Raw genomic sequence first — 60948 nt, forward strand, 5'->3', positions numbered from 1 at the left:
ACAGGCCAAGCCGGTCTGGCGACGGGCGCTAATTTATTTTAACCTCAAGTTAATTTGTCTCGTCAGCTAAATTGCGCGTGCACGTCCTGCTTCAAAAGGCAAGAAAGGTCGATCCCCAAAACCATGATTTTTTTGAAAGGTACAATGGTCTAAACTCAAAGAAAAAGACACATTTTTTTCTCCGATAAGGCAGGATATGATCATGAACGCGTTATGAAGAATTCAAGACCATAATCATGTCAAAATTCAAAACTGCCTCGTCTGTATCAGCAATATAAGAAACTGTCTTCAGGCTTCGCTTCCCTAGAATTGGAAGTTTTACATCTCCTTGTAAATAGCTTTGAATAAACCGTCTGCGAAATGACTACATGTAAATGTATTAATAAGAAATTCAAAATATATTGTGTGCATTTCTCTCTTCTTATCATGCATCCACCTTTTCTACAAAAAATATATGCTGTGAAGTACACTGAGGTAGACTTTATTAACTAGGCTTCTGCACAAAAACTAGACACGTTTGCAAAACTATACGTTTGCAACAGTGTTGCCAACTTTTCTGTGAGGAAAGTAGCTGTAAGCTCTCTGAAAAGTCGCCAGAAGTCGCTAGATGACGTAATCAACTAATTTGCATAATATGTAAATAAGCTGCGGATGCGCACAATATGCAATTCTGACTGGGTAACACTAATATTTTTCCCGCGAATACAAAGTTCTAATATGTTGCTGTTATTTCGTCAGACTGCGCTAAGCGACGCAAAAGCCTATGGTAAAACGCAATGAGGACGTCACACAGCTTCGACAAAGGCATGACAAGATGGCACCTGTTCAGCACAACAACTCCATCCGCTCTTTGACAGAAACTTCTTTTTAGTCAGCGTAATATTGAAGATAAATTGACCAAAAAAACAATTAGGACTTCCTAGACCAAAAGTATCCATTCAACAGTTTTCTACAAATGGAGGGAAATTGGAACCAAAGAAAATCGTGGTCGTGAAGTATGGAGTAAGGAAGCTGTCAGAATGTTCGTGTGTATAAAATAGATATACGTGCATGTTTTTTGAAGTTGAGCAGAAAATACATATTTGTAAACTCTTACAAACACAAAATGCAACTTCACGATTACGATTTCTTCATTACGAATACGAATTCACGAATTACAAACACGAAATACAACTTCACGATTACGGTTTCACAAATTACAAACACGAAATGCAACTCCACAAGTTACGGTTCACAAACGTGACTAAACTGTCAGAAATACGTCACCACTTTCATACGTCACCACAGACATTATTATTGAGCAGAGGATATATCGATCCCACAGACTGCGCATGCGTTCAAGTTCCCGACCGAAGCCAAGAGAAACCATAGTAGTTTTGACAACACGATCGTGACCGGGGTGATAAAAACATGAAATTTGGCACACAGTTAGCTTGTACCCTATCAAATGATATTAGAAGGGGTGCCCAAGTGAAACTTGTTTCGTTTTAAGGAGATTTTAAGTTTTGACCGATATCAGGATATGCGTTACCTGTGGTACGATTTTCAAAACTGATTTTTTTTTGCCTAGAAATGCTCACCAAATAAGTGTTATTCATGTATGTTTGTGTTTTATAGATTGCTTTTTATATGTGTTGGTTTAAACAAAGTAGCAAAATTAAAATAAACAGACAAAAATACCATGCGCGAGCTCATCCTAGATTGCGGAACAACGTCCTGGTACAATAACAACATAAATAGCGAACTGTGAACTGATTTATTTTCAAATAATCTATGTTTCCAGTGTATTTCGCTAACAAGGCTACTCTACACCTTTCATGACTTCAAATAACGTATTGATTAAGCATATAGGCCAATTCAGTGAAGCAGCAGCTTGGCTCCCCGCTCACGTCGGTTCTATGCGAGAGCACCCCATCTATCATCATGAAAGTAAAAAAACAAATAACGATGAAATTAAAATAAATATTAATGTCATGGTCTGAGTAGAACACAGGTTCAATATTTGTATATTTGTATATATTAAGTGTTTAATTTCTTGTGTTAGAGCGCCCTCGTGACCTTAGTTGGTGTCTATAAATAATTTAGAATCCATAGCATCGCTTCCCGCTCCGTGTTGAGATAATTGGTGTGATTGATTATCACGGAGAACGCTAGTTACTGTTTCTAAGATTTCCACCTGCATTTTAATCATATCTTACTCCCACGAGGGCAATGCTCTTTTACAGCTTGAAATTAAAGCATAAGAGATTAAGAAAGGAAGACAGTCTATCTACATTCATTGCTTACATCGACATTCTTAGTTTTGAGTTGTTAACTTGCTGGATAGCCTAGTCAAACGTAGCAAGGCCAGTCACAATTAACATTTTTCTACTGATCTGTGCTATTAATGTATGTTCTGCACGATTACAATCATTTCGAGCATTTTAATTTTCCTGTTTAAACAGTGAGAGGCAGCGACGAGCTGTGCCTCATCTGCAATTTTCAATGAATGAGCCTAATATGCATTGAGATGCGTGAGAATAATTACTCATGCATCTTCATTTGCTAAAAGAATTTACGTTTTGTTAGGCCTATACAAATGGAACCGGGAAGGCTGGCTTGTCACCGGCATCATCATGTTTGAAAGCATGTTATTAAAAGCGTGTGTCCCTGTCTTAATGCAATGCATGAAACTTAGTCTAAGGTGATTTAAAATGACACCAAATTAATTTCGATTATTCTGCCGTTGGAATAATCCGAAATGAATTTGGTGTCATGTAAAATCACCTTATAAGTGTCATATTGTTGAACATATAAACGCTGTAGTCTGAATCATTTTTATCTGCGCTGTATAATAGGCCTACATGTTGGGGATTAGCCTGTCTGCATACCCGTTCGGGATGGATCGGTCAAAACTAAAATTTCCTTAAAACGAAAAAACAAACAGTTTCACTTGGGCACCCCTTCTAATATCATTTGGAAGGGTAAAAGATAAATGTGTGCCAAATTTCATTCTTTTATCACCCCGGTCACGATCGCGTTGTTAAGCCACTATCAGTTTCTCTTGGCTTTGGTCGGGAACTTGAACGCATGCGCAGTCTTTGGGATCAATGTATCCTCTGCTCAATAATAATGTCTGTGGTGACGTATGAAAGTGGTGACGTATTTCTGACAGTTTAGTCACGTTTGTGAACCGTAATTTGTGGAGTTGCATTTCGTGTTTGTAATTTGTGAAACCGTAATCGTGAAGTTGTATTTCGTGTTTGTAATTCGTGAATTCGTATTCGTAATGAAGAAATCGTAATCGTGAAGTTGCATTTTGTGTTTGTAAGAGTTTACAAATATGTATTTTCTGCTCAACTTCAAAAAATATGCACGTATATCTATTTTATACACACGAACATTCTGACAGCTTCCTTACTCCATAGTGAAGTGGCTAACGCGGTCTGTATCTATATACCACTGTCACTTTTCATAGGTTTCACAGTGTGAACTAACTTTAAATAATTTTTAATGTGATGACTTATTTTGCTTTTGTAAGCCAATACTTTCAAGATCAGTCAATAAATATCGTTGGTTTTGACGTATGTTGCCCCCTTCTTTATGTTGTTAGTGGACATATCATGTGTCCTGTTCACAATGTTCCCTCTAATTATTTTCAGCACTGAGCAAATATTTTTTATTCTGAGCGCACATTTCAGCACTGTGAGCAATTTGTAAAGCACGCGACCTTACGAAAATGACCACGAGCCTGCGTTAGCCATAGGTTTCCAAAGAGATGACAGCAAATGCATCAATATGCCTACAAGGTTGATATTTATAATATCCTATATAATGGCTGGACTTTGGAACATTTGAATGATGGTGTTTTACCAGTCAGTTTACTTGAACTTAAAGGATCTTGAAAATAAATAAGGTTTAGGGAGGTTATGACTGGTTCACTGGTTATGAACGATAATGATATATACAGCCGCGGAAAAAATTAAGAGACCACTTCAAAATTATCAGTTTCTCTGATTTTACTATTTATTGGTATGTGTTAAAGTAAAATGTACATTTTTGTTTTATTCTATAACCTACTGGCAACATTCCTACCAAATTTCAAATAAAAATATTGTCATTTAGATCATTTATTTGCAGAAAAATGACAATAGGTCAAAACAGCAAAAAAGATGCAGTGTCTTCAGATCTCGAATAATGCAAAGAAAACAAGCTCATATTCATTTTTAAACTACACAATACTAATGCTTTAACTTAGGAAGAGTTCAGAAATCAATATTTGGTGGAATAACCTTGATTTAAAATCACAACTGTCATGTGTCTTGGCATGCTCTCCACCAGTCTTTCACATTGCCGTTGGGTGACTTTATGCTACTCCTGGCGCAAGAATTCAAGCAGCTCGGCTTCTTTTCATGGCTTGTGACCATCCATCTTCCTCTTGATCACATTTCAGAGGTTTTTTATGGGATTCAGGTCTCGAAATTGGGCTGGCCATGACAGGGTCCTGATCTGGTGGTACTCCATCCACACCTTTACTGGCCTGGCTGTGTGGCACGGAGCATTGCCCTGCTGGAAAAAACACTTCTCAGAGTTGGGGAACATTGTCAGAGCAAAAGGAAGCAAGTTTTTCTTCCGGGACAACGTTGTATTTTGCCTGGCTGAATTAAGTCCAATTTCACAGTAGGTGCAAGACTCTGTGGCTTGTAGACCTCTCCAGGTCTCCGTCTAACCATCAGACGACCATGTGTTGGGCAAAGCTGAAAGTTGGACTCATCAGAGAAGACGAACTAGAAGACCCTCCAGTCCGCTTTGGTTCAATCCTTATGGTCTTTTACAAACCTCAGCCAGGCAAAGTACAACGTTGTCCCGGAAGAAAAACTTGCTTCCTTTTGCTCTGACAATGTTCCCCAACTCTGAGAAGTGTTTTTTCCAGCAGGGCAATGCTCCGTGCCTAATTTCATTCCACCAATCTACAATCCTCAATCAACACCCATGTAATTAACATTTCAATAACTAAACCTATTCCTTAATAACCATCATATATATACAGTATAGATTCCTGCAAAGTTCACTCACTGTATATTCCTCCCCAGACTCTCTCACTCAATCACTCATATCTTCCATGGCTAACCTTCCAATTTAGCTAAGTGCCTAATTTGCATTAAGGTGTTATCTTTGGACATTCTAACCCCCTCTCTGTATAACCCCTCTGCTGACACCCAGTCACTGGCTTTGGCCCTCATCATCATATGACCCAAATCAGTTTCCTCAAACCCAAGGCCCACTTTAAGTATAATGTGCGGTGTTATGTTTCCAACATCACGGGCTAAAGTAAACAACTGTGTATCCATCCTTACCTGTACTGCCACACCTTCAGGTCCAACAAATATACCCCTAGCCTTTAACCAAACCACCGTCCTTCCGTACAATGCCTCTCTCCATTTCTCATCGCACTCATCATTCCCTCCTGTACCCATAACATCTTTTACCATAACAGCACAATGTATTTGAACACAAGGATTTCTGAGACTCCCATGCCACTCATGAATAACAGGTCCCCACTCATTCCAAATCCTTTCTTCCCATTCTAAGCCAAACAAACCTATCCAATAAATCTGTCTAATTTGAGATGAAATGGGTTCTTTCAAATCAATAACCTGGTGTTGTTTCTCTCTCCCATCAAACTGAATTCAACCTGAATTTAACAATGACTCATCATGCACAGGAACAAAGCCACTAGGGTTACCCATCTGAGGCTTACAATCACTCGGATCCCCCATCTCCTGTTGCATCAAAGCATGTTTTAATTGCATAAACTTACTCTCAACAACCATTCTCTCTTCCCTTTGTGCCTTATAACCCATTTGAAATCCAAGTTTAAAGACCTCTTGATACCCTGCAATCATTTGGTCACATTTCACACCTTCATCCAACAACCCTGCCAACACAGGAAGTTCCCCCACTGAATTAGCATTCTTAACACCTTGAGCCACCTGGCCAAAAAACAAGTCATCTTCCTGACCACCACTGTCTCCTAAAAACAAAGCACTCCTTTCACCTTCCCCCACTAGCAATCCTTCAGATACCTCCTTCCTAAGCACAGCCTTTTGTTCCACAGTCAATGGAGCCATGTCTCAAACAATACCTAACCTAAACTTTCAACTACCCAAGTTGAACACACAGCAAGCAAAAACCTTCTCCCCCTCGTTTCACCCTTGTGTCGACTATGAGTAATTTCAACAAGTCTTTCTGTTCACTAACAATTAATAGAATCCCCCGAAATTCTCACATCTATGTATACACTATGTTATGAATTTTAACCTTAACTTTACCCAATTCAATTATCTCTTGTTACCACGTTTCCTAACCAAATCGTCCACAAATTCCAACTTTTAATTCAAGCCTTCAGCCAACAATACAAGCCTATAGTCTACGTTTTTTAACCCATGTGTTTACAAAATGCTTACCTCCTCACAGAACAATAACAGCCAGCTTTAGTATTATTATATTCCAACAACACACAAATCTCCTTCGTAAACTACAAAGTTTTAATGTGCGTCGCCAGTACTAATATCAATGTATTAGAATTACAGCACAATCAACGAAACACTGTGTTTCTTGCACTAATACCACAACTTCCAATCTCCCTTGTGTAAAGATAGATCGTTTGTACAATCAATCCATTAACCAAACACGACTTGAACTGGTTTGCGTACTATTTTTCCAATATATTTCACACCGTCTCTCCGATTCAATTCAAGTATTGATTTATAACAATATGCCTACCTGAAACAAAACGAAAGATGCGGAGCTTTCGTATGTGGTCAAATATTCTAATAACAAGCTAACTCAACTTAACTCCTGGATCACACACAGTAAGGTTATTGAATTAGCTGCAAAATAAGGCGATGTGGTATAAATATAATTACCAGATAAGTCTCACGAGGTCACGTACACTACGTTCCGTTCGCTCAACTATACTGCAAGTAGGAATACAATTAACTCTCATTCACACACGTGCACACTATTGCAGCTATTCCTATATGCTGCGTTTTAAGCACTGCTTTTTACAGAGATCTTTAGTTATCTCATAACAGTGAAATAACAGTGAAATATCCCTATCACACAAAATCCCACACAGACGTTCCTTTTTCAACCCTCGCTCTAACACAATCACACAACGCGTAGATAATAAAAAAAATCCTATCTCCCTTGAGATTTAAGACTCCACCGAGTCGCCTTCTTGGCTTACTTAATTTCAACTCCCAGACTCACCTGGGTCAGCCACCTTTGGCCTTAATTATTTCCCTTTTTACCATCCAACAAAACGAAACAAAAAATAAAAGACTACAACCAACACTGAAACTTCCCATCTACAATCCAAACTGTGTTCGTTTTAGCAAAGATTAACACAATAGAGTTCAGTTCCGACTCAACTTACATCCAATAATAAGCAGAATTCACTTACTTTTTTATACGAGGCCTCTCGGACAAAGTTGAATCAAGGCTGAAACTCACACGTTTTTCAATCTTTCTGCCATCACGTCGGGGTCACCAATATTTTGTGGCGAATATTAAGTATTATAAACTAATTCACAATCAGAAGACGGATTACAAATGCTGGTTTTGTCTTTCTCTAATTGCTGTTAAAATCTGCAATTAAACCGCACTGAAACCAGCATTTGTAATCCGTCTTCTGATTGTGAATTAGTTTATAATACTTAATATTGGCCACAAAAAAGTCACTGAACTGTCTTAGCTTTCCTGAATCTCTGGGGCCTACTTTTGGCCAGTTATTTAGCTTTTCTCTGAATGCACGCTGAATTATAAAGGGATGACCATAGCGAGCTTGTAGTGTCTCCCAGGCTTGGTCATAAGCTTCGTCATCCTTTCTAAGGTTCCTTCTAACACAGATCGTGCCTCGCCACCAATGTACTTTTGCAGATAAAATAATTTGTCTGCTACGTTAATGCACCGTCGCTCTATCAATGTTTTAAAGCTCGTACTCCACTCTAAGAAGTTAAGTGGATCCCCTGAGAAAACAGAGGGCTCAGGAGCGGGAAGTCTAGTGAGGGCCATTGAATCATGTAGGGCTTGTACTAACAGTGTTTCAGTTTTTACAGTGTTTGTTTGTTCAACATAATTGTTGCGCGCTTGCCCTCTCTTTATGTCAGGTGGTACTAAAGGACCAGTTGTCTCTACAAGCCCTACTCCTCTGTCATGAGTTTCGCTCCCTTCTGCTTCAAAGTACACTCTAAGTTTAGCAGCCATTACCTGCAGATATCTTTGATTTTCCAGTTTTTTAAGTTCTTGTCTTTGAGCAGCTATTGCATCCTCCATTTGTATTTCTGCTTCTTTTGCGGCTAACTGTGCAGCATACTCTGCTCTTTTGGCGGTAATGCTCTGACGCTCTGATGAACAGCTTGACTTGTAACTAGGGGCTGTTCGTTCAATCACTGATGCTACAAATATGGACTGTGCATACTCTCTATCAAGCACCATGTGAAGTCTAGCATTTTCAGCCTTTTCATCAAACTCTTCTTGACCCACTTCACTCATACGCACTTTCATTAGACCCATCAAATCTGCTGTTACTGCTGTACAAGAGTAATCTTTCTTCGAATCTGAGGGAGAGGTGCTGATTTCAATCGTATGTCTTCATCTTTGTCCTGAGCCAACTGCTACTGAAGTGGCGTCAGGTTGTGAAGACTCTTCACAATTATTGAGAGGATCTTCGAATTTATCATCCTCTGACTTTACCCCATCAACTGACATCTCATAAATGTATTTTAACACTATTTGTAAATCTGTAAATTTCAAACTTAAAATATCTCTTTTAAACTCGTAGGCTACACTCTCTTAATGCGCTAAATAAATGCTTAACTTTAAATGCATTAATGAAGCTGGCAATCTCTTTTGTAGCCTAATATCAACTGATATATACCAATCAAGTCAACTCGAATTTACAAATGTCCATACATTTCAAATGAACATAAACTTCAGAGCATGGTCAAACCTGATACCATCCGCTGTAGCCTGCGCCGAAGATCAGTCGGAATGTATTGTAGACTAGCCACGCGTTGCTTGGCTTACTGCGCCGTCGAGGTGGAATGGAGTCGTGCTGTTTGTGAGCGTCGTTCTCTGCAAACCGTATCGTGCACGAGTCGTGTGCACGAGTCAGCGTTCTCCGCTGACCGAATCCTATCGTGGTGCAGGGCTGTTGTTTGAGACCGTTGTTGTCTGTTGCGTGCTGCTCGCGGAGATGCGTGCGTTGGTCTTCCTCGAACGTGGAGGGAAGCTGCCCGCAACATAATAACAACAATAATAAAATAAACTAGAAAATGCATTTCCTGAAGGAAATACCAGTGCATGAAATGCAAAGGTTAAGAAAGAAAGAAGAGTGGAAGAAGGAAAGAAGAGTGAAAGAAGGAAAGAAGAAAAGAAAGAAGAGTGGAAGAAGGAAAGAAGAGTGAAAGAAGAAGGAAAGAAGATTGTAAGAAGGAAAAAAGAAAGGCAAGAAGAGCGGAAGAAGGAAAGAAAAATGGAAGAAGAAAATAAGAAAGGAAAGAAGAGTGGAAGAAGGAAAGAAGAGTGAACAAAAGTGGCTCTGGATGAAGAGATAAAGAGAGAGTGAAAATATTGAAAAAAGGAGTGATAAAAAAATGGAGTGAAGAAGAGAGATTGAGTGTGAGAGAAAGTTGACTGAGAGAGAAAGATGGAGAGATGGATGGTGTCTTAATGTTCCTAGTTACAGTTAAATTGAGAGGGACAGAGAGAGAAGAGGTTCCTTGGATTTGGCGCAGATGTCAGTAAAGCACAGGTGCAAGCCAGTTTAAAGACCCTATTATGATGTCATAATGGCCCAATGTAAGTCAATGGGAGAAATGTATATTAGTTTTTCTTTAATATCTTAAAAAGTATAAAGTTTAGAAAAGTGAAAAATAAATAGCATAAGTGTCGTTTACAAGACCTACGCGACAAAGTTCGAATGAAGTTTCTACGTTAAGCGGTTCAAGCTGAATTAATCGCAGAAAAAGGTAACAAGAACTAGAAAATGCATTTCCTGAAGGAAATACCAGTGCATGAAATGCAAAAGTTAGGAAAGGAAGAAGAAAAGAAAGAAGAGTGAAAGAAGGAAAGAAGAAAGGAAAGAAGAGTGAAGAAAGGAGAGAAGAGAGGAAGAAGGAAAGAAGAGTGAAAGAAGGAAAGAAGAAAAGAAAGAAGAGTGAGGAAAGGAAAGAAGAGTGGAAGAAGAAAAGAAAGAAGAGTGAAAGAAGGAAATCATCGTTGAAGAAGGAAAGAAGAGTGAAAGAAGGAGAGAAGAAAGGAGAGTGAAGAAAGGAAAGAAAAGTGAAAGAAGGAAAGAAGAGTGAACAAGAGTGAAAGAGAAAAAGAGAGTGAAAATATTGAAAAAAGGAGATAAAAATGGAGTGAAGAAGAGAGATTGAGTGTGAGAGAAAGTAGACTGAGAGGGATAGAGAGAAAGATGGAGAGATGGAGAGAAAAAAGTAGAGAATGGAAGGTGTCTTAATGTTCCTAGTTACAGTTAAATTGAGAGGGACAGAGAAAAGGTTCCTTGGATTTGGCGCAGGTGTCAGTGGAGCACAGGTGCAAGCCAGTTTAAAGACCCTATTATGATGTCATTATGGCCCAATGTAAGTCAATGGGAAAATTTAGATTCGTTTTTATTTAATATCTTAAAAAGTATAAAGTTTAGAAAAGTAAAAAATACATAGCATAAGTGTCCTTTACAAGACCTACGCGACAAAGTTTGAATGAAGTTTCTACGTTAAACGGTTCGGGCTGAATTAATCGCAGAAAAAGGTAAGAAGAACTAGAAAATGCATTTCCTGAAGGAAATACCAGTGCATGAAATACAAAAGTTAGGAAAGGAGGAAGAAAAGAAAGAAGAGTGAAAGAAGGAAAGAAGAAAGGAAAGAAGAGTGGAAGAAGGAAAGAAGAGTGAAGAAAGGAGAGAAGAGTGGAAGAAGGAAAGAAGAAAAGAAAGAAGAGTGAAAGAAGGAAAGAAGAAAAGAAAGAAGAGTGAAGAAAGGAAAGAAGAGTGGAAGAAGGAAAGAAGAAAAGAAAGAAGAGTGAAATAATGAAAGAAGAAAGGAAAGAAGAGTGGAAGAAGGAAATATGAAAAGAAAGAAGAGTGAAAGAAGGAAAGAAGAAAGGAAAGAAGAGTGTAAGAAGGAAAGAAGAGTGAAGAAAGGAAAGAAAAGTGGAAGAAGGAAAGAAGAGTGGATGAAGGAAAAAAGAAAGGCAAGAAGAGTGGAAGAAGGAAAGAAAAATGGAAGAAGAAAATAAGAAAGGAAAGAAGAGTGGAAGAAGGAAAGAAGAGTGAACAAGAGTGGCTCTGGATGAAGAGATAAAGAGAGAGTGAAAATATTGAAAAAAGGAGATAAAAATGGAGTGAAGAAGAGAGATTGAGTGTGAGAGAAAGTTGACTGAGAGAGAAAGATGGAGAGATGGAGAGAAAAAAAATTGAGAATGGATGGTGTCTTAATGTTCCTAGTTACAGTTAAATTGAGAGGGACAGAGAGAGAAGAGGTTCCTTGGATTTGGCACAGGTGTCAGTAGGTGCGTTTCCATTCAGCTCATTCGCATTAGCTATGCGCATTCACGGTGATTCGCACAAACCAAATGCGCATCAGCGACCGTTTTCCAATCACACTCCTCAGTAGAATTTGGAGGAAGAGTTTTTGGTAGGCTATAATGTCCGCCCTCCTCTCCGCAGTCAGAATTATCAATGCTGTAGCTATTGAGTTATTACAGTGCATGAAATGCCCTGTATTGTTATTCCTAGGCTTCTTCTTCTTCTTATTCTTGTTACCTTTTTCTGCGATTAATTCAGCCCGAACCGCTTAACGTAGAAACTTCATTCAAACTTTGTCGCGTAGGTCTTGTAAAGGACACTTATGCTATGTATTTTTCACTTTTCTAAACTTTATACTTTTTAAAATATTAAATAAAAACGAATCGAAATTTTCCCATTGACTTACATTGGGCCATTATGACATAATAATAGGGTCTTTAAACTGGCTTGCACCTGTGCTTCACTGACAGCTGCGCCAAATCAAAGGAACCTCTTCTCTGTCTCTCTTCTTCACTCCATTTTTATCTCCTTTTTTCAATATTTTCACTCTCTTTTTCTCTTTCACTCTTCTTTCCTTCTTCCACTCATCTTTCCTTCTTCCACTCTTCTTTACTTCTTTCACTTTTCTTTCCTTTCTTCACTCTCCTTTCTTCTTTCCTTCTTTCACTCTTCTTTCCTTCTTCAACTATTATTTCCTTCTTTCACTCTTCTTTCCTTTCTTCACTCTTCTTTCTTTTCTTCTTCCACTCTTCTTTCCTTTCTTCACTCTTCTTTCTTTTCTTCTTTCCTTCTTTCACTCTTCTTTCCTTCATCCTCTCTTCTCTCCTTTCTTCCACTCTTCTTTCCTTTCTTCTTTCCTTCTTTCACTCTTCTTTCTTTTCTTCTTCCTTTCCTAACTTTTGCATTTCATGCACTGGTATTTCCTTCAGGAAATGCATTTTCTAGTTTACATTAATAGCTGCTAGAAGGAGAAGGCGTAGAATGATTTTTACATATTTTACGCACTCAGATAGCAGCGAATTCCATACCCATACAGACCTCCGTACATCTGGGAGCGAGCGCGGTCTAGGGAGTTTTTTCATTTGGTGAAGGCCCACTTCACTGATCAGCTGTGGGTCCAAAACTTAAGGCTAACCAGGTCAGGATTCAAACAAATTATGCCAACTGATGTGATTTGTCTCCTGCAAGTGTTTACTGCCGAAAGCCTGTCCCCACAGACGAGCAAATTGCTATATGGCTTTATAAACTCGCAACATGCGCAGAATAGGCTACCGTCTTTTGGGAGAAACTGTTGGTTCGCCTCCTGGCTTTTCATGTAGGCTAACGGGGTTGGAACCATTTGTTTAATTTGATATGATAGTAGTAGTAATAATAATAGGCCTACTACTAATAATAATAATGATGATGGCCTAATAATAAAGGAAGGCTACAGTTAAACACTATAGCCTACCTTCAAAGTTTGCACGTAAATCAAGTTCATCCGTTAGCCTACAATAAACTAGGTATCCATGGGCAATGAGGGGAAACAATACACAGAAACCATATTTATATTATACTAGTATATAACAGCAACTGCATATGCTGCATGAGGTGTGGTGTATAAGCTGGTAGTCTGAGAAATAGTAGAGGAACATCACACTCGGGACAGCCAGCAGGACTTTGTTCCAACAGGACGTAGTCTACAGTCCAACTCCAAACATGAACACAAATGACGCGAATTGCTCGAAAAAAACTGTTTCCATCTACGTTATGCGCATTAACTAAATTCGAATAACTAGTTAATCCACCTCCCTCTGGCGAATCGAATTTCTATGCGCATTGGGGAAGTTAATGCGCATCGCACGCGTTTCCAACCAGGATTAAATATTCGCATAGAGAAAATGTGCATTAACATATGGGATGGAAACGCACCTAGTAAAGCACAGGTGCAAGCCAGTTTAAAGACCCTATTATGATGTCATAATGGCCCAATGTAAGTCAATGGGAGAAATTTATATTCGTTTTTCTTTAATATCTTAAAAAGTATAAAGTTTAGAAAAGTGAAAAATACATAGCATAAGTGTCGTTTACAAGACCTACGCGACAAAGTTCGAATGAAGTTTCTACGTTAAGCGGTTCGGGCTGAATTAATCGCAGAAAAAGGTAACTAGAAAATGCATTTCCTGAAGGAAATACCAGTGCATGAAATGCAAAGGTTAAGAAAGGAAGAAGAAAAGAAAGAAGAGTGAAAGAAGGAAAGAAGAAAGGAAAGAAGAGTGAAGAAAGGAAAGAAGAGTGGAAGAATGACTACAGACCCGTCGCCCTGACCTCTGTGGTTATGAAGGCATTTGAGCGCCTTGTGCTGGTTCACCTCAAAGCCATCACTGACCCCCTGCAGTTTGCCTACAGAGCCAACAGGTCTGTAGACGATGCAGTCAACATGGCCCTCCACTTCATCCTCCAGCATCTGGACTACTCAGGAACCTACGCCAGGATCCTGTTTGTGGACTTCAGCTCTGCCTTCAATACTATCATCCCAGCTCTGCTTCAGGACAAGCTCTCCCAGCTGAGCGTGCCTGACTCCACCTGCAGGTGGATCACAGACTTCCTGTCTGACAGGAGGCAACACGTGAGGCTGGGGAAGCAGGTCTCTGACTCCCGGACTATAAGCACTGGTTCCCCTCAGGGCTGCGTTCTTTCCCCCCTACTCTTCTCCCTGTATACAAACAGCTGCACCTCCAGTCACCAGTCCGTCAAACTCCTCAAGTTCGCGGACGACACCACCCTCATTGGACTCATCTCTGGTGGGGACGAGTCTGCTTACAGGTGGGAGATTGACCATCTGGTGACCTGGTGTGGTCAGAACAACCTGGAGCTAAATGCTTTGAAAACAGTGGAGATGGTTGTTGACTTTAGAAGGAACGCAGCCCCACCCATCCCAATCACCCTGGAAGACTCCCCAGTCCACACTGCAGAGTCCTTCCGCTTCCTGGGCTCCATCATCTCCCAGGACCTCAAGTGGGAGCTGAACATCAGCTCCCTCACCAAAAAAGCACAACAGAGGATGTACTTCCTGCGGCAGCTGAGGAAGTTCAACCTGCCAAAGACAGTGATGGTGCACTTTTACACCTGCATCATCGAGTCCATCCTCTCCTCCTCCATCACCACCTGGTACGCTGCTGCCACTGCCAACGACAAGGGCAGACTGCAGCGTATCATCCGCACTGCTGAGAAGGTGATTGGCTGCAATCTGCCATCTCTGCAGGACCTGTTTGCCTCTAGGACCCTGAGGCGGGCAGGTAAGATTGCGGCCGATCCCTCCCACCCGGGTCATAAACTCTTCGAGGTTCTCCCCTCCGGCAGGAGGCTGCGGTCCATCAGGACCAAAACCTCACGCCACAAAAACTGTTTTTTCCCTACTGCTGCTGGTCTCATCAACAAGGCCCGGGTCCCCCACCTGTCTTGGACTCTTGCCCCTCCCCCCCTCCCCAAATCTGAGTTATGTTAACTCACATCTCATTTCACTCCTTTACATTGCACATTCACTTTTGCACACCTGCACTGCTTTCTTTCGCATTTTACCCCTTACTTTACTTCTTTATATACACTCTATTTATATATACATCTGTTTACATACTGTGTTCTGTAGTACTTATGTTATGTCTAGTACTTAGTGTGCTCCTATGTTTTTATGTTTTTATGTTATGTTATGTAGTAGTACTTACTTATTGTGTATGTATGTTTGTGTTTTTATGTTTTTATGTTTACTGTATGCACCTTTGCACCAGAAAAAATTTCAAGTAGGCGCATACCTACGTGACAATAAATCTGTTTCTGATTCTGATTTCTGATTCTGATTCTGAAGAAGGAAAGAAGAAAATAAAGAAGAGTGAAATAATGAAAGAAGAAAGGAAAGAAGAGTGAAGGAAGGAAAGAATAAAGGAAAGAAGAGTGTAAGAAGGAAAGAAGAGTGAAGAAAGGAAAGAAAAGTGGAAGAAGGAAAGAAGAGTGGATGAAGGAAAAAAGAAAGGCAAGAAGAGTGGAAGAAGGAAAGAAAAATGGAAGAAGAAAATAAGAAAGGAAAGAAGAGTGGAAGAAGGAAAGAAGAGTGAACAAGAGTGGCTCTGGATGAAGAGATAAAGAGAGAGTGAAAATATTGAAAAAAGGAGATAAAAATGGAGTGAAGAAGAGAGATTGAGTGTGAGAGAAAGTTGACTGAGAGAGAAAGATGGAGAGATGGAGAGAAAAAAAATAGAGAATGGATGGTGTCTTAATGTTCCTAGTTACAGTTAAATTGAGAGGGACAGAGAGAGAAGAGGTTCCTTTGATTTGGCACAGGTGTCAGTAAAGCACAGGTGCAAGCCAGTTTAAAGACCCTATTATGATGTCATAATGGCCCAATGTAAGTCAATGGGAGAAATTTATATTCGTTTTCCTTTAATATCTTAAAAAGTATAAAGTTTAGAAAAGTGAAAAATACATAGCATAAGTGTCGTTTACAAGACCTACGCGACAAAGTTTGAATGAAGTTTCTACGTTAAGCGGTTCGGGCTGAATTAATCGCAGAAAAAGGTAACAAGAATAACTAGAAAATGCATTTCCTGAAGGAAATACCAGTGCATGAAATGCAAAGGTTAAGAAAGGAAGAAGAAAAGAAAGAGTGAAAGAAGGAAAGAAGAAAGGAAAGAAGAGTGTAAGAAGGAAAGAAGAGTGAAGAAAGGAAAGAAAAGTGGAAGAAGGAAAGAAGAGTGGATGAAGGAAAAAAGAAAGGCAAGAAGAGTGGAAGAAGGAAAGACAAAAGGAAAGAAGAGTGAAGAAAGGAGAGAAGAGTGGAAGAGGGAAAGAAGAAAGGAAAGAAGAGTGAAAGAAGGAAAGAAGAAAAGAAAGGAAAGAAGAGTGGAAGAAGGAAAGAAGAAAAGAAAGAAGAGTGAAATAATGAAAGAAGAAAGGAAAGAAGAGTGAAGGAAGGAAAGAAGAGTGGAAGAAGGAAATAAGGAAAGAAAGAAGAGTGAAAGAAGAAAGGAAAGAAGAGTGTAAGAAGGAAAGAAGAGTGAAGAAAGGAAAGAAAAGTGGAAGAAGGAAAGAAGAGTGGATGAAGGAAAAAAGAAAGGCAAGAAGAGTGGAAGAAGGAAAGAAAAATGGAAGAAGAAAATAAGAAAGGAAAGAAGAGTGGAAGAAGGAAAGAAGAGTGAACAAGAGTGGCTCTGGATGAAGAGATAAAGAGAGAGTGAAAATATTGAAAAAAGGAGATAAAAATGGAGTGAAGAAGAGAGATTGAGTGTGAGAGAAAGTTGACAGAGAGAAAGATGGAGAGATGGAGAGAAAAAAAAATAGAGAATGGATGGTGTCTTAATGTTCCTAGTTACAGTTAAATTGAGAGGGACAGAGAGAGAAGAGGTTCTTTGGATTTGGCACAGGTGTCAGTGAAGCATACTAAGGCAGAAGGCAGTAACTTCTATGTTAAAGCTCAGTGGTATGATAACAATGGAATAATGACCCTATTAATTAATCAGTAGTAATACTATTTCATTTATCACAATTACCAATACAATGATTATCACACACACACACACACACACACACACACACACCATTGAATTATCACATTAAGCACATAAAACAATGAACTTGAATTGTCACATGAAACACAAAACATCTGTCAGTCCATTGGGGTGTGTGTGTGTGTGTGTGTGTGTGTGTGTGTGTGTGTGTGTGTGTGTGTGTGTGTGTGTGTGTGTGTGTGTGTGTGTGTGTGTGTGTGTGTGTGTGTGTGTGTGTGTGTGTGTGTGTGTGAGAGAGAGAGAGAACGATAGAGAATGAGGCCCATTTTCCCCCTCCACATGCCCCCGCTCGCCAAGCGAAGTTACCCGATTTAGATGCACCTTTTTCGGACTAGCCACAGGCACTGGGTGGGGGAATAGCCCGATAGCTTAGCATATCTGCCATGCAATTCTAATGGTAATGCTACCTAGCTTGGTATGCTAACTGTCGGTAGCCTATACATCGTGAAATCAACCAAAATACTGATGTCACTGGCTTTAATTTGATAATGGCATGTTAGTAGTACATTTAATATCAGTACATTTGTTTAATTACTGCTGATATTTTACAAATACGTCAAAAACTCATTTTTGACCAAACTTGAAGTTACGGTCTTTTGCCTTAGCACGGCAGAGTAAAGCACAGGTGCAAGCCAGTTTAAAGACCCTATTATGATGTCATAATGGCCCAATGTAAGTCAATGGGAGAAATTTATATTCGTTTTTCTTTAATATCTTAAAAAGTATAAAGTTTAGAAAAGTGAAAAATACATAGCATAAGTGTCGTTTACAAGACCTACGCGACAAAGTTTGAATGAAGTTTCTACGTTAAGTGGTTCGGGCTGAATTAATCGCAGAAAAAGGTAACAAGAATAAGAAGAAGAAGAAGAAGAAGAAGAAGCCTAGGAATAACAATACAGGGCATTTCATGCACTGTAACTAGAAAATGCATTTCCTGAAGGAAATACCAGTGCATGAAATGCAAAGGTTAAGAAAGGAAGAAGAAAAGAAAGAAGAGTGAAAGAAGGAAAGAAGAAAGGAAAGAAGAGTGTAAGAAGGAAAGAAGAGTGAAGAAAGGAAAGAAAAGTGGAAGAAGGAAAGAAGAGTGGATGAAGGAAAAAAGAAAGGCAAGAAGAGTGGAAGAAGGAAAGACAAAAGGAAAGAAGAGTGAAGAAAGGAGAGAAGAGTGGAAGAGGGAAAGAAGAAAGGAAAGAAGAGTGAAAGAAGGAAAGAAGAAAAGAAAGAAGAGTGAAGAAAGGAAAGAAGAGTGGAAGAAGGAAAGAAGAAAAGAAAGAAGAGTGAAATAATGAAAGAAGAAAGGAAAGAAGAGTGAAGGAAGGAAAGAAGAGTGGAAGAAGGAAATAAGGAAAGAAAGAAGAGTGAAAGAAGGAAAGAAGAAAGGAAAGAAGAGTGTAAGAAGGAAAGAAGAGTGAAGAAAGGAAAGAAAAGTGGAAGAAGGAAAGAAGAGTGGATGAAGGAAAAAAGAAAGGCAAGAAGAGTGGAAGAAGGAAAGAAAAATGGAAGAAGAAAATAAGAAAGGAAAGAAGAGTGGAAGAAGGAAAGAAGAGTGAACAAGAGTGGCTCTGGATGAAGAGATAAAGAGAGAGTGAAAATATTGAAAAAAGGAGATAAAAATGGAGTGAAGAAGAGAGATTGAGTGTGAGAGAAAGTTGACAGAGAGAAAGATGGAGAGATGGAGAGAAAAAAAAATAGAGAATGGATGGTGTCTTAATGTTCCTAGTTACAGTTAAATTGAGAGGGACAGAGAGAGAAGAGGTTCTTTGGATTTGGCACAGGTGTCAGTGAAGCATACTAAGGCAGAAGGCAGTAACTTCTATGTTAAAGCTCAGTGGTATGATAACAATGGAATAATGACCCTATTAATTAATCAGTAGTAATACTATTTCATTTATCACAATTACCAATACAATGATTATCACACACACACACACACACACACACACACACACACCATTGAATTATCACATTAAGCACATACAACAATGAACTTGAATTGTCACATGAAACACATAAAACATCTATGTCAGTCCATTGGGGTGTGTGTGTGTGTGTGTGTGAGAGAGAGAGAGAGAGAGAGAGAGAGAGAACGATAGAGAATGAGGCCCATTTTCCCCCTCCACATGCCCCCGCTCGCCAAGCGAAGTTACCCGATTTAGATGCACCTTTTTCGGACTAGCCACAGGCACTGGGTGGGGGAATAGCCCGATAGCTTAGCATATCTGCCATGCAATTCTAATGGTAATGCTACCTAGCTTGGTATGCTAACTGTCGGTAGCCTATACATCGTGAAATCAACCAAAATACTGATGTCACTGGCTTTAATTTGATAATGGCATGTTAGTAGTACATTTAATATCAGTACATTTGTTTAATTACTGCTGATATTTTACAAATACGTCAAAAACTCATTTTTGACCAAACTTGAAGTTACGGTCTTTTGCCTTAGCACGGCAGAGTAAAGCACAGGTGCAAGCCAGTTTAAAGACCCTATTATGATGTCATAATGGCCCAATGTAAGTCAATGGGAGAAATTTATATTCGTTTTTCTTTAATATCTTAAAAAGTATAAAGTTTAGAAAAGTGAAAAATACATAGCATAAGTGTCGTTTACAAGACCTACGCGACAAAGTTTGAATGAAGTTTCTACGTTAAGTGGTTCGGGCTGAATTAATCGCAGAAAAAGGTAACAAGAATAAGAAGAAGAAGAAGAAGAAGAAGAAGAAGAAGAAGCCTAGGAATAACAATACAGGGCATTTCATGCACTGTAATAAGAAGAAGAAGCCTAGGAATAACAATACAGGGCATTTCATGCACTGTAACAAGAAGAAGAAGAAGAAGAAGAAGAAGCCTAGGAATAACAATACAGGGCATTTCATGCACTGTAATAAGAAGAAGAAGAAGAAGAAGAAGAAGAAGAAGAAGATGTAAGAAATGAATGAGGTTTCTTTGTTTCCGATGCAGCAATCTTTATTCCAGTAATGTGCAGTGACGAAGCAGCCTTACTCCGGATTCAGCATGGTAGCACTGAATAACAAGCATTCACAATTCTAGGCATATATACTGTTTTAAGACCACTCCTAGGCCTCTAATGTAAATGAGCTAGGCTTGTAATGCAATCAGGTCTGACAACCTTTTGTTGTGGTATATGATAATCTGGTTTCTCTGTCTGAGATGGTTCTCAATGGCCTCCCCCATTCCCATACTTTGATTAATTGCAGTCACTCACACCTCAGTTTGCTTCCTGACCCCAGGTGTCTGAGCAATACCAGTGTGGGGACTATTCCTTTGTGACCATGATAAGATAACCCTTTTGGATATTCTGCTGGTGGTCACAGCAGCTGCTTGATCATGAATCTTACAGTCCACCCCTTGATGCTATGAAGCCATACATAGCATCAAATCAACTTTCTTTCTCAGAGTCACATATTTCACAGAGTTGTCCAGTGGCGGGTGATGTCCTGCCTTAGGTTGCCCCCTCTGTGGCCATTAGGGAGTCTTACCCGTCATTGGACTCATCACCCTCGCATACACTGGTCATCTCCCAGCCCCAATAGGTAACTTATCAGGGGGTCATTCTGTAATTTGATACTATAAGATAAATATCTTTTATCGGGTTTGGAGAAGCATTTGAGAACCACCACAGCCAAGGAGACAGTCTAAGATAATTGAGCAAAACACAAAGGCATCTGACATCCTAAACACAAGTAAATATAAATGTAAATGGTCCCAATTGTTATCAAACATCAAAGCATACATCTTCTTTTCATCTTTTTGTGTTTGTTCGTGTGTGTGTGTGTGTGTGTCTGTGTTTTGTGGGTTCGTTCGGGTAAGGATATGCACCCAGTGGTGGATATGCATATTTGTCCTGGGGAAAATCACTTTATCAAATTTCAGAGAAGACGCTCTCTGATTATCTCATTGTCTTTCTTGTCCATGCACTCTATTGAGTGTGCCTTTCACCTTTCAGCAGATGAAGCTCTGAAAAGTGTCGAGATCTTTGATTGTCCATTGGGTTGCTTTCTTTATTGTCTTCATCAGTTGTGGTCAATTTCATTCCATCAGTCAATCTCTTAGGGTACATCTCTGGGCTTGTGTATGGTCTCAGGTCCTTTGGATTCCTGGTCTGTAGAAACCTGTTGTGTGGTGGCCGTCTGGATTTTTCTTGTTGGTCCCAGTTATGCTTTGTGGTGGCCCTTGTCCACACCTCAAGCCTCTGGTCACCCAAATGGATTCCGGTCCCACAGGTTCCATTTCCACAAGTGGTATCCCTTTACATTGGGTTAGTCATCTGGTGTCTGAAATTTTATATAAAAGAAAAGAAATAATGTTGCCCCCCCCTTTCCCGACAAGAATTTCCACACATCCAACATGTATCAACAACACAAACATAATCAAAACACAACATAAAAACAGGATTACAAATATAAACTCCCCCCCTTTTTGATACAGCACACATTTTCAAAGTGTGCTACTATCAGCATCATTTGGAATCCCAATGTTTTGGCTACTTGTGTCTGAGTAACAGCCATTCTCTTCAAGCAGTGATTTGTCTGGCCAGGTGTTAATAGGTTCCTCTTGTGGTCTATTGTCTTGATGCAATGTCAGTTGACTCTGTAGACTATGTACTTTGTGAAATAGTTCTTGATAGTTGTCCCTTGTTGTCTGTGAAGAGTTACAACTTCTGGCTATGTGTCCACTCTTTCCACAAGAAAAACAAACAACATTCCGTTTTTCTGATCTGTTCTGATTTCTGCAGTTCCTTGCTATGTGTCCCTCTTTTCCACATGAATGACAGTCAATGCCTTGATGTCTTCCCACTCTGTCTTGGCAATGTCTTGCAATGTGACCCTGTTCTCCACATGCATAACAAACATAGTGTTCATACCTTCCCCCACTACCAGGGCAGTGTCTTGCAATGTGCCCATCTTCTCCACATGAATAGCATATAACACCCACTGGATTGCTTCTCCTGAAGCCATTACCTCTGTGTTGCCAACTAGACAAACTGGTTTCTGGCCCTCTTTGTCTCCTGTTCTGCTGGGCAAGCTTACATCCTACAACTGTAGCGGGGTGTGATTTCTTAGAAGTGGCTTGATTGTTGTAAAATTGTGTCATTTTAGCAATAATTTCGTCATAGCCTGAGAGATGAGTCACAAACATTTCTATGGCAGAGCGAGTCTGGGGATCACTCTTGTTGATCAAAGCATATTTATAGCCAATATCCTCAGTCATGATGTCAGGGTTACCACTGTACGTCGTGAAAGCTTCCAGTAACCTATGTGCAAAAGCTGCGGGATGTTCTCCTTTTGTCATTGCCACCTCTGCTAACTTTCCTGGATTGACAGATGCAATCCCCAAAACCTCCAGTAGTGCTTTTTTTCGGTCCTGATTATTTCCCATCCTATTCTTCACTTTATCTGTCAAGGCTCTTGATAATGTAGATGGAAGGCACAGGCTCAACACAACACAAGCATCAAAATCTGTCAATCTGTATATGTCCACGCAGTTCTCCAGACTGGATAGAAATTCTACAGGATCCTGTGTCCCAGGTTCAAATATTCCCACACTCTGTACCACTACTGCTAACTCTGAGGGCCTAAGCCATTTTATGGTGTGTGACATAACCTCCTCACTTGCTCCATTCCGCACAATGGTGGAGTTAATTGGTGCCATTGGGTACTTTACCGTGACACCTGAATATTGGCACTGACTATCCTGTGAACCTGACTGTTTCTTGCAACATTCCTCATTGACGGCATTGCTGCTGCCAATATCAGATGTGCTAATGGAGAACTGGCTAACCCTATGTACCACCAAATCTAACTCACCTGACAACACTTCCACTGATGATTTCAACAAGTTGTTTTTAGCCATGAGAGTTTCCATTTCTTTCTGCAACTGCCCATTTTCTCTTTTCAAAAGCGTTTCAGTAATCTGAAGATTTTCTATGTGTGCCAAGCCGTCATTAAGACGTGATAAGAGTGAATTATTCTCTTCTTTCAGTAGGTCTCTCTTTGTTTCTACGTTGTCTAATCTTTTCTTGGTCACTTTGTATGTGGCAAGAAGTCCTTGAAGGGCATTTGCAACTTTCCCTTTTTTGTGTTTTGGTATCTTGGAATAATCTTCGAACCGGGACCCTGCCCACTCGTAGGGCTTATCCTCTGCGTTCTCTATTCCGTCAAATATTCCATGCGAACCGTGTTTCCTGATGTATTGAACAATAATATCTTCCATTCTAAAGTTAAAACAAAAAAAAACTAACAACAACAATCTCCGTTTTATGTCAATCAATCTTGGTATTATGCTTCGTATGTCACGTATTGGCTAGGCTATGACGTTTCCGTCCTCAACAATGAAATAGCGCCTTTCAACAGTCAACCGCACAATTGAAATTCAAATGATTTATCTTTCCCGTTAAGTCGGATCCTATCACAAGCTTATGGATTTGTGCCGTAAAATCTGAATGTATGTCAATGATGCTTCATGTTCAACTACTGGCTATTATCTACTCATTATTCGTCGGGCTGACTTCACTTCTTTCTCACACTCACAAATACACCGGTTAATAATTATGCCTCTGTCCATCGGGCACAACAGTATTCTTGAAATTGCCTTAGGCAACAGGACTTAGTGCATAAACCACACTACTTCGGGCTGATTCAGTTACTTTAGAAAAACTGCACAGAGCTAACCCACAGCCAGACACCTCCTGCTTATTAATGGAATAAAGACATGAAACAGATTATTTCTATTCTTAAACCTCCTTTCTAGGTTGTTTTAAACGTGCAAATTTCCTGAAAAAAAAGTTTTTTTAGAAGAATACTTACCAATTCCCCCTTTTTTTTTTTGAAATTGCAAGATGGGCTGGCTCGCCAATTGTAAGAAATGAATGAGGTTTCTTTGTTTCCGATGCAGCAATCTTTATTCCAGTAATGTGCAGTGACGAAGCAGCCTTACTCCGGATTCAGCATGGTAGCACTGAATAACAAGCATTCACAATTCTAGGCATATATACTGTTTTAAGACCACTCCTAGGCCTCTAATGTAAATGAGCTAGGCTTGTAATGCAATCAGGTCTGACAACCTTTTGTTGTGGTATATGATAATCTGGTTTCTCTGTCTGAGATGGTTCTCAATGGCCTCCCCCATTCCCATACTTTGATTAATTGCAGTCACTCACACCTCAGTTTGCTTCCTGACCCCAGGTGTCTGAGCAATACCAGTGTGGGGACTATTCCTTTGTGACCATGATAAGATAACCCTTTTGGATATTCTGCTGGTGGTCACAGCAGCTGCTTGATCATGAATCTTACAAAGAAGAAGCCTAGGAATAACAATACAGGGCATTTCATGCACTGTAATAAGAAGATGAAGAAGAAGAAGCCTAGGAATAACAATACAGGGCATTTCATGCAATGTAATAAAGTAAAATACCTTGGCATTTCTGGTCCCTTTTCCTGCAGAATCTCCTCAAACATGTCGTGCAGACTGGGCCGTTCCCGTTGTTCCTCGTCTGTTCGTGGCCTCTTCTGCAGTGGGCCGTCACTCGTTGGGTGGTCATCTTCATCAGTGGTCTCGCTATGCGTCTCATCCCCAGCAGAGGTGTTTACCAGCGCGTCAAGTGCTGCTCGAGCTCTTAGTTTACGCCCGACTCACATTGTTGCGTTGGAAGCCGTTGATGCGTCAGGGTTAACGCATCCCCATTCACTTTGCATGGGGTGACGTCATCCTTTGCCAAACTGAATTGTGGCTCCGTTTGTTTCGCGTGCGTTGCGTTTCATGCTTTGCTCGCGACAAGAGTTGAAGAAGGTTCAACTTTTCGACAGGCAATGCATGCGTCAGCCAATCATATTGCCGTTCATGCATAACTGACAGCACAGGCACTAGCCAATCACATCCCGTATATGCTCACGTCTACAGAGCGGCAAACTCAAAAAAAAAACATGGCTGCCAAACTCCGTAGATGGTCGTATTTGTACCTTCAAGTTGGTTGTTTGACTTTTTTTTGGTTAGATTTTTTAAAAGTTACCGAGAAATAGACACTGTACAATGTAAAAACCCCTTTATTGTAACTGAGAAATACGTATCATAGGATTTGCGAGGTGTCTGAGCACCCTATGTAATGATAGCATGCTACTACTCACAGGGTAAAAGCTTGCTAGTTACGTGATTGGTTTGTTGACCTGTAAATCTCACTATAACGTCTCTGGTATCAGCAGAACCCCATGCGCCAGACTCCTCCTCCGCCTTCCGTTGGATCAACGCATTCCAACGCATTAATGTGAGAGAGGCGTTATGGTAGACCAGGTTGCTCTGATAGCTTGCTTCAGCTCCTCTGCGTTGTTGGGTCTGTTGTATCGCATCTTCCTTTTCACAATACCCTATAGAATCTATGGGTTTTAGGTCAGGCGAGTTTGCTGGCCAATCAAGCACAGGGATACCATGGTCCTTAAACCAGGTACTGGTACCTTTGGAAGTGTGTGCAGCAAGCGTGCAGATGGCGCTGGGGATGGGGGGACATGTCCCCCCCAGATTCATAGCAACCCCGATCCTTCCCCCCACTTTCCCTACGTAAGGCGACAAGCATCCGTTAATAACTGCACAGCTGATTAGGTGATGCTAGCGTGTGTAACGTTGGCCACACAAAGTAGCCTACTGTGACCAACAACAGACACGGGACACATATTTTTAAAAGGGAGAAAGAAAATAGGAACAAACGTTTAGTTGCGTAACCTACACGCCACGCAAGCTAGCCAGTAGCCAGGGCGGCAAGCTCGAGCTCAGAGCTCAAATATGTTCTAGTCTTTGTAGTATTTTGATTGGCTTTGATATTGAATATGCAGCGCGAGAGATCACGTCCATCCATTCATTCAGCCAGCTAGACAAGACAAGATTTAATTCCGACAGGCAGTTGACAAACAGTATCATTGTTTATCATCTATTTCATATTATCATTATTATATACGTACAATTTGCAACAATGTGTATCAACAATGTTTCTGTCGGTCAGGGGTCAGCCACAGATGTACTTGCTAACTAACTAACATTAGCAGAGGCACTAGCAAACTTACCAGTAGCCTACTAGGACATTTCAGTTTCACTAGTCTGCGTTGCTACTTAATGGTTGTTCGCAACTTGTCATTAAATTAAACCACTGAAAAGCCGAGGAGTGCTGACTATATGATTATACTATGTATCGTTCCCTACTTCTGCTACCTCCCCCATCCCCGCCCCTGACGTGTACATGTTCCCTCATATTGATTTCTGTATCTAAAGAATTAAAGTTGTACTGCGTTATTAAGGCGTGTACATGACAGCGATTTATTTATGTGTATAAAAATTGTCATAGATGAACTGAACGAATTTGATTTCATGACAAGAATTTGTTTGGGACATACAGTCTTTCAACTGACACCAATACCTCTCTCTCCTTCTCTAAATTGAAGGATTACCATGGCGTCATTTTAGTGCCAAATCTGACACACGGGAGTAAACGTCTATTTGAGGAACTTTCAGGTTTGATTAAATACAAGTGGTGATCGCGGCAACGATGACTTTATTTATTCCAGGAAAAAGAGTCAGTTCTCGTTACATAGTCACTGTTATCCGCCAGTAGACATATCTAGCTACTAACACAAGCACTAAATGAACAGGTTCACAAAAATCAATCAGACTGTTTTGCTATGATCCTTGTAGGGAGAGTGGAAAGGAAGGACAGGTGGAAGACTTTGCAGGAAGACGAGTGAAATAGAAAGAGCAGGAAAGGACTGTAGCAATAATGAAGAAACAAAAAACAATCACAGCATTTTTTCAAAAACCAAAAATTGTAAGTATTATATGCCTGTTGCCTGTTGCCTTCTCCTTTGGGCAGTCTGGTAGACTTAAAGACAAGTTGAAAGCCATTGTTGCAGCTGAAGGGGAAAGGCCAGCTGTGTCCATCAGGCCTTTATGTCCCACAAAACATATATTACACAAAATAACGAATTGAGTTGGAATCATTTGCTGACAGCTTGGTCCCCCCCAGTTCAAAAATCCTATCTGCCCCCCTGGTGTGCAGGTGCCAAGTCCTGATGGAAAATGAAATTCCGCATCTCCATAGGATGGTCAGCAGAGGGAAGCATGAAGTGCTCTAAAACTTCCTGGTAGACAGCTGTGCTGACCTTGGACCTGACCTTGGACCATGGCACTCCAAACCATCACTGACTGTGGAAACTTTACACTGGACCTCAAGCAACTTGGATCCTGTGCCTCTCCTCTCTTCCTCCAGACTCTGGGACCTTGATTTCCAAATGAAATGCAAAATGTCCTTCATCTGAAAAGAGAACTTTGGACCACTGAGCAACAGTGCAGTCCTTTTTGTCCATAGCCCAGGTGAGACGTCTCTGACATTGTCTCCGGTTCAAGAGTGGCTTGACACAGGAATGCGACAGTTGAAGCCCATGTCCTGGATAAGTCTGTGTGTGTAGGCTCTTGAAGCACTGACTCCAGCTGCAGTCCACTCCTTGTGAATCTCCCTTGAATGGGCTTTGTTTCACAATCCTCTCGAAGATGTGGTTATCCCTGTTGCTTGTGCACCTTTATGTACCACATTTTTTCCTTCCATTCAACTTCCCATTAATGTGCTTGGATACAGCACTCTGTGAACAGCCAGCTTCTTTAGCAATGACCTTTAGTGTCTTACCCTCCTTGTGCAGGGTGTCAATGGTCGTCTTCTGGACAACTTTCAAGTCAGCAGTCTTCCCCATGATTGTGTAGCCTACTGAACTAGACTGAGAGACAATTTAAAGGCTCAGGAAGCCTTTGCCGGTGTTTTGAGTTAATTGGATGATTAGAGTGTGACACCATGAGTCTTCATTATTGAACTTTTTCACAATTCTAATTTTCTGAGATAATGAATTTTGGGTTTTCATTAGCTGTCAGTTATAATAATCAAAATTAAAAGAAATAAACACTTGAAATAGATTCGTCTGTGTGTAAACAATCTATATAATATATGAGTTTCACTTTTTGAATAGAATTACTGAAATAAATCAACTTTTAGATGATATTCTAATTTATTGAGATGCACCTATACAGCAATGTGTCTCTTCAAATGACACTTAAGATTTGTTGTATTGAAATCCTTGCCGGTATTACCCCCTCTTGAAATGCCGGCTAGACATGTCCTACAAATAGCTAAACGCTGATCCTTTTCTGACACCGTAAAAAAAAATCCTATACAGCTGACGTTACCGACATTCAGTGGCAGAACTACCATAGAGGCGAACTAGGCAACTGCCTTAAGCCCCCACCCAGCAGAAGGCCCCCGATTAATTGCCCACCCAGGCACCGATGGGATGGCCCAAGCCTATACCAACCGGCCCTCCCGCAGAAACTGTCGGTTGCGACAGTTTTCCTTGCTTCACCGAACATATTATATACCTCTAATGATAACCACTAGGAATCACTGTCTGCTATTTATACTACTCCTAGTGACCTGTATTCACACTCATGGTTACTATTTTATTACTATTTTCTAATCTCCTCCGTCAGTCTTACTATGTTTATTTGTTATTAAATGTCAATCACTCTAGCCTAATACTTGCGTGTCTCGCTCGTAGACACCTTTAACACCCCTACACACACACACATAATCACACACCCAGCATGCAACACTACCATTACCACTGATGTTTACACCCCATCGTATGTTCTGTTCTGTTCATTTCTACAATAAAGTTCAAACCAGTGGCGGCGGACCTTAAGGGCGATTGTGGCGACAAACTGCTTTCAGGAAAAGGAGATTTTTTTTCTCTGTCGGCGTACTAATTAAAGGCACAGTATGCAACAATAGCTATTCGCTAAAGGTATGCTAGCAGCTAAAACTAACGAAATCTCTTGAAATGTGCTGACTTTGACATTATGACAAACTAGTTACTCAACGACTGTCCTTACACAGTCAACAACATCAAGCAAGTGCAACACAAGACTAAGCAAGACGGCAAATAAGCTACTTACTAGATCGGCAGTAGGTAAGCAAGTCAGGTCGGCGGGCTGCGGCAGGGAAAACTACATAACGCAGTTATATGCCTATCGACCCTGCTATGCCAATGGCACCGAAGCGATTCTCCATATTAAATGTCATTGTAGCGCCCCAATTTTTTTTAAGCTGTTATTTTAAGGTTAAACTGCTTATCCTAACCCTAATCCTGAAGCATAATTGTTGCATACTGTGCCTTTAAGATAAATTGACAACAAAACAATTAGGACTTCCTACACCAAATGTATCGATTCAACAGGTTTCTACAAAGGGTGGAATCCTACATCCAAGAATTGGAACGAAAGAAAATCATGGCTAGCACCCTGTGAAGTGGCTAACGCGGTCTGTATTTCTTTATTTGTAGGCTACCACTGTCACTTTTCATAGGTTGTACAGTGTGAATGTTCGCTTTTTGCCCTAACACTGAGTTATTTTCTTTGTGAAGACTTATTTAGCTTTTGTAAGCCAATACTTTCGAGATCAGTCAATAAATATAGTTGGTTTTGACTTATAGGCTATGTTGCCCCCTTCTTCACGTTGTTACTGGACATATTTTATGTGTCCTGTAAACCTATGTTGCATCATACAACATTTGAGACATGTGGATAATGAAAAAGTGGGATAATTTAATGTGGAGCCAAATCATGTTTGCTTATGAAGGCTCCTGAATGCAACTTTCTTCCATATAACTAGCTACTGTAGCTATGTAGGTAGAGGGGAAATATTTTGATTGTGTGCTGCCATCTACTATACAAAAAGGTATTGCTGTATGAGTTAATCAGCCTACAAAAAAATTGATATTGCTTAATGTAGGTCACCCTAATCATTATCAAAAAAAAATGTGTAGGCTACTCTTTCTCTGCTGACATTTATTCCTAAAGGCTCTGTAGTTATACATATAGGCCTAACCATCTGATACTAGCCCAGAGTTAAGCATATTCATCTAGCAAACTATACCTACCTTGGAGTGTTACAATAGCCAGTATCATTTTATTCCATGTGTCCATCCAGGCAAATTTGTGGATCCAAATGTTATTAAAAAACATATATAATGTTATTTCTTTGTAATCATCCAAAATTATGTTAAGTGTAGGCTATGGGTATTTTGCATACATTGAGCGGGCAACGCGCCGTACATTAAGTGGGCCGCTCTGACAGACAACTCCCGGGCCACTTTTTCCCCCCAGTCCGCCCCTGCTTTGAGGTGGCCCATTTTTTTTTTTTGCATTAAAAGGACGGATGAAGAGGGCCCCTGGCTACGTTCGCCTTAGGCCCCCAAATGACTAGGTCCGCCACTGCCGACATTGCTTCTGTTGTTCTGAGGCGAGATATTGTTGCGGGTGAAGGTTTCTAAAAAAAAAAAAACGTTGATTTAGAATGGTCTTTTAGGATAGCGCGTAGCGTTGGTATGACAACGCTGAAAGAAAGTTAGGTTATGGTAGACTCTAAACTCAAAAAAAGACTCATTTTTTTCTCCGATAAGGCAGGATATCACCATGAACACGTTATGAAGAATTCAAGACCATAATCATGTAAATTTCCAACACTGCCGCCGCTGGGACAGCAATATAAGAAACTGTCTATAGGGTGACTAATATGTTATATCTTTTTCAGTATTGAATATGTGACTGGTGCAGCGTTTGGAGCTCATGGCTTGCATGCAGCAGATGACTGGTTCGACCCCCCTAACCGCAATAAATGTAGTTTTACATCTCCTTGTAAATCGCTTTGAATAAAACCGTCTGCTAAATGACTAAATGTGAATGTATTAATAAGAAATTCAATAAATTGAAGCAATGAAAAGAAATTGTGATTATTTCTCTCTTATCATGCATCCACCTTAATCATTTTCTACAAAAATGATATGCTATTTATGGTGTAGTAGACTGAGACTTTATTCACTACTGCACAAAAACTAGACACGTTTGCAAAAACTACACGTTTGCAATGAAGTAGGTAAAACAACTTTTGCCAATATCTCCGTAAGGGAGATGGGTTATGTGCTCAAATTTCCTGGGATCAAAGAAGACGTAAGTATTCATGTGCAAACTAAAAGATTGCTGCGCATGCAAGTTATTTCGGGTGTATCAACTGTAGGCCTACCCATGTCTCAACTATACTAATACCACTGTCATATAATTATGAGTGCTTTGTTCTCCACATCGCCAACATTACAAAAATGAAGGCTACCACTCGCAAAAAAGTGAAGACATTCAATGTTCGACTGGCTTTGCAATACATTACTCGAGAAGGTCTTTTAAATGAATTATTCCTTGTCGGGTGGATCGGTAGCGCTCATAAAAGAACTCATCATGATGGAAAAATGGATCTTGGCGATCGCAAATAAAGGCCCCCACATACTTATCCGATCGTGCTCTCCGATCTCACAAGGCACGCCCTTAAACGCCCTCCTTGAAGTGGGACCACACCTTTGAGCACCTCGAAGAGCCATCCGAGGGTGTCGGATGGCCTCTGGAGCACCGCTTGAATTTTCTCACTATCCGATCCGAGCTGTCCGACACCCCTGGCTAAAATGACGTTTCCTGTTTCATTCCCTATATGACAGCACCTCCGTTTTTAAAAAAATCGCTGAGAGATCGCTGGGAACCTGGGGCTGGAGGTCCAGGAGTGCATTAGGAGTTGGAGGAAGATCAGGGACAAGTTTGTAAAAATGAAAAAAAACTGTGAAGGGGCCCTCTGCAGTGAAGTTCACTTCGATGAAGTGGTAGGGTGAAGGGAAGATGAATGGGACGGGGCCAAAATAAATAAAAAATGAAATGTCAAAAAAACATTATATATCAAATAATTGAATAAGAAATGTACCGTTTTAAAGCGTTAAATGTGTGCCGGAGACCGTAAGCCCCTGTCAAAAAACACTCAAATGTGACCAAAGTTTGATTCACCAAAGTTGCCTGAGAGAAACGTCCATCACAGGAAAACGATGAAAACTGAGACAACATTTGATAAAATTGACATAAAGCATCGTTTTCCTGTGATGGACGTTTCTCTCAGGCAACTTTGGTGAATCAAACTTTCGCGAATCAACTTTCGAGAATCAAACAGGTAGACTCTAGCTGTGAGATTGCATTATCGAGCGTATTGAAAATAGGGCCAAGTGATAACGAGGTGTGACTTTTTCCACTACAATGTTTTTGGGATGCAAATATATCACTCTTTTGAACACATAATGTTTTGGGAAGAGAAACTTTTTATTTTGCTGGGTCTAGCAAACCTGCCGGACTACTTTCGGTTTGAACAAAACTGGACGAGAAATCTGCTCACAGGACGCTGTCGGGGGTAAGTGATGCATGATTGCATGACACTGGTGACGGGGAAGCCATACAGATTCATGTCTTAAAAACCGAACTATCCCTTTAACAGTTCACCATGCGGAGCCACTTCAATGTAACGTAAATGTTGACGCTAGCTGATTTACGATTGCTAGATACTATGGACACAAGCGTAAGTTTGATTTTACGGTGTGTGAGGTTATTTGTAGACTATACTATGAGTCATAGTGATGCTAGGCATGATGTTACAGTAAGTAGCAGAGCGAGTACAAATGCACCAAGATCTCATGTCATGCACGTCTCTCCTCCCGCACGCGCGGTCACATACACACAGCTGCTGAGTTTTGACCCAATTAAAGTGTTGGATTAAAAAAATGTTTTCTTTTGTCAGGAATAACAGCCAATTGCTTATTATAACTAAATTATTTCAGGCTGCAACTGTCCCTAAACCCAATGTACTGGTAGCCTACATTGTCTCTATAACGCTCGCATGGTGTTTCCATGGCAGCAGTCTAAAGTTTCGAAGGTAAACAAACCAAGCGTGGTCGCCATTGTCACTAATCCACGTTAGTTCTATCTATCTCAATCTGTCTGCTAATCCTTCAGAAAACAATGACTAAGTGTTACATAAACACAAGACGTTTATAATTTGAATGCAATGGGGTTAGTTACTTTGATGACATTTTGGAGGTTTTGATAACGCGATCGCGGCAACTGCGCGATGATAGTCGGTCGGATACGTTACCATGGCGGCTACGTTAGCATGGCGGCTAATAATGCGAGTCACTATTGACATGACTTTGTTGAAAACGCAAAATTACTTTAATCCGATTACTCGATTAATCGATGAAATTCTTGATAGAATACTCGATTACAAAAATATTCGATAGTTGCAGCCCTACACACAATACAAAATACATAAAGAGAAGTTGTATCCTAAACAGAGATAGATCCTCATCCATCGTGCAGTTACCCTCCCTTCCTCTTCATGTTATCATAACATTTGAGGCAAACACCATAATAGGTCATGCGGAGGAATTGTTGACTTCAATTACTCAAGCAGTCTTTCTCTCCCAGTCTCTTTTTACTCCCTTTCAAGGTGGATAAACGTCACAGATATTGCTTGTGAAATTGTTATTATATTCTCCCTGCCTCAAACAAACAGAGCTAGACACGTTAGGAAAATATCAGAGTGTGAGAGTGTCAGCATTATGTTTAACAGTGATTACCGTCTTTTGTCTTTCTTTGTCATTGTTACATGCCCAAGAGAAAGCTATTTAAAGTCACATCAGTCAGTCTTTTGAGCCCAAATATCTTGAGCGGCCAAGGCTTTCTTGCTGCCAGGTTGGTTCTTCTAGGCCCATCGCTATGCAAATGCCTTGCTCTGTTCTCTGGACCTAGGCTTTGATAAGCTGACCACAAACAGAAACCGCAGGCTGCCTTGTGTGTGTGTGTGAGAGACAGAGAGAGAGAGAGAGAGATTGAGAGAGAGAGAGAGAGAGTGAGAGAAAGAGAAAGGATTTGATTTATGCTGAACTAAAATGATGGACTTTAACTCATTTTGTATTTCTTCTGTTATGCCGTATCCTGACCCTCATCTCTTTTTTGCTCTGGCATTTGTACATTTCAGCAAAAGTTAAAATAATATAAACATATCCTTGAGCAGTTCACTTTCATAGTTTCAGAGACAAATCCACTCTCATAGTGGAAAAAAGTGAATCATTTTGAAATTAATGAATTTGATTTAATTTTGTATAACAATCATACAAATATAGCTGCAAGCAGCGATGGCGGTTTCCTCCTCCAAACATTGCAAACCAGGGAAAAATGTAGTTTTGTGACAATTTGTCACCGTAAAGAAAAATTCATGCTGCAGACTTACCAATGGGATATTAAATTTCAAATGCAATACTGTGCTAGAAAGCTGTGAAATTTGGCACACTCATTAAGGACAGTCCCTTCTTTATTCACAGCAAGTTTCATGCCTCTCATTAGACCACTCTAGCGCCACCAACGGGTCACAGTTGGACTTGTGTTTACACATGCAACTTTTGAACCGTATGACTGATTTTCAAAAATGAGGTACCATTAGATTCCCTGGATCTTTTTGACCTGTTGATGTGTAAAGCATTATTTTAGCGTTAACAATGTATCCAATTTGCTTTATATCAATCATTTTTCAAGATATGAAGTTGCCTTTGCACATGGGAACATGTTGTAGTGTCTTCCAGTGACATATCAAGTTTGGTGTTGATTTCTCAAAGATTTGCCAAGATATGACTTCACTTCCTGTTTGGCGCCTTTTCTGCTGAATTTGAGTGGCTGTACCGGACAAACGTTTGTGAGGATCAAAATTCTAAATAGTAATTTGTGAGGCTAGGTCTAAAGATCATCTCTTGTGATTTTGAAGAAGATTTGCCAAAAATTGTAGGAGGAGTAGGCTTTCAAAGGTTTTTGATAAAACCGGAAATAGCGGATAATCTTTAAAACTGGAAACTGACGCCATGGGGTGGGTTAAATTCGTCTTGATCCAGGGAATCCAATGGTACCTCATTTTTGAAAATCGGTCATACGGGTGCGTGTGTTACAAAAGTCCAACTTTGACCTGTTGGTGGCGCTAGAGTGGTGTAATGACAGCCATGAAACTTGGTGTGAATGAAGAAGGGACTGTCCTTAATGAGTGTGCCAAATTTCACAAAATGGTTCTAGGGGCTGCCATTGACTCCCATGGTACTAACAGAAGAAAGCCTACAATAACAATAGGTTACCTCCTACCGGTATGAGCAATGACTTTCATACCAATCACCGTCAGAAACATCAAACGAACATATATATTTCACCAGAAGGTTCCTTAGTTGTAGTAGTTACTAGCCTGAATTTATCCCATTCACAGAATTAATTTATGCCATTCAGAGAACACAGCTGCTATGCTGCGGCAGCTTTAAGTCCTCTGCCAATCTATCAGTGTATCCAAACCCAAAACGTCACTGACTGTTTCTGTACGAGTCAAGGAGTCAGAGTCCAGAGACCACCCACCCGAGCTCATACAGCATCCATCAGTCAGTGTGGACACATGCGTCCAATTTCCGATTTCAGTCCGATTTAAATTGGAGATTGGACACATGTGTCTCCCCAAATCTAGATTCATTGTGTCCGACTTGAGTCCGACTGGACTCCGATGTAAACCCCTGGATACACGATTCGATTCCGCTGGGAATTGGACTGGGCGTGCATGTGTCTCTCGAATCTAGATTCAAATTGGACAACAACAACTTTTGCACGTGCTTGACATCGTGCCCACAGACATATACATGCATCATATATGTCTGATATGATAATCGCTGCTAGACGCTCAGTTCTTGTGCTCCCTCTCATTCACGTTGAAATACTGAAACCGAAACTGAAACTTTGAAACTGGAACGCAAGTGTTTGGGACAGAACGCGCTAATTCAGTGAACAAATATTTTCATATTACTTTTCCACCAGTTGTTAGTCATGTAATCCATTCATATCGATGTGAATCAATCAATACTAATACAACTTTAACTGTGGTGTGTTTTTGTTTCATTTCACAACGTATTTACTGTATAATCAACGGTAGCAGATGTAAACATTCCGCATTTGATTTGAACTGACGCGGCCAAGATCTAGATTTGTCACTGCCATGTGCTTTGAGATAGAGCAGTTAACCCCCCATGGAGACCCCATGGAGAGAATCGGATGGGATCGGAGTGCTGCCATCATGTGCCCGCACTGAGTGACACGCATCAACATGCCAAATTAGCATGCCATTACCACGGCAGCATAACCGGCTGATTATACTTAAATGACGGCTAATTAGGCTTACTGAAACGCAGCTATGTGTATTTCTCTCCCACGCTAAACAGTAAGCACAGGGAGACAGGGTGGGCCGTGTGTGTGTGTGTGTGTGAGTGTGGGGTCAGAGAGAGAAGGAAGGGGAGCACCGTGCTGACCTCTAGTGGTGGAGAGACATTACTGCAACAGAGCTTCTGCATCTGCTGGTCCATCTCCATGTTTGAGGAAATACGTTTTGTAAGCTGCACCTCGAGCGCAGACACCAGCGTGTCCCTCTCAATGCGCCAGCATTCCATCTCATGGTCCTGTTCCCTCAGACGGTCCGACAAGCCCTCCTGTGTGCGGCACACACACACACACACACACACACACACACACACACACACACACACACACACCCCACAATTTGAACCTCACGTGCTTGACCTGGTGTTAATCTTGACAACAGCTACACAATCACGAATGTTCTGCTGTGACATCATTTCCTGCTGCTTGAGCTGCTCTCAGCTGGCCAAGCTTGCCTTCTTGAACGTCCATTTGTGTTTTAAAATCGTTCAGTTATTTGTGAACCCTCTCGATTTCCTCTGCATCCTGTGCTTGATTTGCCACCAGCTGCGCCTTGGTCATGCTGACCTTTACTTCTAGGTTAGTGTTCTGACGGCTCTTCAAGTCACGTAAAAGTGGTTCAAAAAATGATTCATAACCATACACTCTCACTTCAGAACTTTTCCCAAGCAGCGCCAATTGGATGGAGTGGAGACTCGATCTGTACTGTGATTCCCAATTCAAAATGACCCAATAGACTGCTGTAATTTTATGCTTCTTTCTAGAAGTTCCCAATAGATTGGCAATTTCAAAATCATCAATATAAAACCCAAGTGAAAGTCTGAAATCTTGACCATTAACAAGCTTGTTAACTTTGAAATACTGACCATCAAAAGGGGAGGTGAAGAATCCTGGTTTACCCTCCTTTATGGGAAACATCTTCTCAAGAACGTCAGGTCGCTCCAACAAATACTTCAAAGTCTTCAAAAGAGGAACATAAACAAATGTGTGATTTTGTACCCTTTTGAACACGTATTCAATAGGTTCAATTATGCCAAAATTGTAGCTTATAATTAGTTGAAGGGAAACCTTTGTCAGTGGTGGCACTCAGAAACAGGTTTGTTTTTTGTAATGTGTCAGTAACATTATCAATAACCTGCTGAGAGGCACTTTAGGACATATGCAACTGTGGCTGCATACTCAAGAATAAGGCAGCAAGTTTGTGTTCAAGCACTGGCTCACATTCCTCAAGGTCCGAATCTGACACATGGGGATCTGCATGAATGTCATCAGCTTGATCTGATAGACTTTGTGAAACTGAGACTGTGTCAAACTCATTGTCTGTACTGCCTACTGGACAAACAGTTGTGCAGAGGTCATTCAAAGTTTGTTTTCTGTGTCTCTTGGACTTGAGCTCTGAAAGTTCTGTTGTTGTTGCTGCTAAAATCACAGTTGGAGAATGGACAGTGAACTCGCTCATGGTTTTGTAAATGTCTTCCTAAATGTTTCAGAAATTGCGTAAGTGAGCAAATATCAAAGAATTCACATAATTCACACTGAAAACTGGCATGGTCAGAGCATGTAGAGCTAGGCCTTTCTATCTTAGTGTGCTTTCCATAAATTAGTTTTTAAAGCCCCTGTTGTTGTAAAAATAAGCCAGTAGTGCTTCAGCAGGATGTCTTGCTTCAAATGAAAAAAAAATTACAATAGCGGCACTGCATGTGGTTTGAAGTCTGAAAAAAATACCTGAAATACAAACAAAGACAAATGCATCAATTACTCATAATTATGTGAAGAGAACAACCATAGTAAACAGGGCATTCTTAGACCTAACAATGGCACACTAGCCATCATGCCTCTTCTAGGCTAAGTATAGCTGGGTACAGGTGGGTTGGTGAGGCAAATTGATTACCTCAAAATATGTTAAACAGCTTAAAACTCCAGTAGCAGCTATTGGTTTTCGTTTTTATTAGCAATACTGGTTATTTTTCAGACTGAAATGTTTTTACACTCTTGCATAAGAAAGCTTTATAGAGTACTAGCTACTAACAAGAAGGCACACGTCCTTTGAATGCTAAAACTAGCCTATCTGATCAGCCAATATGTGATTGCAAAGCGCTAGTTACCAAGGCTAGCCGGCTATAGCAGAGTAAATTATCACACCACGTATCATAAGCAAGAATACAAATGGAATTTGAAAATTAAAAAAATCAAACCTTTAAAAATACTAGCGGGGAACATGCTATGCAATATAGCGCTACCCATATATGGGCCATTCTACCGAATTGGTGCAAAGTCACGTTGGAAATATTTTTTCCCCCAAAATATTTTTATTCCCAAAATTTTGTCCGTATGTATATTGTACCATATCTAAAGTACCCATATCTAGTAAAAGAACAGTCAATTTTTATATTGTATTTTCAGAATGTGTTGGAATGTTTTTCCTCTTCCAAAAATTGTCACTACCGAAACATCACATTTACTATAGTAAAAAAGTATTATTATAGACCTGTTCAGATTGTGTTTCCTTCCCTTCTCTGAAGAGTATTTTTTACAAATATTTCTTGAAGGTTTTCACAATGAAATCCATAAAAATGAAATTTTTACCAAATTTTCAAGTTCAATTTATACAATTTATCTGTTTCGGTAGTGACTGCACTGTTTCGGTAGTGACTGCACTGTTGGATGGATGTTCATTTCTCTCCCAAAATCTTCCAAAAGGTGCTCTGGGCCGCCCTTTAGTCCACACAACACATTTATTTAAAAATTATGGGATTGAACTACTTACCATTTAATTTTGTCACTACCGAAATCATCAGGGGCTGTATTCACAAAGAATCTTAGGGCTAAAAGTAGCTCATAAGTGGCGAATTTAGGAGAAACTCCTAAAAATAATGGGCGTGTCAGTCTTAAATGTAGGACTCCTAATTGTTTTTACTAAGAGCAATTCACAAAATATTTTATCCCTAAAAGTAGTACCTAAGTCTAGGACAGCTTAAAACTCCTCATGAGGACTCCGTTGTCACTAAGACCTATTCATAAAAAGTCTTAAAATGGCTGAAGCCAGACGCAACGTGTTGAAGACAATGAACGACTCTGAAAATTGGTTGAATTTTTTTTTTTTTTTTTTTTTTAATTGTCTTATCAATCAAAGATTTCGCGACCCCCCTGCAGTACCTCCGCGGACCCCCTGTTGAAGACCCCTGCTGTAGACCACACATTGTATATAAACACAGATAGTGTTTGATCCAAATTTCAAAATCATGGATATTGTTGCAAAGTGGCCTGGATCTACTCACGATTCACGCATTTTAATGGAGAGCGGTCTGCGCCAGCTTTTTGAGCGGCACCATGTACCTGCTGGATGCCACTTGTTGGGTGACAGTGGCTATCCATGCAAGACATGGCTTTTGACACCCTTCCTCAATCCACAACCGGGCGCACAGTTGAACTACAACATGTAAGTATACGCATGAGGCCTATTTTGGTGACACAATTGAAATACGCTCATGTGGACAAACTTGGAACAAAATCGTATTTGCTCTTTGTCGCCTTTTCTTTGTTAATTCTGTTAATTATTGTGTACCGTTTATTTCCATGAATTGTAGAGCGCACAGGAATACACGCAATGTTGTGGAAAGAGGAATCGGGCAGCTGAAACGCCGCTTTCATGTCCTGCACGGGGAAATGAGGCTTAGCCCAGACAGGGCCAGTGCCGTAATCACTTTGTGCGCAATTCTGCACAACCTTTGCAAACGCAGAAACATCCCGCTGCCAGAGGATGAGGAGGAGGCAGATGACAATGACCACGATGATGATGGCGAAGATGATGATGAAGATGGTGAATTTGTCGGAGAACACAGTGGACTGGCATTTAGGGATAATTTTGTGAATACGCATTTTAGGTATACATCTTGCACAAATCAATCAACACACATTTGTCTAATAAATTTGCTGTCCTCTTTCAGCCTCTGAATGATAAGCCTGCAGCTAGGAGAGGATGTTGACTTGATTGTTCTCCCCTGAGAGAGATTGGAGAAGATTTTCCAACATTTTTGGGAATTGGGTTTTCATTTGTTAATTAAAGATTACACAAAAACCTTTTTCATGCAGCCTATTGCAATTATTGCACAGCCTACCCCTCAATCTCCATTAATAGTTGGACTGCAGGATCAACTGCTCCCTCGAGGCCAGTTATGCTGGTGTCCGACCCGATTACATTGTAGACCACCGAGGTTTGGGTGCAGATCCTCCCCCAACACATAAAAGGGATCAGTTAATCAACAACGTCATACAGCCTATCATTGTAGCCTCTGTTAATTGTCTTATTTTTCCATAAATGAAGTTGTGCAAATACGGTTCACAAAAGAATGCAATAAATCTTTAAAAAAGACTTATCTGTAGCCGCGAAGGCTCTAAAGTCCGCAATCTCCATCCTACATTGTGACTGGATCGCATACCACCGCTTCTCGCAGTCATCGACAGAGCGACACACGGCAGGGAATGAAGCATTTATGTTAACACATGTCCTCCCATGCCTCATGCTTCTTTTTTGTGGTCACCCCACAGCCAAATTTAGCTTTTATAACCCCCCTCCTCTCCAGCACACACTGGGCAAACAGGAGCAGTTGGTCCTGGGACCAGTTCGGCTTTCTCTTACATCTCGCCCTCGTTTCGTCCATTATGACAGGAGGACTTAAAGAGCCGTATGGACTAATATTTGAAGTGTTTAAGGGCTGGAAATATGCTGATTACCTAATAGTTTGCAGGGTGCTTTAATTATTACTTCCTTGATTTCATGCAATTTCCGTGTTTTTTTCGGCAATTTCTCTTTCTCTTAATGTGCAAAGCGTCATTCTCGTTGGATGCACAAACTTGTCATCATGCGTGTGCATTCTGCTAAGTGCACTGTCCATTACTATTTAATATGACTTAATTTGAAGCCTAGGTTATTCTCTTATTTTCTGTTGATTTAGTGGGATTGTTAAGGGGATGTTAGGACTGAGTTTTGAATGAGAGCGCCTGTCAGCAACCAATCACCATGCGCACCGCTTCTAAACTCGTGCATGAGAATTGACGTCATTCATAGCAACGGAGTTTTTATGCTAGGAGTTTTTAGCTTAGGAGTTGGTATTATCCTTAGTATGAGTAGGTCTCAGAGGCGTTGTGAATCACTTTTAAGAAATTACTCCTACGTAAAATGTTTTAGCGCGAGTTAGGACAATCCTAGTGGTAAGATAAAAGGCTTTGTGAATACGGCTCCAGGTCACTACCATATGTTTCGGTAGTGACTGTTTCGGTAGTGACAATTCTAGCTAACTTTAAGCATAAATAAATAATTCTAGCAAGCACACGGCTTGCAAACAAATCTTTGAAGAGGTGTACACTAGAGTTTAGATTTTCTGCCCGCACCCGAGCCCGAACCGAACGGGCCGGGTCGGTCCAATATTTCCCTCCACTATCCTCGGGTCGGATCGGACCGGGCGTGATCAAGCTTTTTTAAATATATATATATTTTTTTAATCACTATTAGCTTAATTGGTACGGGCAAAATTGTCTATTAATCAGACGAAATATTCTATATAGGTAGATAATATTCTTAATGTATACAAAGTTGCAGAAGTCAGACTACGAAATTGCAAAAGGCAACGTGTCATGCGCAGTTTTCCTCCACTGGCAAGCGTAACACCGAGCCTGTCCTGCTGTGCTGAATTGGCTGGCGTGCAATATGGAGCCTGAAGAAGTAAAGACAAAAAGAAAAACGGGAGAATTAAAAGTGAGCAAGTTTGAAGGAAAGTCGGAGGAATGGACATATTTCAAACAAGTCGTGGGTTGTGACAATGTTTGTGTCGGCTTTGTGGAGTGCAGCAAGTGTGGCATGCTGTTCACTTATGATAGCAAAAAAACGGGTACTTCTTCCATGAACAGCCACATGAAGCAGGTTTGCCATGCGAGAAAGGAGCCTATTTTAAATATGAGTAGGCCTATTGTTTTGTCAAATTGTTCTATTTTATACTTTGCTAATTTTTTGTTATTTCGTGTTAATTTTGTAGCTTGGCTATGTTGTAGGCCTACGTCGTAGTGAAAATATGGACATTAATCGCGTTTGCACTGTGTTTTATAGCCCATAGACGTTAAATATTTAAAGATAGGCTACCTATTTATTTTACTTTCAAATATTCTGAAACTTTCTGTAGTCCTACTGTATTAGAGTAATAGGCCAACTTAGGCCACCCAAAATAGTTAATTTTTTGTGTTTATCATCGTGGTTATTTTCTGTGTTTATCATCTTTGTAAGGCCCAATCCCATTTCTAATCTCCACCCCTACCCCTTTGCCCTCGCTTTTTCAAACGGAGCCATAACGTAGGGGTAGTCGAAGGGGTTTAAACTCTAGCCCTACGAATTGGGATAGCCCTTCAACACTTACGTACGTCATCAGTACTCTACGTCAGCTGTTACGTTACCGGAGAGCGACAGCTGTCACTCACCAGACATAAACAAACATGGCGCCTGCAGCTGTTATTAACACAATGCAACATTTCATCAAACAAGTTTTAAAACCATGAATTACAAAGAAAATACTTTCATTTGTGTGATGCTTTTCCTGCTGTTTCCGACATTTTTAAAGGGACTCGCGCGATGTTTCTTCTTTAATGAGCACGGGTTCGCAATGCATTGGGGGAAATCGGTCTCACCCCTTCGTTTGAAGTGTGCCCTCGGAAAATCTCCGTTTGGAGGGGTGGAAAGCCCTTCCCCTCGCCCCTACCCCTCTGTCCTAACGTGAATTGGGATAGCACTACCCCTCCACGTGAACGCACAAAACGGAGGGGAAGGGGAAAGACGAAGGGGTAGGGGGTGAAATGGGATTCAGCCTAAGTCTCTTCATTTGGATGTATGCTACGATCCAATTACGAATAAACACACATTAAGGCTACACGTGTTGTCCTTGTTGCATTGTTCATCTGGATAATTGTTAACCAATTTCTGTGATTCACTTCAAGCAACTCAAAATTGTTGTTGACAGCGTCAGCTATAACCGCCCACATATTAAGAAATGGTCGGGTTTAAATCGGTCGCGGGCTCATCATTACAGTTAATGTACCGGGCCGGTATGAGCACGGGCTCGGATAGGGTCGGGTTTGATTTTTTGGCCCGATCTAAGCTCTAGTGTACACACATCCAAACATAAGATTTTGCATTAAACCCCAAAAGGTTTACTTAATTGAAGAAAACATGGGTTTCGGTAGTGACAATTCTTAAGGTTACACGTCGATTTTCAGACTTTGGAAAACATTTATATAAAAACTATGGAATTTAGCTACTTACCATTCAACCATGAGGGACAGGGATGCAGTGTCACTGCATGGTCAAAAATGCAGGGTCGTGGCTAAAACACAGGCTCAGCCAATGGACTAAAACTCTTGTGTTTCGGTAGTGACATGAAAACTAGGGACATGATTTTTTGAGTATAGTTAATTGATTTAAAAATTAAATCCACAACAAATCTAAATATTCCAAGTTCTGTTTCAACCCAATTATAAAGATCTTTGAAATTAAATCATTGAAAAAAATCTAAAAAAAATTGAAATTGAAGTGTTATTTAAAGGCATTGAAATTTAGATGTCAGGGTTGGGGACAGCTACTTCCCAATAGAAAGTACCCTATAAATGATGATTTTGTATTTAGCTTATCACTATCTCATTTAATGCATTGGATTTATATAGACCAAAACATTTTCTTAGTTAATATCTATGCCTAAATGCCTAATTGTTTTGTAAATAGTTATATATATATATATATATATATATAAAGGCCTTTATATAAACATAGCACAAAAAGTAGGGACATTTGTGTTTGGTAGATTATTTGTTTGTTGTAACAATGCTTCTCAGCAATTGTTGGAAAGCCTGTTTATTTCCCTTTTAAATGGTGCCACATTTGTAAGGAACATGCATTTGTGGGATGAGCAGCACAGCTGAGTATGTGGGTTGCGCCCATGAAAAATTATCCTATTCTCCTGTTGGTATTCACTCTTGTTTTGAGTTGTTTGTTGGATTGGATGCTTGAACTCTCGATCAGTAACAGGGAACAGTGACCAACACAACCACGATGGCTGATCTGCAACGACTCTTGGTTGAGGAATGGAATGCCATCCCACAGCAATGTGTGACCAGGAGGTGGTGCAAGGCTGTTGTGGCTGCGTATGGATCTTCCACTCGCTGGACATTGCTGTAGTGGTAAAATCAGAGGTGGGTAAACTATGAATTTTGAGATCAGACAGTCCTCGACCCGATGAAACACGGCACGAAGCAACGCAACACAAAGCGTCGAACTCTGTTAGGCTGACCTGGCTATATTCCATTATGTTGTCAGTTAAAGTCATATTAAATCAATGACAGTGAATAGATGTGTTTGGAGTTTGTAGGTGATAAAATGTCAAGAAAACAGTTAAGAAAAGTAGGTGTAGGCCTCACAAAAACGAAGGGGGTGGTGGGGGAGACAATAGAAAGAACCTCTATAGGACCTAATCAAAAAATGAAGGCCTCTGGAAACAGGCCCATGGTGTTACAGCTGAAAAGTATAATATAAAAAGAAACCATGCTGCAATTAAACACTTCCCCTGTTCTTTAACCATTGGAGAAACCTGCCTTGCATGGGCGTGTTCTGGGGTTCATGCCTCTCCTGTGCTTCACCAGCCAGGACTTCATATACTGTGTTGGATTGAACACTCATGTAGGCTCTTCTTCAACACTTATATTTGACCATGACTGCGAAAATGGAAGATTCAATTTTCAATGAATTAGCGTGATATGTGTGAGGATAATTACTCATGCATCTTCAATTGCTGAAAGAAAGCACGTTATTAAAAGCGCGTGACCCTGTCTTAATGCGATGTTGTGCGAACCAAAGCAACGTAAAAAAGTCTTACTTTGATCTTGAGGCCTTTTGTGGGCATCTGTGTGAATGAAAGCACTCAATGGTCTCTTCAAAAATCGCCTGATATCCATGGCTAATGAATCCATTTCGAAAAAGCTTATCCACAACGTGTATTAGTGATGTGTCGTTCGTGAACGATTTGTTCATTTTGAACAAATCCTTACAACGACTCGAGAGTAACGAGTCCTCTCAAAAAAAGATTCGTTCTTTTTCTCGTTCATGACCGCGCATTGGGACAACTGGGACTGTTGCATTGGCTAAGCCAAGGAAACAGAAATGATTTGTTGAATGCAGGTCACGTGAAAAATGATCCAAAGACCCGTATCCGAGCGACCCAGTCGGAAAAAGAACGAATCATTTCTGTTTCCTCTAGCTGACTGTACTGAGCCTATGCAGGTCACGTGGAAAAGGATCCAACGACCCATATCCGGCAGATGAACGAATCATAGAACCAAAGACACGGTTGTCAAAAGAACGAATCATTGAACGAAAGACACGTTTGGCAAAAGAACGAAGCATTGAACGAAAGACCGATATCCGGCAGATGAACGAATCATAGATCCAAAGACACGGTTGGCGAAAGAACGAATCATTGACCCAAAGACACGTTTGGCAAATGAACGAAACATTGAACGAAAGACTGATATCCGGCAAAAGAACGAATCATTGAACGAAAGGCCGCTTCATTCTTTTCTTCTTCCTTTCTTAACTTTTGCAATTCATGCACTGGTATTTCCTTCAGGAAATGCATTTTCTAGTTATAAATTAGCTACATACTGTGTAACACCAATAATAATTATAATAACAATAATAATAATCATTATTTGTATTATTATATTTACTTTGAAAAAGATATTCCACCTGGCAATGTGAAACCTTATACACACTTAACTTATGCCAATTAAGTGTTATTGACATTATGCCAGAGCTGCCTTGGTGGCGGTCTGCAATTGTCTGTGATGATGTCATCACTATCACGTTGTTTGCATTCTGATATATTTCCCATAAATAGCACTATTGGTTGCATGCATCCCGATGTTTTTTTCTTCTCAAGAGCAGTGAAGACTGCATCTACAGTTTAAACTCAATTCTCCAGACCATCCTCTGGAAACCTATATACCTGGAAGTAGAATCTCAATGCAGTGCACTCTCCTATGGTCCTCTCTCCCCGGCATGAGCTTCAACGGAAATCTAGGCGTTTCTGGTCTCTCTGGATGTAAACTGTAGCTGGAGTCTTTTATTTAACTTTCAATTCTAAACACTTTTGCCATGGATAGCAACTCACGCTGGTCTTGTCTTGCCTGTTTAAGAAGGCTTTTCGATCCATGAGGCAGAATGTTCTAGAAGGCTGTTTGATCCATCAGGCATGCAGAATGTACTAGAAGGCTGTTTGATCCATCAGGCATGCAGAATGAACTAGAAGGCTGTTTGATCCATCAGGCAGAACCAACTACCGCCTTCACTGCATGTCTCATTCCATTGACTCCAAATATGACCGGTAGAGCTGCACCTTTATATTTGGGGAACACTGCTACTTTTTCATGACAGCAGGAAAACCAAGCATCCGGTCCTGGTCTTCCAGCACAGTTAGACTCAGACCTATACTATATTGCGAGTTGGAAGAATGGTGCCTCAGGAATGTTTAATGTCATGGGGCTTACCTGAAGTGGGGTGTGGCTTAGCGTGTCTGTTAGATTTACTCTACAGCAGGGGTCTTCAACGTTTTTCAGGCCAGGGACCCCCAAACTGATGGCGAGATGAGCAGGGACCCCCTACTATATAAATTGCATAACATTTTGATTATAATATACTGGGCCTAGTGCCAAATAAACACAGCCACCCTGTTATTGTGTATTCAATACTAAGCTATTAAAATAATAGTAAAGGTTAATACATTAATTAACATTTTAATTTTTTAACATTGAATTTAACCATTTTTGAACAACGAATTTAACTTAACATTTTTTAACATTGAATTTAATTTAACATTTAACAACATGAAAGGTACAGGGTGGCCGTGCCACTGCCATTTATAAACATACATCTTGCAAACAACTCTGAGCTAACAATAAATAACAACTTATTAAAATAATTCACAGATATACTGTATGTTTTTATTTCATCAAACATAAAAAAGGGACAGTGAATCCTCAAGCATCTGTCGATGGCAGAGATCCTCCCACATTAGTGAGATGTATCTTCTTTTCAATAACTCCTGACTTACACGATCCAAAGGATGACGGAGGAGGAGTCTGGCGCATGGAGTTGTGTTGACAACATAGATGTTATAGTGAGATTGACAGGTCAACAAACCAATCACACCGATAGCAAGTTGTTAAAGGCACCCAGTGCAACTTTCGAGGCTTAAAAATAAACATTCAATTTCTAGTCTTTTTTACACGTAGTAAGTTTCAATAACTCCATACCATTAGATACCGACATTCAAGCAGCAAAGCTGAGACATCGTTGTGTGGTGAGAACTGATAGAAAATCGATAACAACAACAATCGCCGCCATTTTCTTTATTTTTTGTAACCTACAATAAATAAAGCAGGCTTCCAGTCAATGGAAAAATGGCTTCTCTCCACCGGCGATTGTTGTTGTTTACGATTTTCTATCAGTTCTCACCACACAACGACGTCTCATCTTTGCTCCTTGAATGTCGATATGTAATGGTATGGAGTTATTGAAACTTACTACGTGTAAAAAAGACTAGAAATTGAATGTTTATTTTTCATTGAATGTTTGCATAAAGTTGCACTGGGTGCCTTTAAGATTGTAGGTAGTAGCATGCTAACATTAGCTAGGGGGCTCATACACCTCGCAAATCCTCTCAGACTTATTTTTCAGTTACAATTAACGTTTTTTGACCTTGTACAGTGTCTGTTTCTCTTTATTTATTTTTTTTAAATCTAAGCAAAAAAAATTAAAACTAACAATTTATAGGTACAAACAAGACCAGCTATGGAGTTTGGTCCACCATCTTTTATTTTTGATCTTCGCGCTCTTTAGACTTGAGCAGAAACGCAATCTGATTGGCTAGTGCCTGTGCCGGCGTATTTGCATGAAAGGTGCTGTGAGTGAACCGGTGCCCAGCTTGAGACAGCTCCTGTGGGTAGCTGAATGTGTCGATTGGACTGAAAGATAACGTCTTCTCGATCAATTTATACGTTCGCTATAATATGTTGGATTTATGTTAATGTAAATTTAAAGGGAATAAATACAAATCTGATTTGGAAGACATTTAAATTTGTGAAAAAAAAAATTGGTTGAATTTTTTTTTTTTTTTTTTTAGAAATATTTAAAAATAGAGTTTTATCAAGCAAAGATTTCGCGACCCCCCTGCAGTACCTCTGCGGACCCCCTGTTGAAGACCCCTGCTCTACAGCACAACATACATGAAGTATTGAAATGAAAGACTAGGATTACAAGTAAACCAACAACATATTTATTAAGCATGATCAAACATCGGACTGATATTAAATTGTCAGTTTGTTCATGCATACCAACAGGATTATGAAGTACGTTGCCTCTTACCACCATGCCAGCTTTGTAAGGCATAATTAAAGATGCTTTCAGGAATTATTTTTAAAAAAAGCAAGAAAAGTTGCAGCAAGCAAAATATGATCAAGAAAATTCAGTGTACCATCTATAGTGTGTGTTTTCTAAACAAGAAATGCTAGATTTTGATTGGTCTAGCACTGGCTTTTCTTCTTCCTCTAAGCTAATCGCCATACTGATCTTTATCAAAGTAGTGACACTAAGGGCCGACTTTCAAGGGTGGGGGAATTAAGTCAGTAAGCGTTGTTAATTTATTCCTCTGTGTCAGCAGATGTTAATCTTATGTCTTAATATAATAATACTGTGCAGCTGTTCAGGGTTACTGCTATGCTGGTGTGAGTGGGTGAGTGGTAGTATCAATGGTAAATGTAAATCAGTGGTGTCTACATCACAAAAATAATAAAGATGAGATTTGATATTGTGTTCTTGTTGAGTGTATTCATGTCTAACAATGCACTGTGCTTAATGACATGAGGGCAGCATTAAGTGCTGATGTGTTATTGGTAGGTTGTGTTTTTATACTAGGGTATAACAGTTATGTTTTTAAGGGTTTAACAATTTAATCGATAGGTGAAATATGACACTATACTCATCTTTAATGGCATGATTTATATTCTGAGGTTAAACAGCAATTCATGGGATAGGTACAGAATTGCTGGTCATACCGCTGGCACTCCATGATGTCTGTGAGAGAGTGTGTTTGTGGGCTAATGCATTTGTGTGTTTGTCTGTTAATGTACCTTGTGCGTTTGTGTATTTGTGTGTTAATGTACCTCTGGCACTCCAGCATGTCTGTGAGAGAGTGTGATTGTGTGGTAATGCGTTTGTGTTTTAATGTACCTTGTGCGTTTGTGTGTTTGTGTGTAAATGTACCTCTGGGACTCCAGGATGTCTGTGAGAGAGTGTTCAGTCTGTGTTTGTGTGGTACTGTGTCTCTGGTGCTCAGCGGAAGAGCCTCACCAGGGTAAACCAAAGGGATGGAGCTGCTCTCCTACTGAAGCTGCATGGTGTAAATAGCTGACTGGATGTGCCTATTTGCTTGCTTGTGCAAATCCCATGGAATGTAGATTGACATGAAGACCACATCAGGGTCAGAGATGTACACTGAACAGAGTGCAACGTCACATTATAGAGCTAGTTTCCAGAGTGTTCACTCAGTCTTTATTGCTTTCACAGCCTTCCTCTCCGAGGCTTCTGCCGGGCTGGCGCCTGATTCTCTTCACCACAGCCCTGTGACCATGGTTACGGTGTGCCCATGAGCAAGTAGAAGGTGAGGGCAACGATGAGGAGGAGACACAAGGGAGAATTGAAGGTCTGGTAGGCTGTGGAGGGCATAAAGACGTCCACATACTTGTAAATGCTGATCATGTGATCGGACACAGGTGGAGAGTCAATGTCGTGTCTGGTGATGGAGCCTGAAACGGGAGTCAAAGACGGGGGTCAAACTTACAAAAAAGCACTGACACTCACCTGAATGGGCATCCACTTTTACAACAGCCACTTACTCACCCTGTATGGCAGGTCCCCAGGCAAACAGGTAGTACCAGCTGAGGTGCAAGTCAACTAGCGTTTCCTCACGGGGTACATAAAGAGGCCGTTTGAAGCGACATGTCACGCGTCCATTGTCAAAAACACCCTCCTCGTCTCGTGCCGGGTTGCGCTTGATCTCTTTAGCCCACTGGCCCACGTTGTAGAAGTGGTGGATGCGAACACGGCCATTGTCATCATGAACACAACCCATCACATCGTCACCTCCCTGAAAAAGAGCCAAGAGCCTTTTACAAAACTGTTGAAGACAGTTGGAATGACCTATTGGTTTCAGGTTAGATTTATATTTCTAAAGGCACTCAGAAAGAGTTATTTTAATGTTATAACTAACATTAAATCGACAGTTGGTGGCAGGAAAAGAAACGGGGGGGGGGGGGGGGGGGGTTAAAGAAGGGAGAGGGGGCAGAGGGCTGCCTTTTTAAACTTTGTTTAGCCTGACAAAAACTCACAGTGTAAATAACTGAGAGTTGTGTAGCATGCTTGCAATCTGTGGGGCAGTCACTTAAGAGGCAAACATGCCACCTTACCAAATACGCAATTTCTCTATAAACCGAATTTCCCTTGCCTTCTTACCATTTTCTTATCAGATGAGAATCCAACAGCAACCCATCCATCTGTGTCGGCACTCAGCTCAAACTCAACATCTGTGCCAATACGCCTGTAGCTCAGGAAGTAGTCACAGGTTTCTGCATCGCAGCCTGGCTTCCCATATCTACACACAAATATACACACCCCATAGTTAGACCTGTAGTACAAAGGAATTATATACACATCCCATAGTTCGACCTGTAGCACAAAGGAATTATATACACACCCCATAGTTCGACCTGTAGTACAAAGGAATTATATACACATCCCATAGTCGGCCTGTAGTACAAAGGAATTTGTTTCTCTTGAAAGTATTAACAGTGACAATCCCCTAATACAAAATAAGAAATGTGACAGAAGCTATAATAGGAAGTGTTATACTATAGCTATAAGATATCAATACAGTGTTATATACTATAGCTATAAGATATAAATAACGTGGTATGTATTATAGCCATTAGCTATAAATACAGTGTTATATACTATAGCTATAAATTATAAATATAGTGGTATACTACTAGCCTGGATACCAGCCTGAACTCCGCCCACAACATTTTTGGTCTGGGAACTTCAGTCTGGACTTGAGCTAGTTGGGAGAGATTCAAGTTTTCGAAAAAGTCGAAAAAGCAATCTAAACCAATCAAATTGTAAGGGCGGGCTTTATACGTTGATGGACAGATGACCAACCAACGCTTGAGTTGATTAGATAGATAGAGTATACATCGAACAAAGATGGCGCCGTCTCGGGAGCTTAGTGGGACATATTTTATATGATTAAAGCTATCTACACAACTTTTTTTATGTCTACATTGACTCGGTTAGTTGTGTATGTGCAACACAAATGTTGCCGAGGATTGTAGGTCTTAACTGAAGCGCTCAAGACCATTATTGATAGGTTATTGCTAACGTTAGACAAAAAAGCCATTGAAACAAATGGTAGCTAGCTATAGCCTTAGTGCTAATAAGTACGTGAGCAGGCATATCTCACAGATATTGACAGCGCATTCATTTTGAAAGAGGAACAGAGAAACACGATCAAGGCATTTGTCGATCGAAAATATGTTTTTGCCGTCCTTCTTAGGGGATCCGGTAAAAGTTTTAATATTCAGATGGTCATACTATGTTGCTCAGGGCCTCGTTTCCCGAACGCGCACTTAGCCTAAAAAGCACTTGAAATCGCTCGTAAGAGGATTCCTACGTTGCAGACGGGTTTCCCAACGCCACACTTAGCTTAAGTGTATCTTTCGTTGAGAAGAATTCTACGTGTGGTCAGGACCAGTAGTAACTTCACACTTAGCGATTTAATCCACCAGGGGCGTCGTTCGACCGTCGTTCGGAAGAAAGGGGAATTAAAAAAAAAAAACATGGCTACTTGAAGCGAGGAATATTTTACATTAATAAAGCTATCTACACAACTTTTTATATGTTTATAATGACTCGGTTTGATCTGAAATGTGCTACGCGACCAATGCAGAGTATGTCGGTCTTAACTGAAGCTTTCAAACAGTAGTTTTATGGCACAATTAGCGCTTATGCCACCACTCCATTGGCTTATATGGTAGCTTTATAGCTATATGGTTGTATACATATATATTTGCAACTATGTTCTTCATTGAAACTTTTTTTAAATCGCTAGTTTCATAGCTCATACAGTCACGCATGACGTACGCTTCAACCCCCTCGACACCTTATCCAGGGGTGTCGTTCGGCCTATTGTAGAAGAAATCCAAACGATGTTTCTGTGTATAGCACATCATGAGAATGTCATTGTTTCACCTGCCTATTCCCATCAAAATAGAAATAAAGACTATTGAGTATTTGAAAATAAAGATAAGGCTATACAAAACTAGTGCAGTGCCCGTAGGAATTATGCATTCAGTAGTGTTAGCAGACGTAGGGCTGTTGGGTAGTGTAATGGCAAGACATATTTGCACTCCAAATAGGTACAGGTTACACTGAAGTATTATTGTGATGCATGTTTCCTTTTCATTAAGAAATGTGTAAATGGTAGCCTTTTTGGAGAGTTACCAACAAATAAAGTTTGAGATTATGTAGTGGATGCAGTTGAATATACTGTAGATGTCAACGTTGCTGTCTAAACTATAAACTAAATGTCATAAAGAAAGACATTATTTAAAATGAAGTTATGGTTGAAATAGGATCACTTCTTTATTGTAAGGGTAAGTGTAGGGTAAGAATGGTCATGCAGTTGGACTCAAATGTAGGTTAATTTTATTGAATGTATGTAGCCTACTGTACTGTATGACTTCGATGATGCTAGCTTTGACAGCCCACTCTCAGACAGATCGTAATAAATGTCCTTACAATGGGAACACAGTTTAAATAGGCTACTCTGCTGGAGATGGCGTTACTATCCCCGCCCCGAATTCAGTGCACATTGCACGTTCGATGCACGCATAGGCTAGCTAATTTCACAGCCATTAACGTAAACAGGTTAACCTGGCGTAAACAGCTCCTAAGAGCTACTTAAGAACTCGTGCACGTTGCGCTCGTGCACCTGACTTTAAGTTGATGGTTGGGAAACGCACGTTAATAGAAAGTGTTACTTAGTGTACGATGTCGCGAAAATCCACGTAGGCCGTTAAGATACGTCGTTATCGGGAAACGAGGCCCTGATTAGTTGTAGGCAATGTTCCCTCTAAGCTGCGCGCGTGCGCAGGCCAGTCGAAGAGGCCGCGCAATATATTTTTCAGACCACGCACATTTTTCAGACCGCATAAACGATTTTTTTTTTAGGGTTTAAAAATCTGAGCATCAAAGGGGATGTAGGCTAGTTAATAAACATTTAAAATACTGACATGTTTGACAACCAAGCCGGATGTGCGTTAGAATGTTTACATACAAAATTTCCTTTAGCTCTCTTGCCGGTCTCTGCTCCAGCAGTTATAGGCTACCATGGCGAAAAGAAAGGCAGAGCAGGTGCCCCAGAAAAAGGTCTGCCTAACGTTTAAACATGAGCGGCTAGATGAAATAGTCCAAACTGACTCAGGTAGGATAAAACTTTCAGACATACTTATATGCTCGGAGGCAAACGCGAAAATAGTTCGCTCGTGGGAAAACATGCAGTGAACAAAAGTGATATTATTCTGTTTGTCCTTAAAGTTTGTGAGCACTTGCATGCCCGCTTCCCTGAGCTGAGTGGGCTGCCTTTGAGCCGGACACGTTGGATCGTGCAGTTAGTAAATTTGATCATGGGCTGAATGACGTGACCAATCTGGCGAAAAGGTTTGAAGCGCTTCTGGAGGAAGCATAATATGCGGTCCCGGGACTCATTTGTCGAATTCAAGTTCATGGTTATTGAAAAAAGGTGGTGGCTGAAAAGTGAGCATTTTCCAGATCTGGTACAACTTCGACATTTGTGGCACATTCCAAGCATCTAGCGCCGACTGTGAACGCGGTTTCAGTCTAATGAATGCCACTATGTCAAACTCGTGAAGCGAGAAGATTTGAGGTAGAAATTTCCAATATTTTCAAAGTGATCTTGAAAACTACAACAACATTTTGACATATGTATAGTCAGAAAGGTGTTTCTTCCATAGGCCTGCAGATAAGATGAGCCAAACAGCCAGATAGGCCTAGCTCCCTCAATGTAATTCGAATGACATGTTTTGTAGCTTAGTTTGTTGCAAACCACTCCAGTTATTACATTTTTTATAAAGGCTACCTTTAGGAAAAAATATACCATAATTACTATATTTATTGTAAAGCACTGCATTAGCATTTTTCTTTCAATTAAGTTCTACTTAAATGTTGTACCTGCTGAGAAATGACTAAACACCTTGGATACTTTTATTTAACCAGTGAACCAGTCATAACCTCCCTAAACCTTATTTATTTTCAACCAAAGATCCTTTAAGTTCAACTAAACTGACTGGTAAAACACCATCATTAAAATGTTCCAAAGTCCAGCCATTATAAAGGATATTGGATAAATACCAACCTTGTAGACTTATTGATGCATTTGCTGTCATCTCTTTGGAAACCTATGGCTAACGCAGGCTCGTGGTCATTTTTGTAAGGTCGCGTGGTTTACGAATTGCTCACATTGGTGAAATGTGCGCTCAGAATAAAAAAATATTTGCTCAGTGCTGAAAAAAATTAGAGGGAACATTGGTTGTAGGTATCCAATTGAGCGAAGAGGCATTTTTTTTCCTGGTTCGTTGAAACACGCCCCATAATCACAGCCCAATGGCTCAGCATCAGACTCATATTCTGACTAGAATTATGAGTTTGACATCGTCAGGCTAGGTATATACTATAGCTATAAGATCATCAGGGTCCAAGCAGTACGTTGTATTTTGTTGTAGTGAAATGGCTGATTTGTATGAAGTTGGGTTAATAGCTTAATAGGTTAATAGTAACAAAGGAGGGAGAGTCTGCACCAATTTTCTGCATGCATAAGTGATGTTTCAGTTTGGATGAGGGATCGACACCTTCAAATCAATCTTTAAAAAACTGAGCTCCTGATATTCACAGCCAGCTATCCGACAAAATCCAGTTTGTTTTGCCTTCATAGACCCCAACTAAAACTGCACAAAATGTGGGTGTTAATTTCTCTGAGCACGTAGCTTTTGTCTCAAGATCTTGTCAGTTAACACTCTCTCTATAATATTCGGAATATCAGACCCTATGTCACACAATATTCCCTGTTCCTGCTAGAATTCCAAATAAATCCCTCACTCTTACCTGTACGATAGCCACTGGAGCTATTTAAATGCCATGATTCAGCGCCAGTTGCGGCTCCTGAAAAAATTCTCTCATTTTGATAATGATTACGACCCATTTAGTATACATTAAGCAAGACAATTGAAAAACAGGAAAAAAAAACTCTCTCCCTTTAGAGTTTGGCAGTACGTTGCCCAAATCGCACTTATGGACAAACCGCCCCTGTTCAGCGCTATCTCCCCTCTTAACCACTTCCGCCTTCTGATGAGCATCTGCTGTCTTTGCCTTCTCTCAGCAACTAGCAGTCAAGACTCTTTCCATTCGTGCAACCTTGGTGGTGGAATGACCTGCCTAGTGCTTTCCATTCCAGTGACAGCCTTGATACATTTAAAAAAACATTTTTTCAACACCATGAGCCTAATGAGTTAAAATAAGTGTCACTTAAGATGAGTATGTGCTCTGACCTGCCATGCCATTGACCCTGGCTCTTTGGCATTTTTGGTCAGAGTGCATGTTTGGTGAGGTGACCACGCTCTCCCTTCGCTACAAATGGTGTCAGAAGTGGGATGGCTCGCTGTGAGGTCATCGGAGGCATGCCCGCTAGGTTGACCCCTGTGTGAGGGACTCCATAGATGGGTGGGGCACTTTTGTGTGGGGCGCTCTGGATGGAAGAATAACAGTTGGTGGATGCACGAGGAATGCCTGTGTGCGTGAAGCTGAGGGCAGTGTGACGATGCGATTGTCACTACAGATGAGTATGTGCTCTGACTGCCATGCCATTGAGCCTGCCGTTGTGTTAAGGGTGCATGTTTGGCACCCTGTATACCGGGGTTCGAGTTCAAGCATTAACTAAAAGTACTATGACACTCTGTGTGGCTGGTGGTGAATGATATCCCCATGCCTGTAATGACCTGCAGCACTTAACATGTGGACCAATCACAGCTGTGATAATGTCCTTTTGACCAACCCCTCCAACACAAGTGGCATTGCTTCATCAACACATCTTGATAGAGCCTGCAATGGGCCAAGTAACCTCACTTAGACAATAGGCCACCATTATGCTTGACAACAAGCCACTTATGTGGTGCCACATACAGTATACTGAGCCAACTTGCTGTGCCAGTAACCTCTACACCCTTTGTATGGCCGGGATTGAAGAGTGTTTAATTGTGCATGTAAGCTCAGACACAGAAGCAACAGCTTTGCCCAAACCCAAAAGGGCAGAAACACCAGTGGTCCAGACTAAGAGCGCAGAAATAAGCATTAGTACCTGCTGCCTCTGTAAATGGCAACTTTTGAAAACTAACCATAACATGGTACAGAGAGAAAGGTAGGAGTGTTCATAGTAAACTAACATTAACATGGTACAGAGAGGAGGGTAGCAGTGTTCATAGTAAACTAACATTAACATGGTACAGAGAGGAGGGTAGCAGTGTTCATAGTGAACTAACATTAACATGGTACAGAGAGGAGGGTAGCAGTGTTCATAGTAAACTAACATTAACATGGTACAGAGAGGAGGGTAGCAGTGTTCATAGTGAACTAACATTAACATGGTACAGAGAGGAGGGTAGCAGTGGTCATAGTAAACTAACATTAACATGGTACAGAGAGGAGGGTAGCAGTGTTCATAGTAAACTAACATTAACATGGTACAGAGAGGAAGGTAGGAGTGTTCATAGTAAACTAACATTAACATGGTACAGAGAGGAGGGTAGCAGTGTTCATAGTAAACTAACATTAACATGGTACAGAGAGGAGGGTAGCAGTGTTCATAGTAAACTAACATTAACATGGTACAGAGAGGAGGGTAGCAGTGTTCATAGTAAACTAACATTAACATGGTACAGAGAGAAAGGTAGGAGTGTTCATAGTAAACTAACATTAACATGGTACAGAGAGAAAGGTAGGAGTGTTCATAGTAAACTAACATTAACATGGTACAGAGAGGAAGGTAGGAGTGTGCAAATTGCTCGTAGTAAACAACAAGGACGGTACAAAACGTTTTCTTTTTTAATGCACCCTGGAACTGTGAACTTTTCTATGATGCCTCAAGGGGCGCAATTTGAACCGTGTTCTTTAGATACAAATGAGTAAATACTCTCCCTCTCTTTCTTTCTTTTCCTTTCTGTGTGTGTGTACGTGTATGTGTGTCCGTCTGGATGGGTTCAGTTCAAACATTAAAAATGCAGTATTTTCTGGCTTCTGCTTGATCTGCCTTGTTAGTGACACATGAGCAGACCTCCATCCAGCTTAGTGCCTAACCTAACTGCCACTTGAAAACACATCTTGAAGAACACAAACTCACCTCACACAACCCTTAGTTACTCCACAGTCAATCACTTTGATTCGTGCAAAAGGGTCAACGGGAGGAGCTGTGGGAAAAGGGTAACCTGGAATCAAAAACACAGACATGAAATTACAACCCCAAGATATGGTGTTATGTACTCTCTTGCTCATTCTAACTGTATTATAATGCATGTGCATTCTTCACAAACCATTAAGGGATACAAGAAAACTCTGCATATACTAAGGAGGGAACAAATGAGTGTTTGATGTGCTATGTCCTGACACTAATCAGTTTGAATGTAGCCCTTAATTACTCCACTGTCTTTCACTGCATCCACAATGATTTGATGTCTCATTAAAACCTGACCCAGTCAGTAGCAGTGAGTCGCAAATCCTGCTGGCATATTCTGTGAACATTAAAGATCGAAAACGAAAGAAGACAACCGAGGCGGCAGGAAAATAAGGGGCATTGGAATATAGTGCGCCAGCGGGGTGCTGACCATGGTGCTGATGGCGATCGCAGCAGTAGGCGAACAGATATAGAACACACACGATTTTCCCTAGCTACATCAGAAATTTCGATAATTACAAGTTCGTTCTTTCAACAGTAGTTAAAGTAAATAGCACGGTAGGCTATAATAATAACATGGCCTAGTATCCAGATATTCTACATTCAGCTTGAAATTCCTCGCCATTAACCCCTATCGTTCCCTGACATCTTCGTTTGATGCGCCAGGCATAACTTGCTATTCAGAAAGTTTTACCGTCATCAGAGAGATATCTGGACTCCAGGAATTCGGAGGCGAACGTGCTATATGAGTCCTTATGGTGCTCTTTATGGCCAGGCTCTCCGTGCTCCCCATGGCCGCCCCTGAGAGCGCTGTCATCGGTAGGGCTGGAGGAGACTCCAATCCAGAGCTCCGGGCCCAGGAGCAGCAACAGCGGTAAAGGAAACGAGGACATAGTAGGATGCATTCTAGAGCGATAGCTGGAATAACGTTATAATTCACATTAATATCCCAATATCCCAGTTCAAGCCGTACTTTTTTTGTTGCGCCGCAATTATTTATGTTTCGGCTGTACGGCCTCCGCTTGACTCCCGTTAGCGTCGCATCGCAAAGCTTGAACAGCTTTGATCTGAATCTGAGAAGGCTAATAACGCGGGAATTAGCTCTGATATTCCGGCCGACGAGAGAGGCTTGAGGAGAATAAACCATCAAGTAGAGGGATTAGCAACGGATTTACTGTAACAGCTGGCAGAGTCACTATGGGTCATCAACGTCTGTGAGGAAAGTCTCTTTACGCTTACAAAACAATCTAAAATGCCTTCATTAATATTACTTAGTATTTTTAGTTTGATTGGTTTGATTTAGTGTTTTTTTTTCTTTCGTTCATGGTTTCGTCCGCCCCTCCCCCCTATCAATCAATAGAATTTATATCCTGGTCCAATAGGAACGTGTGACGTCCTTAACGAGTGTGTTTTCATTCATGCTGGGTTTGTTTGACTGTGATATGATAGACCCACTACGATTCCAATGTTTTGATATGTTGACAACCACGAGTTAGCGAAAATAATCAGACAGACCAACAATACATACAAAAATAAAAATTCACGCAATTATTGGTCACATTAATACGTAGACTAATAGGAACCCTGAACTCACCAGTGTGGAGCAGGATAGTATACATGGAGCATTGGTCTACAGAAGGCCTAAAGAAGGCTACTGCCTTGCCAGGACAGACCTTTTACTGTCTGAAAAAAACGGTACAGACAACGTGTTTATCTCCTTCTTAATATCATCATCTAAACATATCTTTCAGACATCTTTTTAAATTAGTCTGGAATAGAAATGTATTATTCTTAAATAAGTCTTGAATAGATATGTATTCATAAATATATATTCGGACTTCTTCTTAAATAAGTCTTGAACATAGATGTATTCCTTCTGAGTGGAGACTTGTGTGACTGCACAGCCACTCTTTGTTTTCTATTTAAAGGGGGTGCCATTTCAAACCTAGTGCCCAGCAAGGGTTGAGCATGTCAAACATCTACTGAATGTAGTGGTTGCAGGTACACAAAAGGATATATGCTTCGATTCTGTGTTAAAAACCAAGATGCTCAACTCACCACTGTGTTGTGAACTCCAGTCTAACAGTACCAGCGTTTACCATGAGATGGCGATGCTGGACTAAACATACATAATGGACAAAGAAACAGAGGAATACAAGTTGATAGATACTACCATCAGCAGATGGCACTATTGTTTCTTGATTCAGGTGTGTTTTTGAGGATACATGTGAGGGTGTTCAAAATGTGTATGTGTGCAAGTCTGACTTTATGATGTAGCACGTTTATGTGTACGTATATGTTTGTGTATATGTGAGTGAGTGAGTGAGTGTTTGTGGGTGTGCATGTGTGAGTTTGGTACTCTTTAAAGACAGACATGACCTTTCACCCTTAATCAGAAACCCCCTCCCCCATCACACACACACACACACACACACAGACATATACTTGACCCCGTCTCCACCCAATCGATTGGTCCTACTCGAAGCAGTCTTGGCCAATTAGACAGCATTTATCTGGGCTATTATATTCCACTCAGAACTGTCTAATAACCTTAATCAATTACCATCACAACAGGAACACACACACACACACACTCACATGCACCCTCACACACACAAACACACACACACACACACACACATGCAGACAGAATAATACACATGCACACATGGACACCCTGCCACCTCCACCATGTCTAATAGCTTTAACCAATTACCACAGCTGTGCTGGAGGTGACAGAACCATGAGATCCCCTCACCCTGTAATGAAGAACCCACGGCATACCTGCCTTATCTTAATAACCTCTCCCACACACACACACACACACACACACACACACACACACACAAATCCATTAAATGTCAGTGTGTCTCTCCTGGGTGTGGGTGACTGACACAGAGACAATGGCTGCAGGTCCTATTCACAACTTGAAGAAATGTGTGTATGGGTAGGGCAGTCTGTGTGTAAAAACGTCTTTATT

General features: G+C 40.6%; 1 protein-coding gene across 1 annotated transcript; it reads right to left on the reverse strand.

The window, feature by feature from the left end:
* Positions 1 to 50029: 50029 nt before the first annotated feature.
* frrs1l (ferric-chelate reductase 1-like) lies at positions 50030 to 58873 on the reverse strand (the record flags this gene model as incomplete). The annotated part of the gene is made up of 5 exons (XM_080858502.1): positions 50030 to 50202; positions 50297 to 50543; positions 50909 to 51047; positions 57918 to 58002; positions 58663 to 58873. 5 exons carry the CDS (start codon positions 58871 to 58873, stop codon positions 50030 to 50032), a joined length of 855 nt encoding a protein of 284 aa, XP_080714628.1.
* Between the last annotated feature and the right edge of the window lie 2075 nt (positions 58874 to 60948).

Source organism: Sprattus sprattus (assembly GCF_963457725.1).
Source record: "Sprattus sprattus genome assembly, chromosome: 19".
Classification (NCBI taxonomy): Eukaryota; Metazoa; Chordata; class Actinopteri; order Clupeiformes; family Clupeidae; genus Sprattus; species Sprattus sprattus.